Source organism: Hakea prostrata, chromosome 7 (genome assembly GCF_041222555.1).
Source record: "Hakea prostrata isolate BN-2017 chromosome 7, UWA_Hpros_2, whole genome shotgun sequence".
NCBI lineage: Eukaryota > Viridiplantae > Streptophyta > Magnoliopsida > Proteales > Proteaceae > Hakea > Hakea prostrata.
This window is the reverse complement of record NC_142606.1, coordinates 23054109-23115056: the sequence shown is the minus strand read 5'-3', so window position 1 is coordinate 23115056 and position 60948 is coordinate 23054109. Positions and strand designations below refer to the sequence as shown.

General features: G+C 37.6%; 8 protein-coding genes and 2 non-coding genes across 10 annotated transcripts in view; 8 read left to right on the top strand and 2 right to left on the bottom strand.

Annotated features, from left to right (window-relative positions):
• The first annotated feature begins 323 nt into the window (after positions 1 to 323).
• RECQI1 (RECQ helicase l1) lies at positions 324 to 13655 on the top strand. Its single transcript, XM_089163654.1, has 10 exons — positions 324 to 470; positions 1166 to 1560; positions 7197 to 7457; positions 9815 to 9978; positions 10288 to 10384; positions 11559 to 11602; positions 12026 to 12140; positions 12212 to 12562; positions 12678 to 12914; positions 13070 to 13655. The coding sequence occupies exons 1-10, from the start codon at positions 332 to 334 to the stop codon at positions 13175 to 13177; spliced, it is 1911 nt and encodes a 636-aa protein (XP_089019780.1). The 5' UTR covers positions 324 to 331; the 3' UTR covers positions 13178 to 13655.
• Positions 13656 to 21678: 8023 nt separating this feature from the next.
• Positions 21679 to 22167, top strand: LOC149010645 (uncharacterized). The gene has a single exon (XM_089162466.1). It carries the CDS (start codon positions 21679 to 21681, stop codon positions 22165 to 22167), a length of 489 nt encoding a protein of 162 aa, XP_089018592.1.
• A 4750-nt stretch (positions 22168 to 26917) lies between these two features.
• Positions 26918 to 27499, top strand: LOC149010644 (uncharacterized). The gene has a single exon (XM_089162465.1). It carries the CDS (start codon positions 26918 to 26920, stop codon positions 27497 to 27499), a length of 582 nt encoding a protein of 193 aa, XP_089018591.1.
• A 1709-nt stretch (positions 27500 to 29208) lies between these two features.
• Positions 29209 to 29281, bottom strand: TRNAK-UUU (transfer RNA lysine (anticodon UUU)). The gene has a single exon. It is a non-coding gene; the product is annotated as a tRNA-Lys (tRNA).
• A 19-nt stretch (positions 29282 to 29300) lies between these two features.
• TRNAC-GCA (transfer RNA cysteine (anticodon GCA)) lies at positions 29301 to 29372 on the bottom strand. The gene has a single exon. It is a non-coding gene; the product is annotated as a tRNA-Cys (tRNA).
• A 6470-nt stretch (positions 29373 to 35842) lies between these two features.
• Positions 35843 to 36418, top strand: LOC149010641 (uncharacterized). The gene has a single exon (XM_089162464.1). It carries the CDS (start codon positions 35843 to 35845, stop codon positions 36416 to 36418), a length of 576 nt encoding a protein of 191 aa, XP_089018590.1.
• A 2276-nt stretch (positions 36419 to 38694) lies between these two features.
• On the top strand, positions 38695 to 39273 carry LOC149010640 (uncharacterized). Its single transcript, XM_089162463.1, has one exon. The coding sequence runs from the start codon at positions 38695 to 38697 to the stop codon at positions 39271 to 39273; it is 579 nt and encodes a 192-aa protein (XP_089018589.1).
• An 8578-nt stretch (positions 39274 to 47851) lies between these two features.
• On the top strand, positions 47852 to 48424 carry LOC149010639 (uncharacterized). Its single transcript, XM_089162462.1, has one exon. The coding sequence runs from the start codon at positions 47852 to 47854 to the stop codon at positions 48422 to 48424; it is 573 nt and encodes a 190-aa protein (XP_089018588.1).
• Positions 48425 to 52367: 3943 nt separating this feature from the next.
• Positions 52368 to 52943, top strand: LOC149010638 (uncharacterized). The gene has a single exon (XM_089162461.1). It carries the CDS (start codon positions 52368 to 52370, stop codon positions 52941 to 52943), a length of 576 nt encoding a protein of 191 aa, XP_089018587.1.
• A 5827-nt stretch (positions 52944 to 58770) lies between these two features.
• LOC149010637 (uncharacterized) overlaps positions 58771 to 60948 on the top strand; it is a 2592-nt gene continuing 414 nt past the window's right edge. Inside the window, exons 1-2 of the mRNA XM_089162460.1 lie at positions 58771 to 59079; positions 59834 to 59904. Coding sequence (XP_089018586.1) covers positions 58771 to 59079; positions 59834 to 59904 — 380 coding nt within the window. The remainder of the gene's footprint in view (positions 59080 to 59833; positions 59905 to 60948) is intronic.

Sequence of the window (60948 nt, the reverse complement as noted above, 5' to 3'; positions counted from 1 at the left end):
ATGTGGTTCCCAAATTCATATGAGTGTGACTGTATAGGTGGAGAGAATCTAGATGACATAAACATATCTTGTGAGTATAGGTCCCACACTTATGTAAGTGTAGTTGTATAATGGAAGGGGAAAGGACTTGGTGGAAAGGATCTGACTCATCGTGCTTTTGCATGAAAGTGTGAAACAACGGCAGATTAGCGTCTCTTTGCCTGCTCCATCCGCGCAAGCGAGTAGTACCGAACACACGAGGGATAATTTGGTCATTGCACTTGTAAAACACGAAATATAAATCAAAATTTGGGGTTGGATTTTCGCGCTTTCTTTCTCCTTGACACTGAGCATGCACTGTGGGCGAGAGATGTCGATGAAGGATCATAGCTTAGACTTTGAGAAAACTCGGTTGATTAGCTTAGCTCTTGATTTTGGCTTCGATGAAGAATCTTCTAAGAAATGCTTAGATCGTCTAGTGGAGCTTTACGGTAATTAGTAATACCTAAAATTTCCCTTCCCATCTGCTTATAAAATCTTGTCTTTGCGAAGAATTGGCTGGGAATTTCTCTCAATATGTTGTTACGATCTTCTCTACCAACATTTCATCTTAGCATACTGAAGATGCCAGAACTTGTTCCTTCTGCATTTTAAGTTATAGAAAAAAGAAGAAGATTTTCAGCTGCTTGATACTGGTACAGCCTCTAGTGGGTTCAAGCCATGTCTAAATCACATAAACCCTACTTATATGCCGCTTTCCGATATATTAATGTAAACATGTTTGGATTTTCCATCTGTATTATTGAGGTCTGGTTGTCATGCATTATGCTCGTATGCATTGCTGATTCTGTAAGATGGACAAGAATTCATTTTAGCCTGTATTATGTATAATAGGATTTTCATATTTATGTTTGATGCCGACTAATGTTCCTGTTTGTATGTAAAATATTATTAGTTTCACACATTGTTTTTGTTAACTGATCGAGGTCATGAAGAAATGTTCAACTTAGAAGATATAAGAAATGAAAATCTTATAGTGAATTGGTTTCTTGAATCATTTATATGAAGAAATGCTTCAAAAAAAAAAAAAAAAGCCATGAATTTCCCCTTGGTTCTTATTAGTGTTATCCCAATAATTCTCAGAGCAGTGTTATGCTTCATTGTCTTTGATTTTTATTCTGTTCAGGAGAAGATGGAAGGGACTTTATTACCGTTGAGCACTGTGGTGATGATTATCTTGCAGCTCTGGCCGAGTGTCTGCAGGACAGTGAGGAGTGGGATGATTTGCAAGCCATGGAATCTGAAGCATGTGGAGCTTTAACTAACATGTTGAATAAAGAAACTCAAGATGATTACAGAACTGAAAAAGGGAATTTGGGAAGTTATATCTCTATTAGTGAAGACTCACCTGAGCCTCTGATTCGGAGAAATGCATTGAGAGTGGATTCTTCAAGTGATGATGATCACTCAGATTTTGGAACTCCAAGCAAACATACCAGTGATTCTCATCAATCTGTCTGTCTTGATGAGACCTGCAATGCTTCTTCTTACAGCTTGAGTAAATGCCCCTTGAAATCCACTGTAAGTGTAACTTTGTATTCTTTCTAGATGCTGGAATGGAGGATGCAGCACCAATTTTCTTTTCTTTCTTTCTTTTTTTTTTTTTGGTTGGTGGGGGGGGGGTTGCGGGTAAGGGGGTGTTTTAAATTAGCATCATCTTTCAGTTTAACTGTATTAGCAACTTAATTCTGAAGACTGCCATGATCAAATAACATTATATGAGCTAGGTTGGTATTAATATCCATCTTGATGATTTGCATTGCTGATCCAGGTACCAAGTACATCTATAACATCTTAATCGTAAGAAAAAGCATGTAGAAGAAAATAGAATGTTCCTGTTGAAGTTTTCTCATCCATTTAACCAGCCCATCTATGCACCAGTAACCCAAATGGGAAGCTTCAACTACAGAAAATGACCCTTGGCAGAACAACCCTCTTTTTGACAGCTCCAGAAGATCCCATTGCACTGAAGTTTTAAGCGCACCAGAAGTACATGTTTGGTGACAATTCCATGCTGAGGATGGCATGTTTTTAACAAGAAGACCTTTTTACATTTATCTGAAAAGATCATCGTGATGCCACTTTTGGTCATTTAATAGATCCATTAAACTGTTTTTAGGATTGTTTATGAGAAAAATAACATGGTAAAACCTGATCAGAAAACATAAAGTTGTACTTTTTTTACCATAAAAACCATAGTGGTGATAGTGGCATCAACAATCATAATCACATTTGGCCTATCAAAACGCTCTCCATGATATAAATCACCCAATGAGTCTCTTGTTTACTTTGTTTATGACATCCCAATTTGTTAAACACGAGAAAAAGAACCACGAAGCATGACTATGTATATGGTAATCTCTGTTTCATCTAAAAACTTGCAGTAGTTGCTTCATGTTGTTTACATATTCTCGTTGGCTTGCCATCAGAAAGGTAGGCATAAAAAATGGTCACTGGAAACACTTGACATGCTTCTATAACTAAACTTTTTCCAAAAACCACATGAAAAAATATATATATATATATATATATATATATATATATATATATATATATATATATATATATATATATATATATATATATATATATATATATATATATATAAATACATAAAAGGATGGCAAGAATATAGTAATTTTGGTAGCATCAAACCGTGATTCTAGATAATTTCTAGGTGCTCTTCCATTTGCGCTAACAGTCCTTTGAAAGAAAAAACAAATTAGTTCTCAAAATTCAAAATACAATTGCTGTAATTGATTTGTATTTGCTTTCTTGATCAATGAGCAAATGCTTTATTGATCTGCTTCAATACAAGAAACTATAAGAATGGTCCACCTGAAGCCCCAAACAAAAGATAATTGTATACATATCCATAGATGTAGGAAAATAAATTCATCCACCTGTATAACAAGCAAACTTGCATTTATTTGTATACAACCACCCAAAAAACATAAAGCAGATATGCATTTAGCCTATTATTTTTGGGAATTTAATGAGCAAAATGGAGAACCAGCTAGTAGAAACCTAGTATGGTGGGATTTGATTGTAAAGCTCTCTAAATTAAACCACAAACACTAAACCATATCCATGGTACAAGATCTTGCAAGATCTCAGGTGAGACCTCTAAAATACCATAACTCGACCGAGAGGTGTCGACTCGATTGAGATCTCGGTCCACCAACTAGTTTAAAATCCCACATTTCAAGTGAGTCTGGTCAAGATCTTGACCTTTCTCACCTCCTAACTCGCTGATAACTTCCCAAGTTCATTTTTGCTGGATTTTTTGCCTCCTCTTGCCGAGAGCTTCCTTAAGCTGCAATAGCCATTCAAGGGCCGAAGCCCAAACTACAAAGGAAATCCAAAGGCCCAAAGTGATAGCCTCTACAGGTCTAGGGCTTTGCCCCTTGCGACTCTGCTAGCTCACGAGGGAGTGGGACCTCGTGTGTGTCGGAGGGAAGGTTGTCTACAACAAAATGTGAAGCATGGGCTATACCCAACAATTCTGTTATTAACTTATGATTTATATTGAATTTATGATGGTTGTACTATTGTATTATCGAGAGTCAAGAATGTGATGTTCTATTGTACTCATATGGATGGAATCTTGTTGCTATTTAAGTTATCTGATGTATCTTGTCACTTGCTTTTCATTTATATGTCCTAATGGTTCTATATTTCATGTTTTTTAACCTTGCATGTTCATTCTTGCAGTATTTCACTTTCAAACTTAGGGTCAAGTTAAAAATCATACTTAGGGTTCTTTTCTCATAAATATAAGGCTGCCAGTGTGTTTAGAAGACCCAAACTCGGCTGAATACCAACTTTGAGTCCAACATGGCCCTTAAAACCCCCGAGATGGAAAAATACCAAATCCCAAGCGAGATCTCTCCAACTCGGGCGAGACCTCACTTTTTCTCAAGGGCGAGATTGCTCTCAAGTGTGAGATCTGGTACCATGACCATATTTATGGTTAGTCACTGCTATTGCATTGATCACTGTGGTGAATAAGAGGAAACTGAAAAGGAGCCAGCCTTGATTGCGATATTTTGTAGCATGTATGAATGGACAGACCACATATTGAAGTGCAAGAGCCATGACAACATATATTTATAGATGTGGGGAATACATTATTGCAATGTGTCTAGAGGTTCATTTCATTTAAAAATTAAGGTCAGTTATTTGTATCAATAATTAACAAAGAAATAATAACACTACATAAAATGAAAATAAAAATGAAAAGTTATGGATAGTGGTCCATCATTCCCTCCTAAACCAACAATTAACATGATCTCATCAATCTTGCTAAATGCGTATCCTTCTTGATGATTAGATTTTTAGTACAAATGGAAGAGTTCTCGTGATAATTGGAAGCATTATTTGAGATGATTTGTTTAGTATTTTCAAATGAAAACCACCAAAAAGTCAAATGGATTCAAAGTTTAATGGGTTTGGGAAAGAGACAATTTGGGAGGTTAGCAGTTATGATGCTTGGTAAATACCTAAATCTTTATTCACATCTCCCTTTTACCTTTTAATGTTTTTATTAAGGAATTATACACTCTGAGTAGAACATAAGCATTGCTTTTACAACCTAACCCACTTAAGAAAACAGCTAACCTAGTTAAAGACTTAAAAGTAATCAACTAGTTTATCATTTGTGTACTTTATATTTTCCTGGGGGAGTGAATGAGAGAAGGAACTCTCTTGAGAAAATACAGTTGTACATGGCTCAATTCCATATTGGCTTTAAGGGATACCTTGCAAAAGACTGGCTAGTAGCTGTGAGTTGAGCAATGACTTATTACTGGTAAACTTGTATTGCAGCTAGAGAAAACCTTTATGGTTCATTATAACATCATTATTATTATAGTAATGTATTACCAATATCATTCATTTTCAATGATAAAAATAAATCTTATCAAGTCTGCCATAGGCAATTGAATTCTGGATATTTGAAGGAACACCTAGAAGAGTCGTAGAGAGGATAAGAAGCATCCAATAACCCAGCTACCTTGAAAGAAATTGCAGCTACCTCCAAGAATTCGTGCTCCTGCAGTGCTACAATTGTAAAACTGTTCTTGTTCCTGCTCCGTTATCCCTCCTTGCAAGGACAAAAGCAGAAGAAGGGAGCGGCAGAAGAAGGGCGCAGCAATGACTGGAATCGACACCCATAAGTTTTGATCCCTGGGTTGGAAGAAGAAGAAAAATAGGGTTGAAGAAAAGCTACTCGAGATTAAGATATGGGAGGAACACAAGGAGTGAAAATTTTGGAGAGTGGTGTCATGTCACTATGAAAATGAAAACTGTCACAGCTATATTACCATCCACATGGGAATTAAGGTTTGTATCTGGGGGTGGCTATTAAGCTAATCTTCTATTTTATAATTGATGTCTATATTAGGTATCCTCTTGGGGCTCAACTTGACCCCTGTTTGCAATCTTCTGGGAAGTATCAGACTGGGTTAGTCCAATCATTTATTGTGGTGTCCCTCATTGAGCACGGGCAGTCCAAACTCTAACATGGTGGGGTTGGTCAAGATAATTAGCCTCTGCTTTAGCGTGTGGATCTCTCTTTCTTAGAAGCAAACAACTTGAGACAGAACTCCCAAGTCTAGATAAGTTTTTGGGGATGCACATGTCCAGATAAGCAGAAAGAGACAAGAAGCATTAGAAAACAACCCAGTGGGATCACAGGACAGACTGGATAATCAGATAAACGATGTAACTTCATCTGGGAAGTATTCTAGTTAAGCATTCTTTGAAGCTACAAAAGGAGATGGAAGAGTAAAACAATATAATAATAATAATAATAATTAAAAAAAAACTCAAGAAAAACATCTGAAGAGAAGTACAAGGGATTAGGTAGGAAGGAAGAATCCCAGAGATTTTGGTGGAAAAAAAATAAGGAGAACAACTAACGATATCCAAGATCTTTAATGAGATAATAAAGAAAGAAATGCAAAACAGTCATTGATTCATCTCATTAAAACCAAACAGAAAAAGGGAAGCTTAAAACGTGTAAGTGTGTGTGTGTGTGCCTTTTTTTTTTCAGTGGTGACTGGAGAAACCTATTACCTGCTGGAGAGGATCAAATGCTCAAAGGCAAGTTCAAGAGGTGCAAATGTTGGCCATCTGATACAGCGCAGTCAACTTGAGAACAAGAGGAAGAAGAACTTGATGGAGGCTCATGTGGTTTCACGCAACAGTCGAGGTCTTGAGAGGAACAATCAGGATTTTTGAGATAAAAAATCTCAAAATCTGTCTGGGGATGAGGAAGACAGGTCTAGGGTGTTTCGTCAAATTGAACTTTAGCTCTTTTTGGGTTATTTGTTTTCAAGGCTGGGGTTCAGTCTTTGGGTAAACAAGAAATAATGGTTGTTTACCTAACAAATTTCTAATGGCTATCTGGGGAGTGTTACCAAACAGGTGCCAAGGCTCTTTTTATTTCAAGAGGATTTTTTTTTCCTGCAATGGTCCTGCAGAGAACACCATCCATGATATGGTTCAGTTCTTTTCTTGACTCAACCATGCCCAGATATGCCAGTTGTCATGGTACAATATATGTCAAATAAATATGATATAGGTTCATAGAAAAATTGATTTTAACATTTTTCTGATGAATAAAAGGAGGACAACTGAAAGTTAAAATCATGAAATTGATTATTGAAAAGAAGTAAACAAAAATTGATCTTCCAAGCCCTTGTAGTTGAGAGGAAGCCCATGCTAGACACTTCTCCATGATAGTGATAACTAGTGCAACTATTCTTGCAATAAAGCATGAAGTGATCCAGCATAAAATTTAAGAAATGATCCCCTAAGCTGTTTATTTTCAAGTTTTCCCCTTGGAATTCAAACTTTAGGGACTAAGAGTGATGATTACTCATACCCTGGTTTCTCACATTAATTCTCCTGACATGTGGAACTACGTACATGCCAACTTTACAACTTTCCTATTGATACTCCTGAATAATTGATACATATGACCGGTAAATCTATCTTGGCTTTATGGATTATCACCTTTTGATGATGTGATTATTCTTTCAATTTTAGATAGTGGTGTTCTTCAAGCTAATTTTGAGACCTGAATACTCTATACTGTTTTGCTTTTCTATAACATAACCTTTCCTGGTATTCCTCCCACTGGCTGCGTAAAGGGTAGCAGAAGATTAGTCCATCCAGATTCAGTTTCAGAAATTTCTAACAAGAGGACATGCCATAGCAAATCAAAGGCTGAAAGTGAAATTCTAGGCTATGAAGATTTGCAGGCTCTAGATGATTTTGAATTGGCAAATGTTGTTATATTCGGAAACAGAACATTTCGACCTTTGCAGCATCAGGCTTGTAAAGCATTTATCGCAAAGAGAGATTGTTTCGTTCTCATGCCCACAGGTGGTGGGAAAAGTCTTTGTTACCAGGTAGTTCCTCCTGCATTGTTCCTCCATGAATGATCAAGAACCTAGATATGATATGTTCTCATCTCAGGCAAAGTATGCATGCTTCCTGGTTCTTCTTAGATATGTTCCTCCTTCCTTGTTTATATCTAGAACCAATCTATGTGGCAAGATCATCCCATAGAATGCAGACTGCTGCATCTTCATTTTATTTTCTCTTTTCTCTTCCTATGTCTCTTTGTGGGTGGTGGTGTCATTAGAAAAGCTCAATCATGCCAAGTTAAATTTTCTGTAATTCAGCACATTTGCCATTTTGTTTTACAGAATTGAACACTACATTTTCCAATGAACTAAAAAGTGTCAAAGGTGCACTAATAGATAAGTTAACCCTGGGTGCTGAATAATTATCACTGAGGCACTTGGCTCTACTTTTGTTGTGCCAGAAATTTATAAGCTTAACACTTTAAGGCTTGCCTTAAGTTGCAGACACCAAGAAGAAAGGACCATTCCCTGCCTTATAGGGTGAAAGGCTTTTACAACTCATGATGTAGATTCTTGAAGCTGCAAGATAGGCCAAGCTTGGCCCATATTATGGGTTGCTTAAGCCGATCAGTTTCAGCATGTATCTGGTCTGTGATATGGACCAAATTCAGCACATTGATTCTGTCCAAACAAGGGATTGGTTCAGGAGGGAGGTTTGGGATATAAAGCAAAAATTCTGCCACATCAACCAGCTAAGTTGTAGGGAGTAGTTTGAGAGAAATCAGTGAGAACCTGCTCAGGTTCTTCTGCATATCAAATTCCACATATCTGAGATTTTTTTTTTTCAATTGTTGGACCTCAGAGCCACCTTGCTTGGAGAAATTAGAAATATTAGGAGGCCAGGCCACTGTTTGTGTGGAGATGAATTTCAGGAAACTATTTGCAGATCTTTTAGGCCCCTCAGCCAGCTGGATTGGATATTAAGTCAAGGACCAAAGGGAAACCTGGATCTGCTGTTGTGCAGCAGGTTTTTCGTTGCACATCAGATGGCCTTGCTGACACCAGCACACGAGCCGGATACCCTGTTGTGCCACTGGGAATCCACACCTGGCCTAGGGCTGTGCATTGCAGAGTCCTTACTTAGGCAATCAATTTGGTTTAGGAGTTTATTTAGGATTAGTTTCTTGCATGTAGGTTGTTTTCAGTTTAGAGAAGCCCTTTTTTTATTATTATTTTTTTATAACTTAAATTTGCTTATTTAATAGGATTTCTTACATTGTTAATTTATTGGGTGTTGGTTTTGCTTATATTCTGAGATACTTCTAGTAGATTGATTTATGTTGTAGTTGCATTCTTTTAAATAATGAATAATGCTAATTCATAGCCAAGTTGTATCTGAGTATTTTTAGTTTTGGATTGAGCTTGAAACCTGTTAATGGCCTTGAGATGCCGTTAAGATGAGATGCCTATACTATGACAGAGTGAGAGGTTCAGCCTAGACTGTCCATCTTTTATAATTTTTTTTTTCTTTCAATTTCTCAATTCGATTTCTTAGTGTGTGAGTGACCAGAGTTGCTGATCGAATACATTCAACACCGCATGTGGATTTACTTTGTTGGTGAATTTCTATTGCTGAACCTGCAAGCCTGTCAATTTCCCTGTGTTCTCATCAGTTATGGGCCTGAGAATATCAGTGTGTTGATTTCCTTTAGAGTTTGTTCTTAGTTGAACTGGCATTTGAAGTGCCTCATCATCAGAAATATGTCAAATGAGCATCAATTTTAAATATCAATTACTGTTTGTTTAGTTTGTCTAAGTGAACTTTAAGTTTACCATGTTTAACATGTACAAGATTTTTGGAATCCTTTTGAGGCCTGGTTTCAATATTAGTACCAAGAAAGATCTTATCTGAGTGGAAGAAAGTAATTTTTGGGTTATGTCTGTTACAAGGAAAAGTTGCATCTAGTATGGGGATCAAATCTTTGAACTTCATAGTGAGACATGAAAGGGAAGTCTGGAGTATCAATCAGTTCGCATTTATGCTAGCATGATTTGAGATTAAAACGTAGGCAACTTACAAAAGAATTTGATTAAATGAATGATCATAGCAAGACCTTTACTGATTAGGAGAAAGAGCATTTAATAAGGTATTTACTATTTAGAAGGATTACTTAATGGGTTGAACTTTATTAGAATCAGGAACCTATTTGGCATGGTCCTCCATTTGCCATTCCTAGATGAGTTGTATGTGCCCTAGGTGAAATTAATAAAATACATGAAAGATCATTGATGCTTGATGCAAATAATGGTAAATCTTGTAGCACCATATGATCATGCTTTAATAGTGCCCAGAGTTTTGTTTGTAATGTTGACAGTCCAATTTTATTTATTTTGTACAGCTACCAGCAACTTTGCATCAAGGTGTCACGGTTGTTATAAGTCCCCTTCTTTCCCTCATTCAAGATCAGATTATAACACTTAATCTCAAATTTGGAATACCAGCTACATTTTTGAATTCTCAACAAACTGGTTCCCAAGCAGCTGCAGTGCTCCAAGAACTAAGGTAATCCCCCCCCCCCCCCCCCCCCCAACAATGTCCTTGTTTCATGGTTCTCTCTGTTGTTACTTTTTAATATTTCCTCATTAAAAAATCTGCCAGATATTCATTTACTAGATCTTTCAAGGTTTATTGGTTAACTTTTGTTGAAGCCTTCTACAAAAACTTGCACATTAATAATGTTATCCATTCAATGAACAAATTGCTGACTATGCTTTTTTGTCATTCAAGGTCACCATACTAGCAACTTGTAATTTCATTATCTTCTGACCTTGAGATTCAAATTTAACTTATTTGTGTATCTTCTTTTTCTAGGAAAAATAAACCATCGTGCAAGCTTTTGTATGTCACCCCTGAAAGGATTGCTGGAAATGTATCATTTTTTGAGGTCCTTAAGTGCTTGCACCAGAAGGTCAGTATTATTGAGTTTATGACAAGGCTTGGACGATTTTATGAAAAACTTTAATTATGAATATTTTAGGTATTTTTTTCTTGGTGTGGGCAAGGTGTGGATTTTGTGCTCCTGGACTGTCCAAAGGTAGGCTAATACCAGCGTATCCAAGGTACATGCATGCCTGTAGGCTCTTAATTAGGGCATAGGAGTGGTGTTTTCTTAGGTGCTTGCCCAATCATTTTGTTTCACATGATGTCCTAATATATGTGAACATGCAACAACATAGATGTATATGTTGCCCCCTTAATAACCAGGGGATAGTGCCAGCAAACCTTCAGCACTAATCACCAATTTATTGAATGATAAAATTGTAGCTTCTTATTAATTGAAAAAAAAGAACAGATTGGATTATTACTCAGTAAAATTCTACAGGTACCACTAACTTTTTCTGTGTAAGAGCATATGCTATGGCTTCTTCAGATGTATTAAAATCAAGACACTAATACTAACCAAAAGTTCTCTAGATGGGGCCTACTGAGGATTCTACTGTTTGCCAGATCCATAAATTATGCAACTGAAATCCAAATATACATGTTTGGTCCGCAGTTTCTAATCTGGTTTCTCCTGAATTTCTTTATTTGAAAGGAGCTAGAAGCCTAGAGTTGTTACTTGGTTGTCTCTTTTGGAGAATCAGAAGTATGAGTTTCTATTATGCAACCATCAAAATGTGGAGTCAGTGGATGCCAAAATCCTGGTGGTTCAGGGGTTGATAGTGCACTTAGTTTGTTATTGAGTGTTAGAAGCAAATGACAACTCACATAATGGTAAAGTTCCTTTGTTTTCTTTCATGCATGCGTTGCTGTCACTTGAGCACTAACCGTTTTCGTTGATTTTTTTCATTTTTTTTTCCCATTTTTCTGGAAGTTGTGTTCTGTTGCTTGCTTTTCTAATATTTTATCTTGTTCAATCACTCTGTGTCCTCCAACCGAATTTTACTTGCTATGGTTTGAGTTCTCTTGCTGGCCTATGGTGTTTGCTTGCTTTCCGCAGTCTGGTCTTCCTTGACCTAGATCATCTGGAAACTACTTCTGAATGGATTCCATTAGATTTCTTGATCTGTAGTGAAATGTGCTTGGCAGCTACCCTTTTAGACAATACTGAGAAAGGGTAAACTAACCTTTTTATTTGGCAGGGACTACTAGCAGGATTTATCATTGATGAAGCACATTGTGTAAGGTATACTCTTACTAGATTCAGCAATGGAAGTTTGTGTAGTTACAATACGATGGTTTTTAGGAATTAATGTTTAAAAATATGTCTTGAGCCAATTTCTTGGTGAACCCTTTCTTCCATACTGTTTCAATATGGATCAAAGTTCATAAGTCATACATTTTATATATGACCCGTGATATATGTTATCCTTTTTTTCTTAATGCTCTACATTGGTTCTAGATTGGATGGTAAGATCCTTTGTTAAGCCTGAATTTACACCACGTAGGGCGTGTTCTTAGGGCTATGATTTTGGTATTATATACCTTCATCAAAGATGATGAACTTATTTTCGACTTGATCTTCTTAAGTTCTACCAAATAAGCAGTCTTCTTACTTAACCAGAGGTGAATGACCTATTGTCTTTATAATTTATAAATATGTCAACAGCCAGTGGGGACATGATTTCCGTCCAGATTACAGAGGATTGGGATGCCTTAAGCAAAACTTTCCAGATACTCCGGTGATGGCATTGACTGCTACTGCAACCCAATCAGTGCAGAAGGTAGTATAAACTCTTGAACTTTCATGTTCCTGGTAGCTAGAAGACTGCTAATTTTTTTTAATATTGTTCAGGACATCTTACATTCTTTAAGAATTCCTCATGCTCTTGTTCTTGAAACAAGCTTTGATAGACCAAACCTGAAGTATGAAGTAGTGGCTAAGAAGTTTCCAATGGTGCAACTTGGGGAACTACTGAAGGATCGGTTCCATAATATGTGTGGAATTGTTTACTGCCTTTCAAAGAATGAATGTGAGGAAGTCTCCACATATTTGAATGATAAACTTAAGATGAAGACAGTGTATTACCATGCTGGCTTAGGTGCCCGTCAAAGAGTTGATGTGCAAAAGAAATGGCACTCAGGGGAGGTTGATGTTGTATGTGCTACCATTGCTTTTGGAATGGGTATAGACAAACCCGATGTGGTGAGTATACATTACAACTACAGATTTATATCTCAAGAGGTTTCCTTGGCATGTAAGTTTAGGTCTGATGGTATATAGATAGAACCTGATTGTTTTTTCTTTTTTGCCCCTGCAGCGCTTTGTTATCCATAATACCTTATCCAAGTCTATTGAAAGCTACTATCAAGAATCAGGGAGGGCAGGTAGGGATAATCTTCCAGCAGTATGTGTTGTTTTGTACCAGAAAAAAGATTTCAGCCGGATCGTTTGTATGTTGCGAAATGGACAAGGGCGTAAACAAACATGTAAAGGTGAAAGCTTTAAGAGGGGAATGGATCGAGCACACGAAATGCAAGCATACTGTGAGCAGATGGTATCCTTGTTTCTCCCTATTTAATGCAGTTACATTATCTTATTCCTATTTATCCCCAGAATGCTGCCATGCAGAATATTCTACTGCCCAATTTCATTTGGTTCTTGACTAATTTCACTTAACACTTCATGTTTAATTCTCTGTGCATTTTGCAGACTGAATGTAGGCGGCAAATCCTACTTGCGCACTTCGGAGAGACCTTTAACAGAAATGGTTGTAAATATGGTCCAAACCCCTGTGATAACTGCCTCAAGACAAAGTAGGAAGCGACTGTTCTGTATGCTCAACAATTCTTGTTCCTGGAGTAACTTTTTATAGCTTGTGCCACAGGTTAGTGCCATTCCATTATGTTATACGTTAGAGAATGGGGCATATTGTTTAGTTCCTCCTGATTTGTAGGAATTTCCTGGTCCATCTCACAATAGGTTGTAAACTCGCTAAATGTTTGTGGCATATCATTTTTTTATTTTGTGATGTGCGACAATAAGCCCATTTTCTGTAAGTTTTCTTTTTGAGATCTGATTAGGTACCCATTCATTATTAGTCGTTATTATTTCATGTTGAATTTTTTCGGTCAAATTACATTATAGAATGTTCAGAAACGCTGTAAACTTCTTGTGTCAGTAGTCAATACCTCCTGCTAGTTCTCTCAGAATTCAAGGAATTGGACCACTTTCATTTTTCTGGGATTTGAAACAAAAACTTTTAATATATATTTTTTTTTGTAGGAAAAAAAAACTCTTAATATTACACGCATGAATAGGGGTGTTGGGGGTGGGAAAAAAAAAAAAAGAAGAGAAAAAGACGGACTTTTCTATCTAACGAACGCCACCAACCGAGGCAATCACCCGAGCACCCTCCCTGTCCTTAGTCTTTTCCCAAAAACGTTTTACTTGATCTTCTGTCATGGTAAAGCTACCACTTCTAAAAACCGATTTATTCGATCCAACTCTGCAACATCAGATAAACAGGAAACAAAAATGAAAATATAGAAGATGGAAATCAAAACATAAATTAGTGTCATAAAGTTACATACCATGCATGCACGTGGAATGGAATACACGCATGCTCCTCTCAATTATCTCGTTGAAGCCTCATCTGCTGATAGAACTTGGCGATAAATTCTGTGGCTTTCTCGTCGATCATCTCATCGCCATCATCAAGAAATTCCTCCTCCATCTCATCGATGCCCTCATCATAGTTGCACCCATTTGATCTTCGACCAAGCTCTTGAAGGTTTTGGGCAGAAGCATATTGGCTCATGGTGCCAGTGGAGCTGGAGGCCGAGGAGAAGGGAGAAGAGGATGGCGAGGATACACCATGCACCCACATGGGTCCCGGCTCCGGCTCCTGAAAACTATCTATTGTCAGGGCTGGTGGTGGCGGTGCTGGTTCTTGCTGGTGGTCTTGCAGGTGTAAAGGGCGCATTGAAACCACGAGACTCGTCAATAGGCTTTTTGAAGAAACAATTTCGGCTTGTACAGATTTGGATTTTTTACCGCGAAGCACGAGCAGTGCAGCCCTGACCAGGCTAAATGGGTTGCGCTTCTTTCCTACATTGCTTTGTTTCACCGTGTTTTTCCCTGTACTTTTGGAGATGGCTTGAGCTGTTTCAAGAACAATCCCACCATTTCTTGACTGAACTGGTAGAATTTGTTCTTTCCCTTCCATTACTCCTTTCTCCGGATCCTCCTCTTTCTCGTTTTATATGTATAGGTGCATGTGAAATTCGTGTTGAGTTTTCTCTCAAATCTGTTGCGCACGAAAGCCCTTCCCTGCGTTTTAACGCAGGGCAAGACGAGGAAAAGGGCTTGGAGAGAGAGAAAGAGCCCATGGCATCACTATTTATAATTTTTCAGAGGAAATGCCATCCCACAACTCTCTCACAGGCACAGCTCAAACTCAGAATATTAATGTTTATTTTGTCTAGGAAATAGAGTCTTTTACTCCAGGTTAGAGAGTTTGTCCCTTTTTTTTCACACTTCTGGGGTCAATTGTGCTGATACATTGAATTAGAAGTGAACCCAAGTCAGTTTTATGTAGAATCATTCATAAAATGAATTCAAGAATTAAGATTCCAAGTTTTGGAAAAAAGGGCAAATAAGAAAAGGCTTCAATGCCATACAATTAATGTGTAAGCTGTAAATTACCCACGTACCTGAGATACTAGAGAATATGTATCCATCTTGACTAAACAGATAAATGATCTGAAGTCTCTCCATTGAATTATACTAAATTACATTAGCAAAACCGATACAATACTAGATATAGGACGATATGTCTCTTAAAATGGTCTAACCGATAGATACAGCCTACTGTGACTGGACCCTTGAACAACTTGTTTTGCTTAATTTTTTCTTGGGGTTATAGTATATATGTGAAATAAGTGGTTGAGATGGAAATCTCGATCACAAGTTTGATCTTTACCATATGCTGTACCGTGGGCATTAATTGCGCAGCACTGAAGCAATTCGCGTGAAAGGGTAGTCGGTGTTTAGAATACTAACCAGAGCTGGTAAAAGACTAAAAGTAGTACGTACGTAGTCCAAGCAAGTGAAAAAAAAAAAAAAAAAAGTAGTAGATGAGAGAGAGAGAGGACATAACGTGGGAGCGGTGTCTTAGGCCGAGGAATCGGAAGTGGGTTGTCGGCGATGTGTAGCTCCATTTTCTGTGGTGGTCAACGGTTCCTGAACCGCAAGTCCCGAGGAATGGTGAAAATTTAAAAACCAGACAACCCAGATCGGGTCCCTGTCTAGATTTCTTCCACGTTACCAACTCTACCAACCTCCAGCTCCATCTCCAGAGAGAGAGAGAGAGAGAGAGAGGTTTGCCAATCAATCACCATTAGAATATTTCTCTGATAGGGACGCATGTTTTCATGCATTGTGCGTTATTTCCAATCAAACTTCGAGCATGAGTTGAGCTCCACTTGGTGGGATTGATTTCCTTGTATACCTGGTGACTGCAGGATCATGGATGGATGCTTATTTCATTTCCGCAGGAAAAGGCCCCGTTTGGGGAAGAACTTCTAGAACATAGTACATTTTTATACATGGGCAAGAGATCGATTTCAAAGAATTTGCCTAATCCCAGCATCAATCTAGGATCAATTAGGACATATATAGAGGCATCTCTGATGCTTAATATTTTTCATTTTAAGGAAAGTTAAGGTAAATTCATACAGTACAATCTGACCATCATTGGAGTCATTCAATTTACAAGCAATTTTCTCTATCAAAAACATACATGTATGCATGTATGTATATCGGCTCCCAATCAAATCAGACTAATAGCAAAAATATGAACTTAGCTTAGGGTAGTACTTCAGGGATAAAATTTTGCTGGTTCCCAACCTGTAGGAGCTATGCTGTTGATTCTCTTTAAATCCTTGTGGTTGAAGCTTTAGTCTTGCTGTCTAGCAAGTGAGTACTTGGAGTCTCGGAGGGTGTTTTGAAAAATCTTGAAACCTGAGAGGATATTTGAGAACCCATAAGAGAATAGTAGTATTTCAAAGGTGGCACTCAACTGGGGGGCAATGGGCTATAAGAACATTTTAATATAGGTGTCCCTAGTGGATATCTTTTTAATTTCCACCCAACTTCTCTTCTACCATACATACCATACAATCACATTCACATGAGACTATATTGTCATTTTCTAACATGGGAATGCTTTGTGAATGTGGGTCTCAGTATGACTGTATGGGTAGAGGGACAAGCTGGGTGGAGAGAATCTAGAGTACTCATTCGTTGCAACAAAGTCTTTTATTGGTTCAATTAATTGCTACTTATTAATTTATAAGTAGCAATTTATTGGTTCTTTGATTCTTTCATTGGTTCATTGGTCCAATTAATTTATATATTTCATTTAGTGGCTACTTATTGTTTTTTATATTTAAAGAAAATGCTTTGCAACATTAAAATTTATCTCAGGGTTTTTACAAATCTGTCGTTGCATGGTGTATGACAAAATTTGGTTTGAACTTTCTTAGTTCTATTACATTGTTTTGTTTTTGTACCGGACTTTGAAGATTACATTGTTATGTGTGAACAAAATAACTTATTTTCTAAGGTTACCTGATTAAACTCTAAAATATATACCTAATGTTTTCTTATAAAGTTATTGTAAAATTCGGGAATTTTTTCTCAGGTTTTTGGGTGAGAGCTTTTATACCGCCAATTCAGCAAGTAGTAGAAAGATATTATTGTGATCTTATTCAGTAAAAAAAATTTTCTTTTTCAATGCACATAGCACATTGTATTGTTGGGTGAATCACATTAAATCTTTGTATTGCTTTCGATTTATTTATGTTTTTGTTCATGATTCCTTGATGTTCATTTTAACATATCATACTAGTAGGTATTATTCCTTCCCCAAGATCCCCCACTCCTAGTAGGTATAAAGAGAAAGAAAAAGAGAAAAGAAAAACATAGTAGGTTTAGCCGGACTTGAAAAACCACCATAACATCCTAGGATTCACAAATTAACTATTATTAGTTCCAGTATTCTTCTGACATATTTGTAATGCTCTCTCTAAATGGATTCCCATTCACTATGGATGGAAGGAAACTCGATCAGACAGTAAATGGTATGTATAACTATTGATCATACCCTTCCATGCCCATTTGCATGGGTGATACGATTACAATGAATCTAACATTAAGTGGCTTTGGGACTGGGAGGGCAAGAGTAAGGAGAGACCACTTTTTTTTTGCAATCTTATTTCTCAATATATCTAGGAGAAAAACAACAATTCTATCTTAAAATGGGAATTATGATCTCCAGAAGTGTTTCTGAACAAAGCTCAATGTGTGTTCAATGAAATTTGGGATTCACATATTACTATATTAGTCACCTTCTACCACCCTGCTTACTTGCATGCCATTGCAAGAACCATTATAGGAGCCTCTTGTGAAAGGCTATAATATGAAGCTTGCTTATGATGCGTCTCTACACTCCAATAGCTCTAATTGAGATCTTTGGTTTATGTTATGTGATAACTATGGCAGACCAAGACCAATACCTGCTACTTCTGAACAAGCCATGTTCTGAAATATTTTTATCAGTGAATCAGTGAAAATTCAAACAAGCATCCTTCAAGTTAAAAGAAAATTTTTGGGATCATTTCTACTTCGGGGCTTAAATGTGCTCGAATTGCCTTTTTCTTATGTTGGCTATTTTTCAGGAAACACATCTTTGTTCAAAATTTCGATGAAATGATTGATTATGTGCTCTAAACTGTTTGGAGTAGGTCATGGTTTGCTATCTTGGGCATCTTTAGTATAGAGACATTTTGATTACACCAAAAAATAAAAGGTGTAGAGATCCACATTTTGGTCCTCTCCTTCAAAGTTGTGTCTAGCTTCATCTATTTCTATATATTTAGTCTCTCAAAAGGTTGAGATGGGTGAAAAACCGACTAAGATTCTATCAATTCTTCTTCATCATAGTCAAAAACCATCTCTACTCAACTTTGAACATAACCTTCAGGTGAACCATGTAAATCTTGTCTTGTGTATAATTTTTTCCGTTGCTTTGCTAATGGTACCCAATCTTATCAATGCTCGCATCAATTCCTCAAGAAGGTGTAATCTTTGATGGACAGGACACTAGGACTAATTAGTCAATTCTCTACTCTCTTTTTTTTAGGTATATAGACAAGGTCAAAGACCCAAAAGAGAGAAACTAAAGCTCAATGAAGGCTGGACACCAGATCTACTTGAAGATGTTCTCTAACTCCCGAAGGGATCTGAAGGGATCTGAAAAGAATGACGATGATTTGGGTAGTACAACTTTTTAATTTAAAATGCCTCTGCAATACATGTTCTTGTCAATAAAGATTATATTATCAAAAAACCGATTGAACTTTTCTTGACTCAATTTGATTTGAAAGAGTTGGGTTTTGTTAGAATCATTTTGTTTTACAACCATTTTCACAATACATTCCTCTCCATGCACGCCACATATGATTTGTTAATTTTACAGGTCCACGATATATGTATTATATAGCATTAAAAATTGAATCCAGATGTCATAAGAGTTAAATTGGAAATTCTCATTTTTTCAATTAGTTATCAGGGGAATAAATTATAATAAACAAGAATTTAAATTAATAGAATGTTGAATATAACAGCCTCAATACAGCTTCACCTCCTTCTAGAAAAAGAAAAAGAAAAAAAAATACTGCTTCACCTCCCACGTTTAGGAAAAAAATTGGAGGATTGAAGAAGGAAAAGACATTATTTGCTAAAATACAATATAACTAGTTCATTACATTATTAGTGAAGCAACTTAGTCCCAAATTAAAAAAAAAAAAAATTCTTCTAATAAATAAATAAAAAAAGTAAAGAACTTTATATGCACCCTGTCAAAGAACACGCTAAACACAATGCACCCTTTTAGAGGATCATATTTTGACGGTGTGCATTTTAGAGAGACTTTCATTTTTTTAGCATCAAAATTTGAATATTAGATTTAAGATTACTTCTTATTATTGGATTGGCATTTATGCTAATGTGATGTATTCACAATACAAAAAACATACAATAAGCACACAAATTGTGGAATTTTTTTTTCTTTCTTTCCGCTAGAAAGTCATTTTATTTTAGTAAGAGAAAAGGGAGAAAAAAGGGGAGAGAGATATTAGGTTAGACACTCATCATCTACAACTACAACCCAGAAGCATACAGCCACTGCCTTCGCCTAAAACCCAACTTCTAGATCCCTTTGTTAGCTTCATTTGTGCCGTGGTCTACCTGTGGCATCGATCTCCAAGTTATGTATTCAGCTAGGCTACCTCTCCATCGCAGACACATACAACTCTCTTGCGACCGATTGTCAATGGAACCACCATCAATTTTCAAACTGTGGAAGTTGACAAGCTTGGTCTCCCTAATTAGCTTGGTTCGTGGTATTTTTTATCAAAATATTTTGACTGTTTCAACTTGATTCCAGACCAAACCAACATTTTCTTTTCCATTAGAAAAGACCATAGCATGGTATCAATTGTATAGAGGTCTAGAGAGCTAGGCTCTCTGAAACACAAACCACACAATCAAATATAGAAATAGGAGCTGGAGAGACCCCAACAACTTTACAACACATCAACAGCTTGTCTCTTAGTAACAACTCGGACCAGCAGTCCATTTCCCACTTCCCTGAAGGTTTCAAAATTTCTTAAGAAGCTTTGGTTTTTCTTTCTTTTCTCTTTGTGTCTGGTTGTTGTATGGTTGTATGGATGGAATCACGGAGCAGAAACAAAAAGAAAGAAAAAACGTTTACTTGGACAAAGTCTCTTGCCTTTGTGATGATTCCGTTTTAATAAAGTAAGTGAAGCTGCTCTTGTTTTTAAAATTGAAAGAGACAACCTTGCTTGAAAGCCACCTGCCACCTTCTAGTTTCCCACCCACCAGAAACACCTATAACTAATATTACTCATTTTCAGGTTGTGGGTGGAGCCTCCTATTTCCTTCCCTCTAAGTCTTTAGAATCATTTCTTTATTGAAATTTTCTTCTTCTTTTTTTTCGAATTTTGTTTTGCTTGTACCAAAAATACAACTTCAGCTGGTATTGTTATATATATTATACCTAATACTAATATTGGATGGTTTTACTTTTACCTCTCAAAATCATTTCTTCTTACGTACTATTGTTAGTATAAAATTAAGGACATACGTTTGGCTTTAATGGTTGAAATCCGTGATTTGCCCTATACGTCAACATCAGATAGACCTAAATTTTTAACCCTAAAGGAAACTTAACGTTGACTATCTAGCTCGACTCAACCCAGTAAGATCATTTTTATTAAATGTTCAACAACAATATGGAATTATGAATTATTTTATTACTGTAGTTAAAGGTTAAGATTGAATTTTTTATGGGGTCAAAGGTTAAACTAGGATATCTGAGGTCATGATTACATTTTTTAGAAGCTTAATTGACACAACTCAATCGTATTACTATCTTAACTAAGATGATTTGAATTATCAACAATTGAGAATCATGCTCTTCATGTTCGATAAAAAGATTGCATGCGCCTTACAAATTTGTATACATGCGATGAACAATAAATGACCTTGAATTAAAATTCAAAACTATTATATATCCGACAACCTATTGGACAAATGATTTGATGTTCTCCGAGTAAAAAACCTTGCATTTACATAACGAAACTCTATCATATATTTAAATAATTATGTAACAATATTATTGAAAGATACATAATCTAATTAAATATGTATAAACTACCCTAATGAATCTCAGTTCCACCCAATATGAGGATAAAACGGCTATATGTATGAAGCTTGTTTAATCCATAAGATCCCCCAACCCCCCCCCCCCCCCCCCCCACAAACCCGAAAAAAAAAAAAAAAAAAAAAAAAAAAAAACCACAGTTCTCTGAAGGTTCCACACTACGGTCCCCATTCTGAATCCATCTCTCTCTCACCGCGTCTCCAACCCCTTAAATATAAAAAATTCTAAAAATTAATTAAAAGAAAATTAGAAAACAATCAAAAAGTGAAAACCCATCAAACTCCTCAGGAGCGTGTGCACCAACTATAAATGTATAAGCAGAGCAGCACAACAGCCAAAATCATCAGCACCTCAACATCAACCAAATAGCTTAACTTCCATATCACAGTTTGAAGTTTCTGCAATCTTCCTTCTTCCGGAACCCATCACCACACTTGTCCGTTAAGAAAACTAGCTTGTAGAGAAAGCTGCTGTTTTTGAGTTAAGTCGTACCTGAGAGTACAAGCCAGAGATGGGTAAGAAGAAAACTGCTTTTGGGCGCAGAGCATGGACTCTACTTAGGTTTGCTTTTCTGTGGGCAAGGAAAGGTGGAGTGTTCAGAACTAAACTGATGATGGATCTTCGTCTCCTCACAAGCCACATCAAGCAAGGTCTCCGCCATAATCCTTCCCCAGATCTTATCCATTACAGGGAACGTCAGTTCTCTTTTGATGACACCCCTGTTTTTCACTTCAAGATGCAACGCCCTGCTTCCATGAGATTTCGCATTCCATGTCTTAATGCTCCCTCTGTTGATTTTGATTTGGATGATGATTTCCTGTTCAATGAAAATCAACACGACAATGGTAGGAAGAGTTTCCTGCTGAGTGGAAGAGAAGAAGAAAAATTTGAAGATTGTGATTCTGGAGATGATGGACAGAAGAGCTCTCCCGCAGTCTCATGCCGGGAAGAATTAGAAGATGACGAAGAAGAAGAAGAAGAAGGTAGGAGGAGAGATTGACGTAAGAGCGGAGGAGTTCATTGCCAGGTTCTACAAGCAAATGAAGCTTCAAAGACAGATTTCCTATATCCAGTACGACAACAAATGAGATTCTTCAACAACTCAATACATCCCCTGTTTTTTGTTAATTAATTTCCAAGTTTACTCAATTGGTTCCCTTGAATCCATTCTTTCATTCTTTCATTCTTTCATTCTTTCTTTCCGTAATTCAAAAAACCAAAAAAGAGTTGAGAAGCTATATCTGGCGATGTTGTAAATACTGAAATGAGGACTTTCAGATTGGAATAGATTGCTAATGCTCTTCTGTGTTATTTTCTAATGAGAATAAGCTTCAATTCGCTTGTATTTGAATTGGTAATTGATAGGTTTCCTCTTTTTTACCGTAAAAAAAAGGGGCAATTGGTAGAACTGCCAGCACTCTGGATTGAAATCTGGATTCCTGGGTTGAATCTCTCCCGTTATTTAGCAGACATTGTGTCATATAGATTTTATTTCTCTTATGTTAAGCTAGCTGTGTTGATCGATCTAGTATCTTCGCTTTTGGTACTTAAGCGCATGATCCAAACTATTCTCCCCCCTTCCCTTCTCTTAAATCTATGACCCAGATTCTTATGATTCATATGATTGGATTGAGGAAAATTACTCACTCAAAGTAAACATGGAGATACAACAAATTGACAGGTTGCCTCGTAGAGACCACTCTTAAGTCTTCACATTTTATTATTCCCATTTCATTTGGGTTAGTTGAAACTTCTCTCAAGAGGCTTTGGATTTTCCATTCTCTTTGTCCCTTCTTGTTGGTATAGGGTTGTATGTAGGGATGTCAACTGTGCGGTTTAGAGCAGTTTCGGGTTGAGTTTAATGGTTTTGAGTTCAAATACATCCAATCCAAACACGGCTCGTTAGTAAAATAATGATTTCGGGCCAGTTTCAATTTAGTGCGGTTTGGGTTCGAGCTAACTGTCTATACTCAGGTTAACTATCGGTTTGGTATAACAATTTGTTGTATGCAAGAAAAAGAACAAGAAGAAATAGTTGAGTATCTTGCAACAAGAGCCAAAATTCTATAGAAAACAAAATTGTTATTGATCAATTCCCATTAAAAAATGAAATATCATTCAACATTGTAAAAATTCCACCCACTTTATAGAAATCAAGAACTCAGATATTAGGTAGTAATACAGAAACGTAAGTTCATTCCTCAAGTTCCAACGGACAATCCTCTTGAAACAAATCTTCAAATTAAAAATCCTTTTAAATTCCAACATGTGCTATGATTGATTGTCTTTAAATTGAATTATTGTTTTGTGAGAATGTTGATTTTTTTTCTTTTTATGAAATTAGTCTATTTTTTTTTGTTGGTATTTAGCTTGGTATGCAAAGAAACACCTCTGGATTAGATAAATATTTACTTAAATTAAACAAACATGGTACATTTGATTGGACATTCATACTTAATCCTTCTAATTGTCCTTTACAAGTACTAGAAGATTATTTGATCTTTGAATTCATACTCAATTTTTCTCATAGTCTATACTACCTAGTGGTAATATGATGATTCAAACAATATTTAATGTAAAAACTATAAAATGGGTTGTAAAACGGTTTATAACGGGTTGTGGTTTGGGTTTCGGTTGATGCAAGCTCTGCCACCCTCAACCCAAACACAGCCCATTAATGTTAGATCCACGGTGATTCGAGCTATAACGGGCTAGTATAGTTTAGTTTTACCAGTTTGAACTACAAATTGAAACCCACGGAAAAGTGAACATTTAAATAATAATCAAATTTAATTCTATGTGTCGTGGTTGGTGAGAAAAGGGCAAAAGCCACCTTCCACCTAAAACCATCAACCAATAATAGCGTTGAATTCGTGTTGCATGTGGGGCTCACTCTTGCTTCTCCTAGAAGTTAAGGCCTGTCAATCAGTTTTTTTATTTATGTATTTATTTTATTTTTTTTTAAACCCATTTCTTTCATTCAACAGGCAAAGGGAAGTTTAACCCCCCAGAAAATAATAATAAAATAACATGCAAAGGGAAGGCTAACATAGTTGGGACTAAAAGTGTTAATTTGTAGTCCGAAGTGTTAAAATCGAACTGAACCGGCCCGTTATAGCCTGAACCGAACTTTAATGGATTGTGTTTTGGGCTGAGGGTGGTGGAGCTCGCACCAACCCGAAACTGAACCGCAACCCGTTATAACTTATTTTGTAATTTTACATTAAATAGTATTTGAATTATTATATTACCACTAGGTAGTTGGTATAGACAATTTAAAAAAAAATATGAAATCAAAGATCAAATAGTCATTCTACTACTTAATATCTAGGTTCTTGATTTCTATAGAATGGGTGAGTATTTTTTAATGGAAATTGACCAATAGTAATTTTGCTTTTCATAGAATTTTGGATTTTGTTGTAGGATGCTGAATTGTTTTTGCTTTTTTTTTTCTTGCACAACATAAACCGTCAGTCAATCCGAATCTAAACCGTTAGTTAAACCGTTAGTACCCAAACCGCACCAAACCGCACCAAAGTGTCCTGAAACCGGCCCGAAACCGTTATTTTACTAATGGGCCGTGTTTGGGTTAGGTGTTTTTCGATCCTAAACCATTAAGCCCAGCTCAAAACCCCTCCAAACCACACTGTTGACACCCCTACTTCCATCCACCCCTGCACTCTGAATGGGTTGCCGTGGTACCACGGACAACTCACATGTTGCCTACCCAAGGGAGGTGGGGGGCCAAGATGAGTGGAAGGCCTTCCTAGGTGGAGGAGCTGGGGACAGCTCTATCAATTTTGGTTCATCTAAATGTTTTACAAGTAGTGGGAGAAGAGTGTAGCTCATTGGCTCAACATCCTCAAGGGTGCCATTTATAATTTTTCTATCACATAAGAGGGAGAGCGGAGACCCATCTTCGAAAACTACACCGAAAAGGTGAATTCTTTTAAGTATATGAGAATAGTATCAAAACACTAGGCTTGGGAGTTGAGAAACGTACCCATATGGAATCCCATCTCTTAAGATCTTCGTTATATAGTTAAGGTTAAGATAGCTTAAGTAAAGGCCTTCACCTCAAATTTTTGCTTTCTGATTTATTTTTGGACATTTTTGGAAAGCATTAAGATATCTTTACTTTGAAAATGACTAACCTAGTCCTTTCTTAACTTTCAAGGCCAAAACCGTGAATGAAAAATAGAAATAACTTGAAGGATCTAATGAGAATCTAAAATGAAGCATCATTACAATTGCAAAAGTTCGATTTTTCATCATACATTTCCATTGAGAACATTTTCGTGCGAGAATCTATAATCTCAAGCTCGACTTCAGTGTTGTGCAATTAATTCGAAGAACAGTTGAAATCGAGATTTTGATGGAGATTTCAATCTCGATCTCGGCTCATTAATTATGCAACATCCAAGCAATTTTCCTGTTAAATCATAATATGTAATATTTGCATGACTCAATCAAAGTAATCTCTCCTGTCAAATCATGATATATAATAGGGATAATTACTATTGCCCCCTTATACTTTGGTTTTATTACTAATCAAATCCCATTTTTTGTGAAATTACTATTGCCCCCTCATTTCTAAAGGTGTTAAGTGGTTGTTAACATCAAATATGAAATGTTTATTTTGCCCTTAAAATTAAGAGGTAAAAAAATATGGCATTACCCTCATTTATAGAAACTATATTGCATGTCAATTATATCCATAAAATCTTATATTTTAGAATTAGTTTTGAATTTGGTGGGACCACATACTTATGATTGTTGAAATTTTCACATTTCACTTAAATTTTTCATAATCACCATGATGGAAGTTTTACAAACAAATTAGCATATAAGATCTAATTGATAAAAAATTTGGTAACATACATAATGATCAACATATATTAGGTGAGTTTTAATTTTCAGCTTTGAATTAAATTTGATATTTCTAAATATTTTAGTTTCTATTTAATTACATCTTTCCTTTATTTGGTGATTTATTTTTAGAGAAAAAAATCACATCTTTCTTTTATTTGATAGTTTCATTTTAAAAAAAAGAAAAGTGAAATTAAAGTTAATTTTTTTTTCTATTAAAGGTAGTATTATAACTTGAAAAAAGAACAAATAAGTAAAAAGATAATTGCGATGTTATTTTTGGGATTTTGAAAAAATATATAGATGCCACATCATCAGTAAACTGATGGAGCTTAATGGTAGGGGACATTAGTAATTGTTGACAAAGTTAAAGATTAGAATAGTAATTTTAAAAAGTACAAGGGATAAAGTAGTAATAAAATCAAAGTGCAAAGGCAACAATAATTATCCTTATATAATATTTAGAAAATGATAGGTAAGGAAATCACGGAACTGCGCAAGAAATCGTATAAGATATAACTACGCAAATACCACGGTTAACACCATCTTTCTCGAAGGTACCACGAATTCACATCCTTACTCCTCTCTCTCTCTAGCGGTCCCCACTCCTTATTCACCAAACCACGCCTTTCTCTCTCTCTCTCTCTCCGCGTTACCAACTGGAAAAAGCAAGGAACTCCACACTCGACACTCCAATGGAGTGCGTTTGTGTGCAAGGACTATAAATATACAAGTAGAATTACAGCCATTATCATCTCTACCTCACAATATCAGCATATCATCAAATAGCTTAAGTTCACCATCTGGGTACAATCAGATTCAAGAGCGAACAACCAATTACAACTACCAGACAAGAAGAAGAAGAAGAAGAAGAAGAAGAGATGGGCAAGAAGAATACAGCTTTCGGGCGTAGAGCTTGGAAGCTATTACGTCTAGCATTTCTGTGGGCGAGGAAAGGTGGAGTATTCAGAAGTAAACTGATGATGGATCTCCGCCTCCTCACAAGCCATATCAAGGAAGGCCTCCGCCGCAACACCTCCTCCGATCGCATTCATTACATGGAACGCCAGTTCTCCTTTGACGACACCCCAATCTTTCACTTCAAGACTCAACGTTCGGCTTCAATGAGATTCCGCATTCCCTGTCTCAACCCTTCTCCTGTTGATTTCGATGACGATCTCCTATTCAACAATAATAATCAATACGACAATGGTAGAAAGTGTCTCTTATTGCTCTGTGATAAAGACGAAGAGGGAAATGAAGAAGCATACGACAATGGATGGAAGAGCTCTGAGGTGTTCTCATGCCAGGAAGACCTATTAGAAGATGAAGATGAAGAAGAAGAAGGAGGGATTGATTTGAAAGCTGAAGCGTTCATTGCCCAGTTCTACCAGCATTTGAAGCTGCAGAGACAGATTTCCTATATTCAGTATAATGATTTGCTTAACAGAGGGACAAATTGATACTGCTATGCTTTACAGGATATATTACACTTAATTTTCATTCCCTCAGAGTTCATTCATTCTCTCGTAGAAATTTTTGGTGAAAATCGTAGTCAAAATCAGCATTGTTGCTTAATTGTCGATGCAGCTTTCGATCTAAATTTCTCATACTAATGAATTACAAGAACAAAAAAAATCTTTCGTAAACCATGAGCTGAACTCTCAATTAATTGCCAAGAATAATAAAAGATCAACTAAATCGATGGTGCATCATCCTGTATATTAATGCATAGCAAAAAGATCGATTCAAATCTCTTACATATTGTTGTAATTTTCATAGTTTTATTTGAAAATTCAAACAATTTATTTTCCTAGAGGTTGAGTCTTTTCTTAAAAGACACCTAAATGGCCAATAGGTGTCTTTGCTAACAAACATGCCTTAAGGGTAGAGGTTTGTTCTTTGGGAGACAACCTTTAGTAGTGTCTCTTACTCTTCTATATAAAGGTGGGATATGTTTTGTTTATGATTGCGCAAAAACGTGTTTTTTGAGAAGCATTAGTTTTTTTTAAATTGTGTCATTGGGAACGAATTGGTGAATGTAGCTTTACGGATCCCTTAGTCCATCAATCACGGAGTGCACCGTCTAAGATGGAGGGGTTGTCTGATCTTGGGGGTGAAAACGCAGTCAAGACCCACGTGCACTATTTGGGGCGTTTAAATACCTTAAAGAAAGTGTCGGACATTACCAACACGTTTCAACTCCGTCAATTTTTGTGTATCACTAGATGGATATGCATAACCATGTTTTATCAAGGAGATCATTAATGACAGATAAGTACTTATACTTGCATTTTGTTCTATTTCACTTTATCTTATACGATTGCTTGTGACATTATATTCCAACAGTTTAAGGTATTTAAACTATCGTATAAGGTATGGTGTATGACTATGGAACGATCAAACGCAGATGTGTTCCAGTCGTTACTGATAGAGAATAAAACCATTCAAAGAGTTGCGACTGTTAGGATTCATCTATCTCTTTTGTTATTGTGGTTTCTTTCTATATTTTGTCTTTCTCAAAGGCTTGCATCATCTCTCATTAATGTGCAAGATGTTGTTGGTTTGTTGCATGTGGCACTTGAGTTTCTGAATGAGTGAGCAGGAAGCATTTTCTACCTCCTAGTCTAAGGTTTTTCATTCTTCACATTTGCAAGGGCTTTGCTTCTTTAGCCTTTGGATGCAGTATATAGGCATTTGTTTATATGCCTTCGTTGTTCTTATTCAGACTAGCAATTACAATGGTGATTTGACTGCTTCGTCAATGAATGGTGCCATTATTAAGTTTTAATGTTGCAGGTTCTTGAAAAAGAAGAACGAATTCTGGGTATGCTATAAGTGGCTTCTCTTTGTCAATACCAATTGCATCTACCTTATACCGAATAGCCTATATCCTTGAGAATATGGAAGTCCACAAAACACTTTCATTCCAGGGCTTATTTGATTTTATTGTTTTATCTGAGAAGTGTACACTTGGACTGCTGACTATGAATTTTCACTATCTGCTTTTCATTGCTGTATTCTTTTACCTTGTCCCAAAGAGGAGTGGAAAAGAATACTTAAGATGTCACTAAATTGTGGGTGTTTATGAGTTCAATTGAGTTCGACTGATTAGGATATCACTTGTTTCAAAAGGGACAATGATACAATGATATAATGAAAAAATATGAAACGCCGTCTGTGGGAATCGAACCCACGACCACGTGGTTAAAAGCCACGCGCTCTACCAGCTGAGCTAAGATGGCCAACTAAATCTACCTAATCAGGGCCCAACCGGGTTCGAACCGGTGACCTCTTGATCTGCAGTCAAATGCTCTACCACTGAGCTATGGACCCCGAGTTATGAACATATCCCATGTTGATCTACAAAGAAAGCAAGGAGCGTATAGATCTGAATAACCTCAAATCTTAATCTTCTCTCAAGTAATGTTCTTTCACAAACCAATGTACTAGGCAAAACTAACTTGAGTCAATAACAATAACGCAACCATTATTCTTCAAGTTGAAGTTAAATTTCTAAAACTAAAATGAACAAATCACTAATTTAGGGAAAAATATATAAAACTCAGGATATTGAGGGTGAACTCAAAAGATTTAAGCTGCTTGATGGAGGGACCCCTTCAATTCAGTAGAGCTAGAGACCCCTCTGGCCATCTTTCCATTTGTGAAATATCAGAGAATTTTTAAACGATAAACACACTGGGTAGAAAGGTCATTATCAATAATAAGTTTTTAGGATATTAAGCAAATTCAAAGAATAAGTTTTCATTATGTAATACTCTCATTTTCATTGTATAAAAATTACATTTTCAAATTCACCACTTTAACTTAAACCAACACATGAAAGGCTCTTATCTCGATCTCGGACATCTTCAAATTCGACTTGTCTCATGCTGGAAATCCATTTGCCCATTCTATTCGGATTCCAACTGAATTTTCTTTGGGTTCCTATTAAGGCAGTTTTTTTCACCAGAAATATCCAGATCCATGGGCTCTGGGTCTATATCATGGGCTTCAATCCGGATAGGCCACAACTTCTTCCGGCTGAAATTTCGGGTACTCGGTCCTGCAATACGGATTCCGGGTTAGAAATATGGGGGTTATTACACCTAGGGTGGGCGGTCGATCGGCCTAGGGAGGTTTAATCAACTGTCCCCTAGTTCGGGTGCGTGTTTTACCCCCCCTTTGACCCCGGTTAATCTTCGATTGTTGCTCATTTGATTTCTCAAGTTTCTAGGGTTATTTTGGGTCACTTGCACTCTCTTTTGTGGATTTTATTGGACTTTGAAGATTGATATTATTATTGACAAGTGAGGAAAACACATTGCCATATCTTGTATATTTATTAATGTTGTTTAAATCTTCATGTACATCGATATCTTGTGTCTATTATGAATTGCGTGTGACTTTGCGTGAATGGGAGGTAATGTGGTATTATGTTATTTTTTACTTTAATTTCTTGAGTTATTATATGGAAATGATGTGTATGTGTGGATATAATGGTAGGACAATGTCCACCTATACTTGTATATTGACTAGGGTTGTGGGTTCGCCCATTACCCTAGTGATCTTATATTCACTTAGACATAGGAACACAATCAATAAGTGTTTAAAGGTGTTGGGTAGTGAACCCCAGAGTATTACTACCCTTTTAGCAGGGGCATTGAAGTTGGGTGACCTGTGATGGCAGTGGTTGGGCCTTTTGTGCATCAAGTAGACCCACTATCATCATAATATGGTAGAGTTTCATATGTTAGGGTTGGCCTCATCGGCGTCCAAAAGACGGGCTTGAGTGCCGTGAGGAGACATATATGAGAGGCATCTGCCCCAATATATGTGGATGACCATAGGGTTAAGGAATGAGATCCAATAGATGCCTCTTGTTGAAGCTACCATTCTTAGGTGGAGAAGGATATCGAACCAAAAGGGCACTAGGCATGAGGTGAGATATCCAAACCACATTTAGTATGAGACTTTATGAATTTGCATTTGACCTAGGGTTATCCCTGACACACGCCAGTTCTCAGACCAATGGTGATGTGAGAGAGAGGTGATTTAATCCCAATTATGGTTGATGTAACTTAACCCAACTATTGGGGAGAACCCAAATGATGTACTTGAGTGCTGTGAGGGAGAGTGACTTAAACCACTCAGAGAAGGCTGGTGTATAACTTAATATGTGTCTACTATAGAGACCCCATTGTTAGAGTTAGGAGCATATTACAAACATGTCCACTCACCTCACCTCATTGAGTTCTATTAAACTCATTCTTTTTATGTATATGTGCTTTCTAGATCTCACTGCAGGTTATTAGGACTCTGTTTTCCTAGAGAGTTCGTTGTCGTTCAAGTCCTACAAGGGACCCACGGTAGAGGACACAGAGTGACATGGCGAGTCGTGTGCATGTTTGAATTGTGCTTATGGGGAGTCCAATAGTTCTGAGACATTGAAGATACCTTATGACATAGTAGTTGCCCTTGTTTCTATGTGTTACATCCTTCTCATTCAGCCGATAGATGATGGCCCTACTTAATCTTTTAAGTCTATCAATAAAACTTAGACTTCCGCTGTGAACAATGACTTTTCTTAAACTCTAATGATCAAACTCGACTAACTTGGAGCCATGTTTTTCAATTAAATATTGGATGACTATAATAACTTCACATTGCCATTTTAACTATGTCATTAATCTTTTCTTGCTCTTTGATTATGACATATTGTGTGGTGTAATGGATTTGGCAGTGAACCTTGATCCTGTAGTGTATCACTCCCACGGGGTATTCGGGTGTGATGGGATTCAGCTGGGTGGGGTGTGACAACGCAAGTATCGATTTTACCGAATTTTTTTCTCTGTGGTTAAATTGTCTACAATTATAACAGTTTTAAGTATTGTTACTGCTAAAGATTTACATTCAAAACAGTTGGATATCAAAATTGCTTTCCTCCACGGTGATCTAATGGAAGATCTATATATGCAACAACGACAGAGATGTGTAGAGATTGACAAGGAGCACCTTGTGTGCAAATTGCAGAAAAGTCTCTATAGACCTAAGCAAGCCCCAAGACAATGGTATATGAATTTTGACAGGTTTATTAGGAAATAATTATACTCATTGTCATGCAGATCATTATTGTTATTTCAAGATGTTTGAAAATTCATATATTATTTTGCTCTTGTATGTGGTTGATATGCTAACTGCAGGTTCTAACATGACAGAAATTAGGAACCTCAAAAAGCAATTGTTCAAAGAATTTTCAATGAAAGATCTGACTGCTACAAAGCAAATTTTGGGACTGAAAATTGAAACGGACAAGAAGACAAAGTTGTTGAAATTATCAAAAACAATACATCTCAAAGGTGTTAAAGAGACTCGACATGGAGAGTGCTAAGCCTGTTACCACACCTCTAGCAGGGGCATTTCAAAAACCTTTCAAAGTTGCATAGTCTGAAGACTAAAGAAGAAAAGAGTAGGATGGTAAAGATTCCATATGCATCAGCAGTGGGTAACCTCATATATGTCATGGTCTGTACAAGACCAGATATTTCTCATGCAATGGGTGTTGTTAGTTGATATATGTCTAATCCTGGTTTGGAGCACTGGAATGTAGTAAAATAGATTCTTAGATATATCTTGCAGGTACCATTGTACCAATGATGTGAAAAGAATGACGATAATTTGGATAGTACAACATTTTAATTTAAAATGCCTCGGTAATACATGTTATTGTCAATAAAGATTATATTATCAAAAGAACCGATTGAACTTTTCTTAACTCAATATGATTTGAAAGAGTTGGTTTTTATCAAAATGAATTTGCTTCAACTCTAGTCCGAGTTTTACAACCATTTTCACAATACATTCCTCTCTATGCACACCACGTATGATTTGTTAATTTTACAGGTCCACGATATATGTATGATATAGCATTAAAAATTGAATCCAGATGTCATAAGAGTTAAATTGGAAATTTTCATTTTTTTAATTAGTTCTCAGGGGAATAAATTATAACAAATAAGAATTTAAATTAATAGATGTTGAATATAACAGCCTCAATACAACTTCACCTCCCACGCGTACAAAAAAAAATTTGGAGACTGAAGAAGGAAAAGACTTTATTTGCTAAAATACAATATTTCAAGTTGATTACAGTATTAGTGAAGCAACCTAGTTCTAAATTAAAATTTTTTTTTAATAAATAAATAAGTAAAGAACCTTCTATGCATCCTGTCGAAGAACATGCTAAAGAATCCGGATCATCACCTCCATCGGGGAGCACTCTCTGTGCTTCCCAACAGTTTTACCACCACAAAATCGGTAGGCCCCACAGCTGAAAAATATTAAAAAAAAAAAAAAAAAAAAAAAAAAAAACTCCCATCACCCACCCCTGGCCCCCTCTGTATTTTGGAGTGGAAAAGCCGTCGGGGAGCACTGGGTCGCAGATCCGGATTACTCCATGCTAAATACAATGCATTCCTCTAGAGGATCATATTTTGACAGTGTGCATTATGGAGAGGTTTTCATTTTTTTAGCATCAAAATTTGAATATCAAATTTAAGATTACTTTTTATCACTGGATTAGCATTTTTGCTAACTTGATGTATTTACAATACAAAAAGCATACGATAAGCACACAAATTGTGGAATTTTCTTTCTTTCTTTTCTGCTAAAAAGTCATTTTATTTTAGTAAGAGGAAGGGAGAAAAAAGAAGAGAGAAAGATATTAGGTTAGACACTCATCATCTACAATTACAACCACTGCCTTCACCTAAAACCCAACTTCTGGACTCCTTTGTTAGCTTCATTTGTGCCGTGGTCTACCTGTGGCATCGATCTCCAAGTCATGTATTCGGCTAGGCCACTTCTCTATCGCAGATGCAGACAACTCTCTTGTGACTGATTGTCAATTGAACCACTATCAATTTTCAAACTGTGGAAGTTGACAAACTTGGTCTCCCTAATTAGCTTGGTTCTTGGTATTTTTTATCAAAATTTATTGACTGTTTCAACTTGATTCCAGACCAAACCAACATTTTCTTTTTCATTAGAAAAGACTATAACATGGTATCAATTGTATAGAGGTCTAGAGAGCTAGCTAGGCTCTCTGAAACACAAACCACACAATCAAATATAGAAATAGAAGCTGGAGAGACCTCAACATCTTAACAACACATCAACAGCTTGTCTCTTAAAAATCAAGATGCTTTGGTTTCTCTTTGTGTCTGGTTGTTGTATGGTTGTATGGATGGAATCACGGAGCAGAAACAAAAAGAAAGAAAGAAAGTTTACTTGGACAAAGTCTCTTGCCTTTTGTGTGATGATTCTATTTTAATAAAGGAAATGAAGCTGCTCTTGTTTTTAAAATTGAAAGAGACAACCTTGCTTGAAAGCCACCTACCAGCTTCTAGTTTCCCACCCACCAGAAACACCCATAACTAATATTACTCATTTTTCAGGTTGTGGGTGGAGCCTCCTATTTCCTTCCCCTCTAAGTCTTTATTAATCCCTTCCATTTTTTTATTGAAACTTTCTTCTAAATTGGTTCTTCTTTTTATTTATTTTTTTATAGAATTTTGTTTTGCTTGTACCAAAAATACAACTTTTAGAAAAGCTGGTATTGTTATTGATATTATACCTAATACTAATATTGGATGGTTTTATCTCTCAAAATCATTTCTTCTTATGTACTACTACTGTTAGTATAAAATTAAGGACATACATTTGGCTTTAATGGTTGAAATTCGTGATTTGCAATACAACTCAACAGCAGATAAACTCAAACTTTTAATCCTAAAGGGAACTTAGGGTTGATTATTTGGCTCAACTAAACCCAATAAGATCATTTTTACTAAATGTTTGACAACAATATGGAATTATGGATTGCATGTTTTATTGCCGTAGTTAAGGTTAGGATTGAGGTTTTTATAGGATTAGGGTTAAACTAAAATATTTGAGGTCATGGTCACATTTTTTTAAATGCTTAATTGATACAACTTGATTGTATTATAACCTTAACTAAGAAGATTTAGTTATCAATGATTGAGAATCATGCTCTTCTTGTTCGATGAAAAGATCGCACGCCATATAAATTTCGTATAGATGCAATTATCAATAATTGATCATGAGTTAAAATTCAAAATTGCCATCCAATTTAATCTATTGGAGAAATGATTTGATGTTCCCAAGAGTAGAAAACCTCGCATTTGCACAACCAAACTCAATCCTATAATTAAATAATTATATAATAATATTGTTGAAAGATAAAATGTAAATACACATAAACTGCCCAAATGAATCTCAGTTCCACCCAACCAGAGGATAAAACGGCTATAAGAATGAAGTTTGCTTAATCCCTAAGGTCCCCCAATAAGAAGAAAAAAAAACACACAACCTAAGTTCTCGGAAGGTTCCAAAAGCCTCATACGGTCCCCATTTTTAATCATTCTCTCTCTCTCACCGTGTCTCCAACCCCTTACATATAAAAATATTTTAAAATTTTTTAAAAATTAAAAGAAAAATAGAAAATAATCAAAAAGTGAAAACCCATCAAACTCCTCAGGATAGTGTATGCGTGCACGAACTATAAATGTATAAGCAGAAGAGCAGCACAACAGCCAAAATCATCTGCACCTCAACATCAACCAAATAGCTTAACTTCCATATCACAATTTGAAGCTTCTGCAATCTTATTCCTTCTTCCAGAACCCATCACCACGCTTGAAGTAGACAATCTGTTACAATAACTAGCTTTTAGAGAAAGCTGTGTTTTTGAGTTAAGTCGTACCTGCTGAGAATACAAGCCAGAGATGGGTAAGAAGAAAACTGCTTTTGGGCGCAGAGCATGGAATCTACTGAGGTTTGCTCTTCTGTGGGCAAGGAAAGGTGGAGTGTTCAGAACTAAACTGATGATGGATCTTCGTCTCCTCACAAGCCACATCAAGCAAGGTCTCCGCCATAGTCCTTCCCCAGATCTTATCCATTACAGGGAACGTCAGTTCTCTTTTGATGACACCCCTGTTTTTCACTTCAAGATGCAACGCCCTGCTTCCATGAGATTTCGCATTCCCTGTCTTAATGCTTCCTCTGTTGATTTTGATTTGGATGATGATTTCTTGTTCAATGAAAATCAACACGACAATGGTAGGAAGAGTTTCCTGCTGAGTGGAAGAGAAGAAGAAAATTTTGAAGATTGTGATTCTGGAGATGATGGACAGAGGAGCTCTCCAGCAGTCTCATGCCGGGAAGAATTAGAAGATGACGAAGAAGAAGAAGAAGTAGTAGGAGAAGAGATTGACGTAAGAGCCGAGGAGTTCATTGCCAAGTTCTACAAGCAAATGAAGCTTCAAAGACAGATTTCCTATATCCAGTACGACGACAAATGAGACTCTGCAATACAGACTCTGTTTTTTGTTAATTTAATTTCAAAGTTTACTCGATTGGTTCCCTTTGAATCCATTCTTTCATTCTTTCTTTTTGTAATTCAAGGGGAAAAAAAAAGTTGAGAAACTATATCTGGGCGATGTTGTAAATACTGAAATGAGGGCTTTCAGATTGGAATAGATTGCTAGCTAATGCTCTTGTTTGTCATTTTCTAATGAGAATAAGCTTCAATTCGCTTGTATTTGAATTGGTAATTGATAAGTTTCCTTCTTGACCCTAAAAAAAGTGGCAATTGATAGAAGTACCAGCAATTTGAAATGAATCCTAGATTCCTGGGTTGAAATCTCCCCCGTTATTTAGCAGACATGGTGTCTTAAAGAGGTTTTTTTTTCATCAAATAAAACACAAGAATTGAGGATCGTTTGGCCCGAGAGGAAGGGGGAACCGAAGAATAATTTTTCTGATGATTGGATTGGATTGGATACAACAAATTGATAGGTTGTCTCTTAGAGACCACTCTAACATTTCATTAGTCCCACCTCACTCACTTGGGTTGTTGAAATTTCCCTCAAGAGTCAAGAACATAGAAAAGGCTTTGGATTTTCCGTTCTCTTTGTCTCTTCTTGTTGGTACAGGTTGTATGGATGAAGTCACCGGAGCATAGACAAAATTTTGAACGTTTAAATAATCATCAAATTTAGTTCCATCTGTCCTCCTTGGTGAGAGAATGGCGAAAGCCACCTTCCACCTAAAACCCACCAACCAATAATACCGTTGATTTTATGGTTCATGTGGGGCCTCCTCACTCTTGCTTCTCCTATAAGTTAAAGGCCTGTCAATCGATTTTTTTTTTTAAAAAAAAAAAAAACCCATTTCTTTCATTTAACAGGCAAAGGCAAGGCTAACATAGTTTTGCTAATCATTTGGGTTTAAATGAGTTTTTTCGTTTTTTGTAAAAGTTTTTTTTTTTTTTCTTCTATGTATTGGTAACTTTACACTAGGGATTTAGATCCTCTCTTTCGTTAGGCCTTTCATCCATTTCACTATACTTTGAATGTGCTGTCGTAGTACCACGGGCAGTCCACGTGTTGTCCACGCAAAGGGGTGGGGGCCAGAATGAGTGGAAGGCTTTCTTAGGTGGAGAGGATCTATTCCCTTATATTTTGGAGGCGGGAGAGTTCTGGACAGTTTTACTAATTTTGGTTCATCCAAATGTTTTACAAGTATTGGGAGAAGAATATAGCTCACTGACTCAACATCCTCAAGAGTGCTATTTATATTTTCTATCACATAAGAGGGAGAGTGGAGACCAATCTTCAAAAACTACACCGAGAATGTGGATTCTCTTTGAACATAAAATATAAGAATAGTATCATACACTAGGCTTGGGAGTTGAGAAACATACTCGTATGGAATCCCATCTCTTAAGATCTCGATAATTAAGTTAAGGTTGAGATAGCTTAAGTAAAGGCCTTTTACCTCAAATTTTCTCTTTTTGATTTATTTTGGATTTTTGGAAAGTATTAAGATATCTTTACTTTGAAAATGACTAACCCAGTCCTTTCTTAGCTTTGAAGACCAAAACGGTTAATGAAAAATAGAAATAACTTTATGGATCTAATGAGAAATCAAAATGAAGCATTGCAAGAATTTCGGTGTTCCATCATATACTTACTTCCACGGAGAACATTTCCGTGTGAGGAGGATCTAAAGTTTCCCTTACAATTTAAAACGACTTGCTTAGAAGGAATTCGTTGTCATTACAAGAATCTTCGTGTGGCTTTCGAATCCCATTCGAATCATGATATGTAACATTTTCATGACTCGATCAATGTAATCTCTCCTATCTTAATTTACATTTACAGCCGCTGGATTTAGAAACTGATACGTAAAGAAATCATATAATTGCGCGAGAAATTCCCACATATAAGCTTAACACCATATCTTCCTTGAAGGTTCCACGGTTTCACACTCTTACTCCTTTCTCTAGCTGTCCCTGCTTCTAATTCACCAAAACCACGCCACTCTCTCTCTCTCTCTCTCCGCGTTTCCAACTGGAAAAGAAAAAGAAACTCCACACTCCATTGGAGGAAACTCCAATGGAGTGTGTTTGTGTTCAAAGACTATAAATATATAAGTAGAATTACAGCCATTATCATCTCTGCCTCATATCAGCATATCATCAAATAGCTTTAAGTCCAACATCTGAGTTTCAAATTCTGCATTCAGGATTCAGAATTGAACAACCAGTCAAGAAAGATACTGTAAAAAAGAAGAGATGGGCAAGAACAATAGAGCTTTAGGGCGTAGAGCATGGAAGCTACTGCGTGTAGCATTTTTGTGGGCGAAGAAAGGTGGAGTATTCAGAACTAAACTGATGATGGATCTCCGCCTCCTCACAAGCCATATCAAGGAAGGCCTCCGCCGCAACACCTCCTCCGATCGCATTCATTACATGGAACGCCAGTTCTCCTTTGACGACACCCCAATCTTTCACTTCAAGACTCAACGTTCAGCTTCAATGAGATTCCGCATTTCCTGTCTCAACCCTCCTCCAGTTGATTTCGATGACGATCTCCTATTCAACAATAATAATCAATACGACAATGGTAGAAAGAGTCTCTTGCTCTGTGATGAAGACGAAGAGGGAAATGAAGATGCATACGACAATGGACGGAAGAGCTCTGAGGTGTTCTCATGCCAGAAAGACCTATTAGAAGATGAAGAAGTAGAAGAAGAAGGAGGGATTGATTTGAAAGCTGAAGCGTTCATTGCCCAGTTCTACCAGCATTTGAAGCTGCAGAGACAGATTTCCCATGTTCAGTATAATGATATGCTTAACAGAGGGATAAATTGATACTGTTTAATTTGCTGTACAGGATATATTAATTACACTTTTCATTCCCTTAGAGTTCATTCATTCTCTCGCAGAAAAATGAATACTTTTTGGTGAAAATCAGCATTGTTGGTCAATTGTCGATGCACCTTTCGAACTAAATTTATCATGCTAATGAATTACATGAACACAAATTATTTCGTAAACCAGGGCTGAACTCTAGATTAATTGCCAAGAATAATAAAAGACCTACTAAATCGATGGTATCATCCTGTATATGAATGCATAGCAAAAAGATCGACTCAATTCTCTTACATATCCCATGTTCATCAACAAAGAAACAAGGAGTGTATAGATCTGAACAATCTCAAACCTTAATCCTCTCTCAAGTAATGTTCTTTTACAAACGAATGTACTAGGCAAAACTAACTTGAGTCGATAACAATGACATAACCATTATTCTTCAAGTTGAAGTTAAATTTCTTAAACTAAAATGAACAAAATCACTAATTTAGGGAAAAATGTATAAAACTCAGGATAGTGAGGGTGAACTCAAAAGACTTGAACTGCTTAATGGAGAGACCCTTTCAATTCAGTAGGGAGACCCTTCTCTAGCCATCTTTCCATTTGTGAAATATCAGCACTTAGAGAATTTTTAACATTGAAGACACTAAGTAGAAAGGTCATTATTAATAATAAGTTTTTAGGATATTAATCAAATTCAAATAATAAGTTTTCATTATGTAATACTCTCATTCTCATTGTATAAAAATTACATTTTTCAAATTCACCACTTTAACTTAAACCAACACGTGAAATGCTCTTATCTTGATCTCGGATATCTTCAAACTTGACTTGTCTCATGTTGGAAATCCATCCGGGTTCTAACTGGATCTTCTTCGAGTTTCCAGTAAGGTAGGTTCTTCACCAGCAGTATCCAGATCCATGGGCTCTGAGTCTAGATTAGGGGCTTCAATTCTGATAGCCCACGACTTCTTCGAACTATAACTTTGGGTACTTGGGCCTGCAATACGGATTTCTAGTTAGAAATACGGGGGTTAATACACCTAGGGTGGGCGGTAGATTGGCCCAGGGAGGCTCAATCAACCGTCCCCTAGTTCAGATGCGTGTTTTAACCCCCCCCCCTTTGACCCCGTTCAATCTCTGATTGTTGCTCATTTTATTTCTCATGTTTCTGGGATTATTTTGGGTCATTTGCACTCTCTTTTGTGGATTTCATTGGACTTTGGAGATTGATATTATCTTTGACAAGTGAGGAAAACACATTGTCATATATTGTGTATTTATTAATGTTGTTTAAATCTTCATTTACATCAATATGTTGTGTCTATTATGAATTTCGTGTGACTTTGCGTGAACTGGAGGTAATGTGGTATTATGTTATTTATTCCAATTGCTTGAGTTATGATATGGAAATGATGTGTATGTGTGGATTGAATGGTATAACAATGTCTACCTATAGTTGTGTATCAACTAAGGTTGTGAGTTCGCCCATTATCTTAGTGAGCTTATATTCACTTAGACTTAGGAACACAGTCAATAAGTGTTGGCTAGTGAACCCCAGAGTACTACTACCCTTCCACCAGGGGTATTGAAGTCGGGAAACCTGTGATGATAGTGGTTGGGTCATGTGTGCATCAAGTAGGCCCACTGTCATCATGAGATGGTAGAGTTTCATATGTTTGGGTTGAGTTCATGAGCGTCCAAAAGATGGGTTTGAGTGCCGTGAGGAGACATGAGAGTCATCCACCCCAACATATGTGAATGACCATAGGGTTAAGGAATATGATCCAACAGACCTCCCATTGAGGATATCATTCCTAGGTGGAGAAGGATATCGAACCAAAAAAGCACTAGGCATGAGGGGAGATATCCAGCCCACATGTAGTATGAGACTTTATGACTTTTCATTTAGCCTAGAGTTATCTCTAACACGCATCAATTCTCAGCCCAATGGTGATGTGAGAGAGAGGTGGTTTAATCCCCAGCCATGGTTGATGTGCTTTGACCCAACTACCATGGATAACCCAAAAAAAGTACTTGAGTGTTGTGAGGGAGAGTGACTGAGACCACCCAAAGGAGGCTGGTGTATAACTTAATGTGTGTCTACCATAAAGACCCATTGTTAGAGTTAATTGAGAGAATATTGCACACATGTCCACTCACTCATCTCATTATATATATATTATACACGGATTGTTTATGAAAATATGTGATGAATGTACAATATATGGTTATGTTGATCTCACTGAGTTCTATTGAATTCATTCCTTTTATTTATATGTTATTTCTATATCTCATTGCAGATTATCAGGACCCCATTTTCTGGAAGAGTCCGCCGCCGTTCGAGTCCTACAAGGGACCCACGGTAGGGGACACAAAGCTACATGGAGAGTCGTGTGCATGTTTGGATTGTGCTTATGGAGTCTAGCAATTGTAAGACATTGGAGATACCTTATGACATAGTAGTTGCCATTGTTTCTATGTGTTACATCCTTCTCATCCAGCCCATAGATGAGGGTGCTACTTAATCTTTTAAGTCTATTCAGAAAACTTAGATTTCCACTGTGAACAATGATTTTCCTTAAACTCTGTTGTTCCATTGGCCTAAAATTGTTGTCATTGTTGGCAACTTAAGTGGGCTTTGATATGGTACAACAACACACAAAAAGGTTCCGAGAGAAAGAATCCAATTCAAAAAAAGAAAACTCAAGAATCCCGTTTTTGAGGGTCTCTCAAGAATCCTGTTTTTGAGGGTCTCTGTCCAGTTTTGATCAACCTCTTCATCGGATGGTCAACCAGTGTCCGATTGAGCCGATTTTTGGAGGAGAGCTTCACGACTTCTTGATCTTCAAATCCAACGGTGGGATTGTTCATTGGAGATCTCGAAGTTAGTCCGATTTGTACGTTAAAACACTCCTTGTTTAAGTCAGATAGGAACTCTGAGTTTGATTCAAACTCTGAGTTAAATTAATCTATAAAAGGAGAGCAAACTCCAGCACAAGAGGAAGGACGTTTTTGAGGAGCTTGGGAATAGCGTGGAGGTCAAACCAGAAGACGTTGGTTGGCTTTGGAGATCTGAAGCTTGGGAATAAAAAGTCTTTTGTTTTGCTGAACAAGAAAGAAAGCGAAAGAAAGTGAAAGAGAAGGAAGAAGAAGCAGCAGAAGAAAAGAAGGGAACATGGTTGTATGGTTTTTTTAAAGAGAGAAAACTGAAAGAGATTGAAAAGAAAAAAAAAAGAGTTGGAGAAAAAGAGAAACAAGTATTGTTACCATGCATCTTACACAAGTTGAGGTAACCCGTATTCACAAGTGATTGTCTATTATTTTCTAGGTTATGTTTAATGATGAAGAATCTAGCTCATGAATGTAATTTGGGGAAATTGAATTATTGATTTACATTGTGACCTAGCAAGTTGGAGCTTGTCTAGGGGGTTGGGGTTGGTGCTCTTGTCTGAATTGCATTTTAGACTATAACAAGGGATTGGTGTTCCTGGACTGTTGTAGCAGTCAAAATATCTAGGAGTGTATTGAGTAATATACGAAACCCTAGGTAGGGTATTACTCCGTGGATGTAGGCAATTTGGCCGAACCACGTAAACTCTGGTGCATTGCATTTTTTGTTTATTTTTCTTTGTTGCATATATTGGAGTGCCTTGATTGCAGAGTGGTGGTACACTGTCTGGTAGACCTAGCCACATTGTGGTGTGTGGTGGACGTGTCCTTGTGCAATTGATAGCTACGAGTGGTACACTGTCTGGTAGACCCAGCCACATTGTGGTGAATTTTTGAAGACACTGATTCACCCCCCCCCCCCACTTTCAGTCAATCTGGGAATAACAAACTCTGATGATTAAACTTGACTATCTTGGAGCCATGATTTTGAATTAAATATTGGATGATTGTAATAACTTCATATTGTCATTTAACTATGTCATGTTAACCATTTTTTGCTCTTTGATTCTACTATATCATGTGGTGTTATAGATTTGGCTGTGAACCTTAATCTTGTAGTGTATCACCCCCATAAATATTTGGGTGTGACAGGATACGGCTGGGTGGGGTGTGACAAGACAGGTATCGATTTTACTGAATTTTTTTCCTCCTGTGGTTAAATTGTCTACAATTAGAACTATTTAAAGTATTATTGTTGTTGAAGATTTACATTTAGAACAATTGAATGTCAAAACCACTTCCATCCATGGTGATCCAGTGAAAGATCTATATATACAGCAACCACAGAGATATATAAAGACTAGTAAGGAGCACCTTATGTGCAAATTATAGAAAAGTCTCTATGGACTTAAGTAGACCCCAACACAATGATATATGAAATTTGACAGGTTTATGTCAGAAAATTATTATCTTCGTTGTCATGCATATCATTGTTGTTATTTCAAGAAGTTTGAAAATTCATATATTATTTTGCTTTTGTATATGGATGATATGCTAGTTGTAGGTTCTAACATGATAGAAATTAGGAACCTCAAAAAGGAATTGTTTAAAGAATTTTCAATCAAAGATTTGGGTGCTGCAAAGCAAATTTTGGGACTGAAAAATTGAAAGGGACAAGAAGACAAAGTTTCTGAAATTATGCCAAAGGGAATATACATCTCAAAGGTGTTAAAGAGATTCGACATGGAGAGTGCAAAGCCTGTTGGCACACCTCTAGTAGGCATTTCAAAAATCTTTCAAAATTGCATAGTCCCAAGACTGAAGAAGAAAGAGAAGGATGGTAAAGATTCCATATGCATCAGCATTTAGATGTTGATGAAAGAAGAGTACTATAGGTTATGTGTTTACCTTGGGCAGTGCATCATTTCCTTGGGTGTCAAGGTTGCAAAATATTTTTGCTTTATCAACTACCGAGGTTGAGTATGTTGCTACAACGGAAGCTTGTAAGGAGATGACTTGGCTGCATGATTTGTTGATAGAACTAGGGTATAAGCAGGCAGATTGCAAATTACACAGTGATAGTCAGAGTGCAATTCACTTGGTGAAAAATTCTGCGTATCAAGACCAAACATATTGATGTCAGATATCACTTCATACAGTCTTTGCTTGAGGAGGATTCTTTCTAGTTAGAGAAGATTCACACAAGTAAGAATCCTGCAGATATGCTTACCAAGTCAATTTCAAGGGAGAAGTTGGAGTTTTGTTCCATTTCTCTTGGTCTTGCTACATAACTTTTGGCAAGACATTACCCCAATACACTATATTAAGAAACAATTGAGAATCAATCCCAAGTGGGAGATTTGTTATGTATGTGGGGCTGATTCTGTGTGACTGCGGGGGGGTGGCAAAACAGAGCGAGCGAAGGCCGAGTTTATGAGGCCGATTGCTTTGCGCTAAAAAATATTTTTGTGTACCTGATTTACATGAAAATTCTACATCCAATGACTCAGATTACCCTGAGATACGGATGTTGTTGATTATATCTCGGTTTAGGGGGTTTTGGTATAAATATGTGACTCTACTCCACTGTAATTGATTTTTTTTTTTTTTTTGTGAAAATTAGGGGATTGTTTGGTGCCCGTGGGTTTTCTTTCACTTGAGGATTTCCAACGTAAAAATCCTATGTGTTATGTTTTTTCTTTTGTGTGTGTCATTGTTCCTCGGCTTTGATCCTAACCGCATCCAATTGGTGAGAAATAAACCTAGCTTTGTCTGCAAATAGGACAGAAGAAGATTTTCACTGTTGCAAAACAAACCAGCTTTTCCTTCGTTTTTTTTTTTGGTTGAAAGTTTAAAACAACTTTTCCAGTGGAGCCTCCTGTTTCCTTCACTTCTAAGTCTTATTTCCCCTTTCATTTCTTTAGAAATTTTATTCTAAATTCCTTTTTTGTTTTTTGTTTTTTCATTTTGTTTTGGTTGTTCCAAAAATACCTGGTATTTTGTACATCTGTAAATCCAATGCTAATACTATATGGTTTTATCTCTTGAGATCATTTTGTCTTACGAGTGGTAATACTATTGTATAAAATTAAGGATTGTAAGTTTGGCTCTGACGATTGAAATATATCCATGGTTTGCCGTATACCTATCATTTCCTAATAAGGGGGTATGGACTCAAAATTCTAATCATGACAACAATTTAAGATTTGATTATTTGGCTTGACTCAACTGACTCAGCACTACCACCAGTTTTAAGATTCTTTTTGCTAAAAGTTGGACAATAATAAGAAATTATAAATTATTTTATTATTATAATTAGGGTTAAATATTGAATTTTTTATCCGACTTGATAAGGCTGTGATTAAGGTTAAGATTAATGTCACAATTAAATTCGGACATTCGAGGTTAAGATAACTAGTTTTGCTAAGTGCAACGGCTGCACGTATAGCCAATAGCTGGATGTGCAATTGTACTCTCACCATTTAATTCAAAGGCTCAGATGTTAGATAGGTATACGGCTGGCCATCCAGTTGTTGGCCGCAAATGCAGCCTCTGCACCCAAGCAAAGCCACAAGTTCATTGTTTTAAAAAGTTTAATTGACCGTACTCACTATATTACAAACTTAACTAAGATGCCTAAATTTGAGAAACCATACAAGTGAAGTTCAATTAAAAGATTGCCATACAAATTTCATGTAGATGCAATGCTCAATAATTCATCTTAATTCAAAATTAGCATCTAACAACCTGTTAGAAGAAATGAAATTCATTTGATGTGGTTTTCAGGAAGAAACTTCATCGTATATTTAAGGGTAATTTTCATCTGGACCCCCTGAGGTTTGACCTATGTCATTTTTAGTCCAAATAAATGGACACTTTGCATCTGCCTCCCTTGAAGTATTCAATAAAGTCAATTAAGGACAAATTATTATTTTTATGACCAAAATACCCTCATATTAATTTACATCATGTCTTCATAATTAAAAAAGAATAAATTTATGAATTATTAAATCTTTGAATAAAATTTGTTAATTTTCTTTCCAATTCTTACGTCTTCTTCATCTTGGACCTTTCATCTTCTTTGATCCCTATTTCTATCTGTTTCCATGCCCGGTCTTTAACCCTAAATGTTTCAAATTCAACCATGAACTTTACCATCACCCTCGCCCCCCCGCCCGTCCGTCACCTCCAAAGCCCGGGCGTCGGTTATCACCCCACCTTGCCTTGCCGCTGCGCCCCTGCCCTTCTCTGCCTTGTTGTTGTTAGCATTCTCTTTCTTGGCCGCCCTTCTCCAACTCCAATCTCATTGCGGTCTTCGATCATTCTTTGTCATTCTTCCGCTCTTCCTCCTGCCCTTCTCCGCTTCTCCCGTTGAATTTCATCTTGTTTCTACTCTCCGCACTTGTGCCGACTTTTCTCCTCCAATAAGGGGCCGACTTGTCTATAATATTACTCGGATCTCTCGGATTTCATTCAAACATCAATCAAAAGAAAGTTAAAAGTGAGAGGAGAGAGATCGGTTGAATTTCGGTTATGGACTCTCCCATTCTTCTTCGGACGCTCTCGTTGCGCCTCATCTCCGTTCCGCTTCTTCTCTCTCTTCGTTCTTATCTCGCCTGCTTCCTCTCTTCTCCTTGTACTCGACTTCCCTCTCTTACTACTCCCATATTCGTTGTCGTGTTCATTGCCGCTCGGCTCGCTCATCAATTTTTCTCTTGGTGGGTGGTGGGTGGTCGTGTGGTGGGGATGCGGTAGTTCATGGTTGAATTTGAAACATTTAGGGTTTAAAGATCTGTGGCTATGGCGAGGTAGAGATCAAAGAAGATGAGGGTCCAAGATGAGAGCGTAGGAATTGGGAAGAAAATTAACAAATTTTAAATCGTTAGATTTTTATATTCAAAGATTTAATAATTCATAAATTTATAAGATGCAAATAACTCATTCTTTTTTAATTATGAAGACATGATGCAAATTAATATGAGGGTATTTTGGTCATAAAAATCACAATTTGTCCTTAATTGACCTTATTGAATACACTAGGGGAGGCAGATGCAAAGTGTCCATTTATTTGGACTAAATGCATGGTCAAACCTCAGGGGTCCATTGATTCCCTATATTTAAATAATTATATAAAACTATTGTTGAAAGATCCAGTAAAGATACAAATAAACTGCCCAAATGAATGTCCGTAGTTCTACTTCTACCCAATAAATAAGAGAATATTTGAAAATAAAACGCCAATTTTGATAGTATTCCCAAGGTTCACACGCCTCTTACGGCCGGTCCCACTCTAAATCAATCCTCCTCTCCGTGTTCAAACGTACACCAAATCCACCCTTCTCTCTCTCACCGCGTCTCCAACCCCTTAAATATGATTAGAAGTTTTGAAAATTAAAAGAAAAGTGAAAAACCCATCAAACATCTCAATTCTCAGGAGCGTGTGTCGCGCACGTACTATATATAAATGTATAAGCAGAGCAGCACAACAGCCAAAATCATCTGCACCTCAACCATCAACCAAATAGCTTAACTTCCATATCACAGTTTGAATTAGCTTCTGCAATCTTATTCCTTCTTCCAGAACCCATCACCACACTTGAAGTAGACAATCTGTTACAAAAACTAGCTTGTAGAGAAAGCTGCTGTTTTTGAGTTAAGTTGTACCAGAAAGTACAAGCCAGAGATGGGTAAGAAGAAAACTGTTTTTGGGCGTAGAGCATGGAATCTACTGCGGTTAGCTTTTCTGTGGGCAAGGAAAGGTGGAGTTCTCAGAACTAGATTGATGATGGATCTCCGTCTCCTCACAAGCCACATCAAGCAAGGTCTCCGCCATAATCCTTCCCCGGATTTTATCCATTACAGGGAACGTCAGTTCTCTTTTGATGACACCCCTGTTTTTCACTTCAAGATGCAACGCCCTGCTTCCATGAGATTTCGCATTCCATGTCTTAATGCTTCCTCTGTTGATTTTCATTTGGATGATGATTTCTTGTTCAATGAAAATCAATACGACAATGGTAGGAAGAGTTTCCTGCTGAGTGGAAGAGAAGAAGAAAAATTTGAAGATTGTGATTCTGGAGATGATGGACAGAAGAGCTCTCCCGCAGTCTCATGCCGGGAAGACTTAGAAGATGACGAAGAAGAAGAAGTAGTAGGAGAAGAGATTGACGTAAGAGCCGAGGAGTTCATTGCCAAGTTCTACAAGCAAATGAAGCTTCAAAGACAGATTTCCTACATCCAGTACGACGACAAATGAGACTCTGCAATACAGACTCTGTTTTTTGTTAATTAATTTCAAAGTTTACTCGATTGGTTCCCTCTGAATCCATTCTTTCATTCTTTCTTTCCATAATTCAAGAAGGCCAAAAAAAGAAAAAAACAGCTGAGAGGCTATATCTGGCGATGTTGTAAATACTGAAATGAGGACTTTCAGATTGGAATAGATTGCAAATGCTCTTCTGTGTTATTTTCTAATGAGAATAAGATTCATTTGTATTTGAATTGGTATCCATTGATAAGTTTCCTTTTTGACCCTAATAAAAGGGGCAATTGATAGAACTGCCAGCATTTTGGATTGAAACCTGCATTTCTGGGTTGAATCAATCCCGTTATTTAGCAGACATTGTGTCTTATAGAACTCTTCTACCCCTTCCCTTCTCTGAAAGAGTTAAATCTATGACCCAGATTCTTATGATTCATATGATTGGATTGAGGAAAATTACTCACTCAAAGTAGACATGCAGATACAACAAATTGACAGGTTGTCTCTTAGAGACCACTCTAACATTTTATTATTCCCTTCTCACTTGGGTTAGTTGAAAGTTGAAACTTCTCTCAAGAGCATAGAAAAAGCTTTGGATTTTTCGTTCGCTTTGTCTCTTCTTCTTGTTGGTACAGGGTTCTATGGATGAAGTCACAGAGCAGTGACAAAAATTTAGAACGTTTAAATAATAATCAAATTTTTTTTTTGGTAATCAAAATAATAATCAAATTTAGTTGTGTCTGTCCCGTTGGTGAGAAAAGAGCAAAAGCCACCTTCCACCTAAAACCCACCAACCAATAATAGTGTTGAATTCGTGTTGCATGTGGGGCCTTACTCTTGCTTCTCCTATAAGTTAAGGCCTGTCAATCGGTATTTTTATTTATGTTTTTTATTTTTTTCAAACCCATTTCTTTCATTCAAGTATTCAACAGACAAAGGGAAGTTTAACAAAAAAAAAAAAAAAAGGCAAAGGAAAGGCTAACATAGTTTCTCCTCTAGGGTTTCCTGATTTGGAAATCTGTAACACTAATGCTAATCATTTGAGTTTAAATGGGCTCGTTTTTTAAGAATTAATAGCTTTATATAAGGGATTTAGATCTTTCGAGCCTAGTTAGGCACTTAGGCCTTCCATCCATCCCCCTGCACTTTGAATGGGTTGACGTGGTACCACAGGCAACTCACGTGTTGCCCATCCAAGGGGGTGGGGGCCGGGATGAATGGAAGGCCTTCCAGGGGAGAGGACTTTACCTTATCTTGGGGGGGGAGGCGCTCCCAATCTTAGTTCATCTAAAATGTTTTACAAGTAGTGGGGGAAGAAAGTAACTCATTGGCTCAACATCCTCAAGGGTGCCATCTATAATTTTTCTATCACATAAGAGGGAGAGTAGAGACCTATTTTCAAAGAGTGCTCCGTGCTAAAACCCTAGCAGAGGCAGAAAAAAAATGAAACCCTAGCAGAGGCGGAGAGGCTCGCCTGAATCTGAGTACTCTCCGCCTCCCCTATTTCTCTTCCACTTCCTCCAATCTCCTCTCCGTCTCAGATCTCCTCTCCACCTCCTGCCCCCTGTTGCTCTTCCACTCATCTGTCTCCTCTTCCACCTCTCCGTCTCCGATCTCCTCTTCCGCCTCCCTCCTCTCCGGTCTCCACCTCCCGCCTCCACCTCCGGCCTCTCTATCTCCAATCTCCGCCCCCCCGCCTCTGATCTCTGTCTCCTCTTCCGCCTTTCCGATCTCCTCTCCTCTTCCGCCTCTTCGTCTCCAATCTCCTTCTCCTCTTCCGCCTCTTTTTTTTTTTTTTTTCTCCGACACCCAGATTTGTAGCTTTTGGCTTCGATCTGTTTGTGTTTCCGACCGATCTCTCACTGGTTGCAGCACTTCTTTTTCCCTTTTTCAGTTTTAAATAACGAATAATTTCTTTGGTTGCAATGATCTTTGGTGCACACCGTCGATTAACTCCAAATCTGGATACAAGTTCTTCTGCGGGAAGCTTGAACGCCTCTACGGCAGCGCCAGATGGCAAGTCCGACCCTCCTCCGCACTTTTGATGTTACCACTGCGACAACCGAACGACTTTTGTGTCCGCCCTTAAGGCGTGTTGTGTGTCCGTGTCTACCCTTGAGGCGTGTTGTCTGTTAGTGTCCGCCCTTGAAGCGTGTTGTCTGTCCGCCCTTGAGGCTTGTTATGTTGCCACCTTTGAGACGTGTATTTTGTTTCCTTATGTGGGTGACGGTGCTTATTTGGTGTTGTATTTGTTGTAGCTTTCTTTCTAAGGGTATATTGGGTTTGACCCATCCCTTACTCAGGATGACCCTGTCTATTGCATGTATGACAGTTTGGTCGCTTTCCGCTCCTTAGTTCGGTTTGAACCTTGTGTTTTCATGCAGCTGTGTGTGTACTTTTCTTTCTTTAATGAATGAAGTGTTGTTTACCAAAAAAAAAAAAAAAAGAGACCTATTTTTAAAAACTACACCGAAAAGGTCGATTCTCTTTGAGTATAAAATAGAAAATATAAGAATAGTATCAAACAATAGGCTTGGGAGTTGCAAAACGTACCCCTATGGAATCCCATTTCTTAAGATCTTGGTTATACAGTTAAGGTTGAGATAGCTTAAGTAAAGGCCTTCACCCCAAATTTCGCTTTCTGATTTATTTTTGGACTTTTTTGAAAAGCATTAGGATATCTTTACTTTGAAAATGACTAACCTTTTTTTTTTAATTTTTTTTTGGAAGCCTAAAAAGACAAACACATACAGACCGTTCGGCCCGCGCCCCGCGCGCGGGGGGTCGCCCTCCGCCCCCCTAGCCCCCCCATGGGGGCCCCCCGCGCCCCGGGGTGCCGTCGGGTTCCCCGCCCGCGGCCCGCCGCCGGCCCCTTGGTTGCGCCTCCCCGGGGTGCCCCCCCCCGGGGGGCCGTGGTGGTGGGCCCCCTCCCCCCGTGGGCTTCGGGCGGTGGTTTTTTTTTGGGGGGCGGGGTGGGGGGGTGTGGGTCGCGGCCCTCTGCCCGGGTGTCCGCGCGGCGGGGGGGGGTGGGGGTGGGGCGCCGGGCCCCCCCCGGCGCGGCCCCGGGGGGGTTCCTCCGGCCGGCGCTCTTTCTTTAGCCGCACTTGTGGGCACACCAAAACCGTAGATGAAAACCGTAGATGAAAAATATAAATATAAATAACTTGATGGTTCTAATGAGAAATCAAAATGAAGTATCATTACAGTCGCGTAGAATTTCGGTTTTCCATCATACATTTCCACTGAGAACATTTCCGTGTAAGAATTTATAATCTCGGGCTCAACTTCAGTGTTGCGCAATTAATGTGCAACATTGTGCTTTGAATGGTAGACATCGATATGTGGACCGAGATTTTGATGTCGATCGTCGTTTCTCTTTCTCAAAAGTGTGAAAACGCACTTTAATTATTTAGCACGCAGGTGCTGCACATTAATTATGTAGCACCCAAGCAATTTCCCTTTTGAATCAAGATATGTAATATTTTGATTACTCAATCAATGTAATCTCCCCTATCTTTATACTTACAGCCACTGGATTTAGAAAATGATACCTAAAGAAATCATGTAACTACGCAAGAAATACCACGGTTAACAACATCTTCCTTGAAGGTACCACGGTTTCACACTCTTACTCCTCTCTCTAGCTGTCCCTACTCCTTATTCACCAAGACCACGCCCTCTCTCTCTCTCTCTCTCTCTCCGCGTTCCCAACTGGAAAAAGCAAGGAACTCTACACTTGACACTGCAATGGAGTGTGTCTGATGCAAGGACTATAAATATATAAGAAGAATTACAGCCATTATCATCTCTACCTCACAATATCAGCATATCATCAAATAGCTTAAGTTCAGCATCTGGGTTTCAAATTTACACAATCAGATTCAGGAGCGAACACCCAATTACAACTACCTGCAGCCAAGAAGAAGAAGAAGAAGAGATGGGCAAGAACAATACAGCATTTGGGCGTAGAGCATGGAAGCTACTACGTCTAGCATTTCTGTGGGCGAGGAAAGGTGGAGTATTCAAAACTAAACTGATGATGGATCTCCGCCTCCTCACAAGCCATATTAAGGAAGGGCTCCGCCGCAACCCCTCCTCCGATCGCATTCATTACATGGAACGCCAGTTCTCCTTGGACGACACCCCAATCTTTCACATCAAAACTCAACGTTCGGCTTCCATGAGATTCCGAGTTCCCTGCCTCAACCCTTCTCCAGTTGATTTCGATGACGATCTCCTATTCAACAATAATATTAATCAATACGACAATGGTAGAAAAAGTCTCTTGCTCTGTGATAAAGACGAAGAGAGAAATGAAGATGCAGACGACAATGGACGGAAGAGCTCTGAGGTGTTCTCATGCCAGGAAGACCTATTAGAAGATGAAGAAGAAGAGGGAGGGATTGATTTTAAAGCTGAAGCGTTCATTGCCCAGTTCTACCAGCATTTGAAGCTGCAGAGACAGATTTCCTATATTCAGTATAATGATATGCTTAACAGTGGGACAAATTGATACTGTTATGCTGTACAGGATATATTACACTTTTCATTCCCTTGGAGTTCATTCATTCTCTAGAAGAAAAAAGGAAAACTTTTGCTGAAAATCAGCATCGTTGCCCAATTGTGGATGCAGCTTTCGATCTAGATTTCACATGCTAATGAATTATAAGAACAAAAATTATTTCTTAAACCATGGGCTGAACTCTTGATTAATTGCCAAGAATAATAAAAGATCAACTAAATCGATGGTGCATCATCCTATATATGAATGCATAGCAAAAAGATCGACTCAATTCTTTTACAGATCCCATGTTCATCAACAAAGAAAACAAGGATTGTTCAGATCTGAATAACTCAAACCTTAATCCCCTATCTAGTAATGTTCTTTTACAAATGAATGTACTAGGCAAAACCAACTTGAGTCAATAACAATGACACAACCTTTATTCTTCAAGTTGAAGTTAAATTTCTTAGACTAAAATGAACAAAACTCAAGGATAGTGAGGGTGACCTCAAAAGATTTGAACTGCTTGACGAAAAAGAGTGTGACTCATTGGCTCAACATCCTCGAGGGTACCAAGTGAAAGGATTTGAAGCTTTAAGTCTGTTTTAATTAATTGAATTCGACCCTCTCTAATGTTAAATTATGGCAGATCCCATTCCTATTTTGTTACTTGTGGGAGCGGCCGCCCGCGCCCGCGCCCCCCCGGACCGCAGACTCATACAACCTTCCCCCCGCCCCCCCGCGCGCCCCCCTTGCCGCCTGCGCCCGGGGGTGTCGGGGGTCGCCCCTCGGGGCGGTGGGGGCTGGGGCTTCCCGGGGGTCCTCCCCGGTGTGCTTGCTTTGTCTTTTCTCTTTGGTCCGCCCCCCCCCTTCCTTCCTCGTTCCCTCTTGTCTCCTTTTTTCACCTTTTCTTTGGCTCTTCCGTTGTTTCTTAACATTGGTTCTCTGTTCTCGTTGTTGTTCTCGCGCCCTTGTTTCGTCGCCCCTTTGTCTCCCTCTTCTGTCCGGGCTCGGTGCTCTGTGGGGGTTTTTGGTCCCCTCCTTGCTTTTTGGGGGCTGTTGTTTGGGGGTGCTCCTCTTTCCCTTCCTCCGGCCCCTCCGCTTCCGCTGCTGTCTCTCGTCGTCTCTGCCCTCTCCTCTCCGTTTGGTTTGGGGTCGGTGGTGGGCTGTTTGTTTTGGTTTCTTTGTCTTTTTTTCCCTTCCCTTGCTTGTTCCCGTTGTTTTGGGGCTCCTGGCGCGGCGTGGGCGCTGCCGCCGTTCTGTGTATGATAAAAGCAAAATTGATTGGATAATTGGAGTGGAACTAATCTCTTCACCACCAAGTAGGTCATCTGGTCCCATTCTTCTTGGTAAATGACTTAATTATTTTTTTTAAAATGCAAGCTTCTTAGGTTTTCTTTTCGAGAAAGCAAACGACCACTTTGGATTCTTCTTTTTCTAGATCTTTTTGACTTCATGCTGTACAGTTGTATGAGTGCAATCTTGGAAGAAGGAGAAACAGAAAAGTCTGTTTAGTTCGACAAAAGTCTCTAGTCTTTTCAATTTGAATTATATAGATTTGGGTAATTTTCATCTAGACCCCTGAGGTTTGGTCCAGTCACTTTTATCCATTTAAGTTTTCTTTTGCATTGGCTCCCCGTAATTTTAATATGATTATCTTCGTTATATATTTGTGATACCCTCGTTTGGTTTTTTGTTTTTATTTTTATTTTTGTTTGTCGTTAGTCTTACTCGTTTTCGCGGGACCTGGTCTTGCTCTTATCGTTTTGTTCGTTAATCACAACCTCTACCCTTCATCATGGAAGTCATGAGGTACAAATTTCAAACTTCAATTCGATTTGATCTTAGTGAAAATTATTCGTCGATACCATCTGTTCTCACCCTTCTTTGAGTTCACGATGGATCTAAATCCGCCCCCTGTCGCCCTGTTTTTTCTTGTGTGCTCCTCGTCCATTTTTTCGCCCTCCTCCTCCTTGTTGATTGTGGTATATTCATGTATTCATAATCCCACGCCTTGTCATTCTTCCTCTGCGATTCTAAAGAATGAAGCAAAGTCCACTTCCAATAATAGCACTGATCCAAGCTTGAAACATGAGGGTAACACTTTTGAAGCGTTCCCTTGTTGCGACGGAGACCACGGGTGCGTAATATCGTCCTCATTTTCTTTTGTGGGTGCTGGGTCCGGTTGGTTTTGATCTCCAAATGTGGCTCACTCAATCTTCTTCGTCGACGGCGAATGTATTCCGACTCCGACGGATAACTGTTCAGGATCGATGCTTTTTTATTATTTATTTATTTTATAGTATTTATTTTAGTAGATTAAAATAAAAAATAAAAAATTCCAACGAGTATTTTTGTCACCCATTTATTATTACGTTTCTAACTTATCCTTATTTAATCATTTATTAAAACTCGGGAGCCATATGCAAAGGAAACTTAACGACTAAGTGCCTGGACCAACCTCGGGGTCGTGAATTCCCTATAGATTTTGCTTCAACTCTGTGTATTAATGGTCATGTAGTACATCTTGGTCCATCGGATCGAGATCTTGGTCAAAATTATGATCTCGACTAAAATTTTAGATCTAACAACTCGAAATTTTGCTTGACAGTATGGCTAAAGCAATTTTGGAATTATATAATAAAAAAATAAAAACATAAAAAAAAAAAAAAAAAAAACTAGAAGAAGAAGGATTTTTTTTTCCAGAAACAGATCACGAACCTTCTCCTCCTCTGCTACTAAAATTAAACAATGAAAATGAAAAAGGATTCCCCATGTCAAAGAGAAGGATAGGGATTTTTCTTCTAGAACCAGATGAGGAACCCTCTCCTCTTTAAAGCTTCTATTCAATTTTTATTTAGGAAAAAAAATTAAAATTTTATTTCGAAAGTACCCTTTTACCCTTTAAAAGAGCATTTTTTTTATTTGATTTAATGGTGAAGATTTACTTATGGAAAGTGCGAGTCATGCATATAAATGGGACCAATGGGAGTATTCGAGGAGGTATGAATAATATGATTAATTATTATTATCTTTGGATCATCATTTTACCAATGAAATTGTTTAGAAATAGTCGTTCTAACAACCACATACTACTCATTCCTCTGATTCGTGGGAAAGGAAAAAAAAATTATTGTTGCCTCATGAAATTTGTTTTTAGTATTATTTTATTTCTTGTACTTTTTAAAATTATTAATTCAACATTTAATTTTGTCTAAAATTACTAATGCATTTTCACTGTTAAGCTCCATTAGTTTACTGATAATGTGGCATCTATATTAATTTTTTTACTTATTTACCTTTTTTTACTATCGTTAATGGACTATGAGAAAAAGTTAACCTAAAATTTCATTTTCTTCTTTTAAAAAGAAATCACCAAATAAAGAAAAAATGTGATTGAATAAAACTCAAAAAAAAAAATAAAGATGAGGAAACATCAAATTTAATTCAAAGTTGAAAATTGAAAAATCACCCAATATATGCTAACTATTGTGTATGTTATCAAATTTTTTATCAATAAATATCTTATATGCTAATTTGTTTGTAAAACTTCCATCATTGTGATTGTGAAAAATTTAAGTCGAATTTAAAACTTTCAACAACCCTAAGCATATGGTCCTACTAATCCCCAAATTAAATTCTTAGAAGAAAAAAAATTTTCAAAACAACACTTCCATTGAAGATTAATCTTACCTAAAAATCCATGTGATTTATATTTTTTTTAGTGTAACCGTAAGACCCTCATTAACATGGATTCACATCCTCTGTAATTCCTTTCTCTGCAATTCCCTACAATTCCCTCTTAGGATTGTGCCATGTGGCATTTAAGTAATCCAACGGTTATCCAACAAACTAGAGTTTCAATAAAATTCAAATTTATGGGTGGGTATAAATACAATTCAAATTTAGTTTAAATTGGATAACCGTTGGATTACTTAAATGCCACATGGCACAATCCTATGAGGGAATTGTAGGGAATTGCAGAGAAATGAATTACAGAGGATGTGAAACCGATCCATATCCTCTGTAATTCATTTCCCTACAATTCTTTGTAATTCCCTCATTGGATTGTGCCATGTGGCATTTAAGTAATCCAATGGTTATCCAACAAACAAGAGTTTAAATAAAATTCAAATTTATGGGTGGGTTTAAATAAAATTCAAATTTAGTTTAAATTGGATAACCATTGGATTACTTAAATGCCACATAGCACAATCTAATGAGGGAATTGCAGGGAATTGTAAGAAAAGGAATTAGAGAGGATGTGAATCCATATGGATCCCAGCATTGTTGCTCAATTGTCGATGCAACTTACGATCTAAATTTCTCATGCTAATGAATTACAAGAACAAAAAATTATTTCGTAAACCTTGGGTTGAACTCTTGATTAAATGGCAAGAATAATAAAAGATCAACTACATCTGGATTTTAATTTGCGGCAGCAGCTGCAACTACCAGTCAGGATTTTGCCACGTATGAAAACTTAGATTGGACGGCAGTGATAAAACCGGTAAGATATATATATGTAAATATAAAAATTTTAATTTACATTCAAAAGTTTAAAATTTTCTAAATTTACAAAGTGAAGTCCCTAATCTACCCGATTGGATTCCCAATTTCCAAACCCTCATTTGAACTTACCAATCCCTATCCCTCAGGTCCCGGCGACTTCACTCATCGCTAGCCAGAGGTGTACTCAATCTGAACCAAAATCATATCAAAGCCTATAATCAAGCATCTCTTTTTAGTTGTAGAAATTTCTAAATGTGAAATTGTGAATAATGGTTAAGAACGGTTTTGAATTGAATACACAAATCAACCCAGATAGTGGGGTCATGCATGAACTGAATACAGAAACCAAACTAACTGAGATTTCAGGTTTAGGGTTATAAATTTTATTTTATTCTGATATGGTTTTGGTTTAGCATTTTTGTTTTCAAGGTAATGGAATCAAATTGAGCCCATTGACAATTCGACACCCCTGTTCCGACCAGTGATTTTCCAAGCTAGTGACTTCTACATCTCTCCAAGGGTTCTTCAAAAGCGAAATAGTTGAAGAAGCGGTGTATCGAGATTTAGTAAGTTTTCCATTAGGAGTTGTTGTCTCCATATCTGTTGTTAGAGTGAGCGTTCCAGCTGCATCGAAAATAGATTAGTGTTCAATTTACCGGTGTAAGCCTAACCCTTCTATGCTCTCGAGAGCGGAAGAAAGTAACACCAACTACCCAATTGCTCAAGAGGGAATTTGAAAGCACTTCAGATGGAAATTTGGGGCCAATCTTTGGGGTTACTTTGTCGGGAAAAATGTTAGAAGGAAGCCATAGTTCTAAAGTAACACCAACCTCCAAGGTTGTATTTGTAAATTTCAAAAATTTTAATTTAGATTTTGTAAAATAAAATTTTAATATTTACACTTACATTCCCATATTTTTAATCACAGCCGTTGGATTCTTGTTTGCTCACGTGGCGCAATCGCAGCCACTAGCAGCGGGCAGCAGCAATTATGGCAAAAAAATTCGGTACAAAAACGCTTTTTATATACGGGTAGGGATATTACATATGTCGCCTGTTCCTGACCATCCTCCTACTCCATTGGCCGGTTATGGCAAATTAAAATCCCTACATTCTTAATCCTTCTCTCTTTGTCACCACGTCGATCTCCAATCCCTTAAATATAAAAAATTTCAAAATATTAAAAGAAAATAATGAAGGCGCGCAACAGTTTGAAGCTTCTGCAATCCTCCTCCTTCCATAACCCATCAGGCCATCACCACACTTGAAGTAGACAATCTGGTACAAAAATTAGCTTGTAGAGAAAACTGTTGACAAGCCAGAGATGGGTAAGAAGAAAACTGCATTTGGGCGCAGAGCAAAGAACCTACTGCGGCTAGCTTTTCTGTGGACAAGGAAAGTTGGAGTTCTCAGAACTAGATTGATGATGGATCTTCGTCTCCTCACAAGCCAAATCAAGCAAGGCCTACGCCATAATCCTTCCCCAGATCGTATCCATTACGGGGAACGTCAGCTCTCTTTTGATGACACCCCTGATTTTCAGTTCAAGATGCAATGCCCTGCTTTCATGAGATTTCGCATTCCCTGTCTTAATGCTCCCTCTGTTGATTTTGATTCTTGTCCAGGCCTAAGGGTGTGTTTTGCTGGGCTGTGAAATAAACACAAAAAAACCAAACCCGTTTTGCGTCCGTTCACCCTTCTCGGTGGTTCTTCTCTTTGTCGCTTGTCTTCCCGGTGGGTGTCTGTTTGTGTTGTGTGTTGTGTCGTTTGTTCTGTTTTACTTTCGTGTTTTCTTGTTTTGGGTTTTGGTGGTTTTTTGTTTTTTTTTTTTTTTTTTTCTTTTTCTCTCGCGTTTGGGAGCTTGCGTGGGCCCTTGGTTCTTGGGTCCTGTGTCTTTTTTTCTACGAGGTGGAGAGGCGGAGGGCTGTTTCTTTTTGAGAGTAGTTAAAGGTTGGAGAGCGTTTTTCCTCTCTTCTTTTCCCGTTTCCGTTTTCTTTTTTCTTTTTTTTAGTCTTCTCTTGTTTTGCTTTTTTGGTTCTTTCCTCTTCTTCGGGTTGGTTGGTGCCCTCTTCTTTTCTTCTGGTCTTTCCTCGTTGGCTTGTCGGGGTGGGTTGGTCTCTGTTTTCTTTCTTTTTGTTCCTCTTCGTTTTTTCCCTTTTTTTTTCCTGTTGCTCCCTCCTTTTTTTTTCTTGTCTTTGTCCGGGGGTCCCGGTGTTTTGCCCGTTCCCCCCCCGCGGGGCGATTTAAACGCTCCTCCTGTTGATTTTGATTTTGCTGATGATTTCTTGTTCAATGAAAATCAATACGACAGTGGTAGGGTGAGTTTCCGACTGAGTGAGAGTGAAGAAGAAAAATTTGAAGATTGTGATTCTGGATATGATGGACAGACGAGCTCTCCCGCAGTCTCATGCCGGGAAGAATTAGAAGATGAAGAAGAACAGGAGGAGGAGATGTTAATGTAAGAGCAGAGAAGTTCATTGCCGAGTTCAAGCTACAAAGACAGTTTTCCTGCATAAGAAGAAAAAAGAAAGGAAAAGAAAAGAACTGAAAAGCTATCTTCTGGCGATGTAATAAATACTGAAATGAGGGTGGTCTTCCTTGTAACTTTTATATATATTGAGAATAATAAGCTCCGCTTGTATTTGAATTTATAATTGATAGAACTACTGCAATTTTGGATTAATCTCTCCCGTTTGTTTAGCAGGTACGTCTTGTGTCCTTCCCTCTCTTGGACCTATGACCCTGATCCTTATGTTTGGATTGTAGAATATTACTCCCCCAAAGTACACATGGAGATAAGATACAACAAATGGGCAGCTTTTTTTTTTCTATCCCCCCCCCCCCCCCCCTTCCCCCCCCCCCCCCTTCTTTGCCCCCCCCCCCAACCCCCAAAAAAAAGTTTTGTTTTTTTTTTTTCCTTTTTTTTTTTTTTTGTTTGTGGACCCCCCCCCCCCACAAACAAAAATATAGGATGTTTAAATATTAACCATATTATCTCTTATCAATGGTGAAAGAAGGGCAAAATCCACCTTCCACTTAAAACCCACAAACCAATAATAGTTTTGATTTCATATTGCATGTGGGGCCTCACTCTTCCTTCTCCTATTAAGGCCTGTCAACTAGTCACTTGCGTTTATCAACTAGTCACTTGGGTTTAATGCTCTACCGTTTTCCTTCTTTTTTTTAAGGAAAGAATTTTATAAAAATAAAAATAAAAAAATCCATTATCATCTCTACCTCACATCAGCGTATCATCAAATAGCTTTAAGTCAAACATCTGAGTTTCAAATTCTGCATTCAGGATTCAGAAGTGAACAACCAGTCAAGAAAGATACAGTAAAAAAGAAGAGATGGGCAAGAACAATAGAGCTTTTGGGCGTGGAGCATGGAAGCTACTGCGTCTAGCATTTTTGTGGGCGAGGAAAGGTGGAGTATTCAGAACTAAACTGATGATGGATCTCCGCCTCTTCACAAGCCATATTAAGGGAAGGGCTCAGCCGTA

Excerpts from the sequence above, each read along its gene's own strand:
- RECQI1 (XM_089163654.1), top strand. The coding sequence starts at position 332 with ATGCACTGTGGGCGAGAGATGTCGATGAAGGATCATAGCTTAGACTTT. Across the intron at positions 9,979-10,287 it reads GCAGTGCTCCAAGAACTAAG|GAAAAATAAACCATCGTGCA; the intron begins GTAATCCCCCCC and ends TTCTTTTTCTAG. Across the intron at positions 11,603-12,025 it reads GATGAAGCACATTGTGTAAG|CCAGTGGGGACATGATTTCC; the intron begins GTATACTCTTAC and ends ATATGTCAACAG.
- LOC149010645 (XM_089162466.1), top strand. The coding sequence starts at position 21,679 with ATGGGTAAGAAGAAAACTGCTTTTGGGCGCAGAGCATGGACTCTACTT.
- LOC149010644 (XM_089162465.1), top strand. The coding sequence starts at position 26,918 with ATGGGCAAGAAGAATACAGCTTTCGGGCGTAGAGCTTGGAAGCTATTA.
- LOC149010641 (XM_089162464.1), top strand. The coding sequence starts at position 35,843 with ATGGGTAAGAAGAAAACTGCTTTTGGGCGCAGAGCATGGAATCTACTG.
- LOC149010640 (XM_089162463.1), top strand. The coding sequence starts at position 38,695 with ATGGGCAAGAACAATAGAGCTTTAGGGCGTAGAGCATGGAAGCTACTG.
- LOC149010639 (XM_089162462.1), top strand. The coding sequence starts at position 47,852 with ATGGGTAAGAAGAAAACTGTTTTTGGGCGTAGAGCATGGAATCTACTG.
- LOC149010638 (XM_089162461.1), top strand. The coding sequence starts at position 52,368 with ATGGGCAAGAACAATACAGCATTTGGGCGTAGAGCATGGAAGCTACTA.